We start from the raw sequence: 72,089 nt of genomic DNA on the forward strand, positions 1-72,089 counted from the left end.
CTTAAAATGCCCCCCTAGGATCAACCCCCACAGGAATTGATTTGGTGAGGGGTTTTTATCTAGGCAGAAGGGCCCCGTTCCCAAGAAAAACCTTCAACCCCCCCAGGGGGCTTATAATCCACCAGCGCCCCCCATCACCATTTTTTACCGGAGAAGTTTCCGGGGCCCCCCCCCGGTTTTTAGCATTCGGCCTGGTTTCATCAACCCGTTGTTTCTGCCATTTCAAAACCCAAAGTAGAGCCCCAGCCCGGCTGGCCCGGAACCACTTTTGGTGCGTCCGGGGCCGCTTTAAGATCCATTCGGAATCCCCTTTTGTATGCGGGAGGAAAATTAAAAGTTTCCGGGCCCCCCAAATTATTGTATGCTTCTAAAGCTAAAGGGGAAACCCCGTTTTATTTGGGGGTGTTGCAACGTCCCAAGTTCTTTGCTGTAAAAGGGGTGATTTTCGAAAAATTGGGACTGGGCCCCTTCCCGGATTTTCCCCGGGGAAAACCCGTTTTCTCCCTTCCCCGGGCCGGAAACCCGGGCCAAAAACCTTTTCCCAGAATTAGGGGTTTTATCTCCCAAGGGGGAGAAAATTTCGTACATTTTCTAGGTCGGCAATTTTACCTGGGGTTTTAAAGGGGGTTAAGGGCAGCAAAAATTCCAAACCCAAAGGGAAAAAAGAAAGATTTTGGATGGGAAAAATTTTTTTATCAAAAAAAAAGGGGGCCCTGGGGGAAATGGTTTTTCCCAATCCATGGGAAAAGGTCTTTTGTTGTTTACCGGTACGGTACCCCCTGTTCTTAAATTATTAAATAAATAAAAGGGTACCCCAAAACTCAATGGGGGGGGATGGGTTTTTGCAGGGAGGAGGCTAAAGAAGGGGAGCCTTGGGCTGGGGGCAAAGAAATGAATATTATGAAAAAAGAGGAGAAAAGAAAATCCACGCCATCCTTTTCACCATCAGGCATCCTTTAAAAGGGGGAAAAATTTGAAACCAATTTTTAGAAACCACTAAAAAGCCGGAAGATAATAAAACCCCTTTAAACCCAAAGAACGGGTTTTTGCAGTAAAACCGCAAAAACCTGTGAATTTCAGCTTATTTACAAAATCTTTGGGGAAAAAATTTTTTTTTGATACGAAATCACGCATAAACAAAAACCCGAACCAATATTTTTTGGGTGGGAAATGCACTAAAGTGTCAGATATTTCACATACAAAAAAAATTATGTCCTATAAAAAACAAAATACAGGGTTTCATTGCCTTTTTAAAATTCCTTCTTAGACTCAGAAACCCCCAAAATTGGGGTAAAAAAAAAAACACATTAAAAAATGAATCAAAAAAAAAGTAAAAAATTCAAAATATTTAAAAAAACTTTTTAATACCCCTTCCAACAGCAAATAAAATTTAAGGGAAAAAAATAAATTTTAAACAGTACCCTCCCCCCTTTACCCCAAAATCATAACATTGTTCAGTGAACACAGAAACGAAAACCAACATAATTTTTAAAAATTTTAAATAGTATCTTTTTGGGAAAAATTTTCTTTTTAAAAAGATGATAAATTATGCCCAAAATGGAAAAAGATATTGAAAAAAAGGAATGAACTTAGATTTTGACTATAACTAAAAAACCCTTTATATAATTTAATGTCGGTCATAGAATTTGGGTAAGATATAGTCAAGGGTCACATATTACATATCATGTAAAAAGTTATACTAAAATTTCACAAGGGTTCCAAAATTTTTATTCCAGGAATTATAAAGTGTCATACATCCCATTAACTTGGGATAAGATTAAAAAATACCGGGGAAACAATTTATTAAGCCTCCCCGCATCCCCAGGGCCAATATACAATTAATTAAGCAATTCAAAAATATTTTAGGGAAATTCCAAACCCTCTCCCCATTTAATTTTAGACCATATTGAACATGCCAACCCTTGTTCCCTTGGGAAAATTTTGACATATAAAACTTGATAAAAAAAACTTTTTAAAAGGTAATATGAAAACAAAGGGGAAAAAAATTTGAAATTCAAAATTTAAACATGTTTAATTCCCTATTTTCCCAAAAAATTTAAGTGACTAACTTTTACATATTTTTAAAATGATAATAGTAAAAAGAAGATAATGCTTTGGAACTTTTTTAAATGATAAACCCTTGAAAAACCGATTTTTTGGGATCAGACCCGACAACCAGGGTTTTTACTCCACCAAAAAAGACATAAAACCAAAAATTTACTGGGCAAATTGGGGCTTTGGGGTTTTGTCCAGCCCTTTTTTGAAATTTTTGCACAATGTTCCCCAAATAAAAAATTTTTCCTTTTTTATAAAAACTTTTAATTTTTTTTAAAATTAAAAGGGAAAGTCTATTAACTTTATCCCTTTTAAAGGCGGGATATATAATTCGAACCTGTCTTTTGAATTTGGGTTTTTGTTTTTTGGGTTCAACAATTCCCGAATCGGCATTTGTTTTGGTCCTGAATTTTAATTACTTGCTAGTATTCCACAAACCTAATTATCAAATCAACTAAACGTAAAATATAAATATAAATCAACCCGGAAATCTTGAGTCACATGTTGTTAAAAGGAAAATGAATGTCCTAAACCTGTCCGAATAAGGAATTGGTACCGGGTTCGGAATATTGTAATTGACTGTGATTTATCATTTATCTGACGTATAATTTTAATTTTCAGGCCTTTTTGTCCTTCATAATTCAACATTATTTTGTTAATAGGGAAGCAGTATGTGTTAGAATGAGAGAAATTTATTCATGTGCCTGTAATTCAAGAACCCCAATGGAATTAAATCACTTTGACTTTTTGAGGTTATTGTAGGTAATCTACATATATGCTGCTATGTACGATGATTTATATAACAGTATTTATGTGTACCTGTACATGAATAAATATACAAATTCCCCTGAAATCAGAGTTGTCAGGTGGGTTCGTTAACTGGCCCTGAGAAGCGACTTCCCATGTGAACGAGGCCGACAGTGTTGCTGCCTTAGACACAGTTTGTGACACTTGCAGTGGTTCTGCGCACCACCAGGTACTAATACTCCTCGAGGTTCTTTATAACACCAGGTAGTAACACAGGCCCCCCTGAGGTTCTTTATAATATTAGGTAGTAACACACACTACCTGAAGCTCTCAATTACGCTAGGTAGTAACACCGCTTGAGGTTCTCAGCAGCCAAGGTTCTATACAACACCAGGTAGTAACACACTCCCCGAGGTTCTTTACAACACCAGGTAGTGACACACTCTCCCCAAGGTTCTATACAACACCAGGTAGTAACACACTCTCCAAGGTTCTTTACAACACCAGGTAGTAACACACTCTCCAAGGTTCTATACAACACCAGGTAGTAACACACTCTCCAAGGTTCTTTACAACACCAGGTAGTAACACACTCTCCAAGGTTCTATACAACACCAGGTAGTAACACACTCTCCAAGGTTCTTTACAACACCAGGTAGTAACATACACTCCAAGGTTCTATACAACACCAGGTAGTAACACACTCTCCAAGGTTCTATACAACACCAGGTAGTAACACACTCTCCAAGGTTCTATACAACACCAGGTAGTAACACACTCTCCAAGGTTCTTTACAACACCAGGTAGTAACACACTCTCCAAGGTTCTATACAACACCAGGTAGTAACACACTCTCCAAGGTTCTTTACAACACCAGGTAGTAACACTCTCCCCGAGGTTCTTTACAACACCAGGTAGTAACACTCTCCCCAAGGTTCTTTACAACATCAGGTAGTAACACTCTCCCCGAGGTTCTATACAACACCAGGTAGTAACACTCTCCCCAAGGTTCTTTACAACATCAGGTAGTAACACACTCCCCAAGGTTCTTTACAACACCATGTAGTAATACACTCCCCAAGGTTCTTCACAACACCAGGCAGTAACACACTCCCCAAGGTTCTTTACAACACCATGTAGTAACACACTCCCCAAGGTTCTTTACAACACCAGGCAGTAACACACTCCCCAAGGTTCTTTACAACATCAGGTAGTAACACACTCCCCAAGGTTCTTTACAACACCAGGTAGTAACACACTCCCCAAGGTTCTTTACAACACCAGGCAGTAACACACTCCCCAAGGTTCTTTACAACATCAGGTAGTAACACACTCCCCAAGGTTCTTTACAACATCAGGTAGTAACACACACTCCCCAAGGTTCTTTACAACACCAGGTAGTAACACACACTCCCCAAGGTTCTTTACAACATCAGGTAGTAACACACTCCCCAAGGTTCTTTACAACACCAGGTAGTAACACTCTCCCCAAGGTTCTTTACAACATCAGGTAGTAACACTCTCTCCAAGGTTCTTTACAACTCCAGGTAGTAACACACACTCCCCAAGGTTCTTCACAACACCAGGCAGTAACACACTCCCCAAGGTTCTTTACAACATCAGGTAGTAACACACACTCCCCAAGGTTCTTTACAACACCAGGTAGTAACACACACTCCCCAAGGTTCTTTACAACATCAGGTAGTAACACTCTCCCCAAGGTTCTTTACAACACCAGGTAGTAACACTCTCCCCAAGGTTCTTTACAACATCAGGTAGTAACACTCTCCCCAAGGTTCTTTACAACTCCAGGTAGTAACACTCTCCCCAAGGTTCTTTACAACACCAGGTAGTAACACACTCCCCAAGGTTCTTTACAACATCAGGTAGTAACACTCTCCCCAAGGTTCTTTACAACTCCAGGTAGTAACACTCTCCCCAAGGTTCTTTACAAAACCAGGTAGTAACACACTCCCCAAGGTTCTTTACAACACCAGGTAGTAACACTCTCCCCAAGGTTCTTTACAACTCCAGGTAGTAACACTCTCCCCAAGGTTCTTTACAACATCAGGTAGTAACACACTCCCCAAGGTTCTATACAACACCAGGTAGTAACACTCTTCCCAAGGTTCTTTACAACACCAGGTAGTAACACACTCCCCAAGGTTCTTTACAACACCAGGTAGTAACACACTCCCCGAGATTCTTTACAACACCGGGTAGTAACACACTCATCATATGTACTGTATTGCCTATAGCCAGTAAGTTGACACAGACGACATTTTAAATTACTTAACCTAGGATATCAGAATTCCCTAAAAGGATTTAATTCCATTGGGTCCTCCACAGCACTGGGTTGTGACACCTGCCAAGGTCCTCCACAGCATCGGGTTGTGACACCTGCCAAGGTCCTCCACAGCATCGGGTTGTGACACCTGCCAAGGTCCTCTGCAGTGCCAGGTTGTGACGCTTGCCAAGGTCCTCCGCAGTGCTGGGTTGTGACACTTGTCAAGGTTCTCCACAGCGTCGAGTTGTGACACTTGTCAAGGTCCTTCATAGTGCCGGGTTGTGACACTTGTCAAGGTCCTTCATAGCGCCGGGTTGTGACACTTGTCAAGGTCCTCCACAGTGCCGGGTTGTGACACTTGCCAAGGTCCTTCACAGCATTGTGACACTTGCTGAAGTTCTCCATAGTACTTCGGTGTGGCAATCATCATAGTCTTCCACAGTCTACTGCTGGTGGAGGTCACATGAAAATGGGACTAAGCAATGTGCTGGTGCTGTCTCAGGTGACGACCTACATCCTAACCTTGCTGCTTGCCCTCTGCATCATAATACCCATCTTCTTCCACCTTCATGATTTCAGGTGAGTGCATCACACACGAGTCGGTAATAAATTTATTGTTATTATTATTGGATGTGGTAACTGGTGCAGAAGAAGATTATGCACTGAAATGCACATGCTAGTGTTTTTTCTTTTGTGCCTAACAATGTTTTCTTATGTAAACTTCATTACCTGTATACTGCAGAAAAGAAATAAATTATTTTTATTTGTATCAACTGGGGTTTAGCTACTCAGGATAACTCGGTAAAGTCAGGGTGTCAATGACGACTGTACAGTGGACCCCCTCTTAACAATCACCTCCCAATGCGACCAATTATGTAAGTGTATTTATGTAAGTGCATTTGTACGTGTATGTTTGGGGGTCTGAAATGGACTAATCTACTTCACAATATTCCTTATGGGAACAAATAAAAAATTTGGTCAGTACTGGCACCTGAACATACTTCTGGAATGAAAAAATATCGTTGACCGGGGGTCCACTGTATATTATTTTCATTGGGCTCTTTAATCCTCTCCCCCAGGATGCAACCTGCACTAGTTGCTAAACACCCAGGTACCTACTTACTGCTAGGTGAGCATGGGCAGGTATAAGGAAATATGCCAAATGCTTCCACTGTTACTACAGTACTGAGAAAATAACATTGCCTAACCAAACTAGCCAGTCCTAGCATACATACTTTAACTTAGCCTAAATGCAGTCACTCTGAAAACACCACATTGCAGAAAATTGTGCTTAAGCAGCTTTTTTTTATAAATGACAAAGTTGATGAAGTTAGGTTAGGTCAAGTCAAGTACAGCTGTACAAGCAGAGAGATTCCTTCTACTTTTCACTAACAGCTGTGACACTAGAAACAGCCACTACTACCATACCTCGTTTGGCTAACAACCAAAAGAACCTGGGCAAATCTAACACCTGTTGCTCCTATTACCTAGCAGTATGAGTTACCTGGCTGTTATGGGTTGCATCCTGTTGGAGACATAACAAAATGGAAATAAGTCACACTGCTCTGCATTCTTGGGCTATCCTTGATTATTAACCCTTTGGGGGTTATTAATCCATTTAGTGATGGTCTCTATACTCTACTGATGTGTACAGTAGATGTGTGTTATCCTCTGCTGTGCAGTACTAATAATAAAGTCTTCTCAAGTTTAGCACTTTTTTTGACTTATTATCTACTCATTTTTAAATTAATCCAGAGACTATTTCTTTTCAGGATTGATATAATGCTGGGTCTTATTGCATGATTATCTGATGGAGAAGACATATGAAACAATAAAATGAAATTCTTCCCCAAGTGCCTTGGTAAGACAAGATGTTCAGCTTAGGCAGATGCTATTAAAGATCTCAATGGAAATAAGTCAATGACTTTTGGGTTATCCGGGTTATCCTAGGTAATTTACAGTATGTATGATAATTGTACTTGGGTATACCTGTGCCTAAATCAACTTATTTAATCTAAAGGTTTATTGTGTAGTGACAGCTATAGTTGTGTGTCCAGGCATTTGGTGCAGAAATTGCAGAAATCACATAATCAGAGACAAACTCCTTAGCTGAAACTGTAGATCCCTTTGGGACTGCACTTATGACACTTTTTTTTTTTTTAAATAGCATCAGTACAAGAATATATAAGTCAATTTTGGCAGTCAAACTATGGGCATAATCACAGTTGTCATGAAAATGTCATGAATGTGCAATATTTCCCTAGTTCCATACTTGTCTTTCAGTTAAAGCAGCAGCATTATTCAAAGCACATTGACGATACAGTAAAGAACATGTAGTTCTGACTAGTGACAACATGGTCAGAGTGTTATAATTTTATAATATAGATAACATCTCTCTCAGCAGAAGAATTCATGCATATTCAGAAAATAGTGTCTGGTTTAGTGATCATCTTGACAGTTCTTTTTAGAAATTTTTATTAAATTATATTCAAGATCACTTTTATTGAATTGCATATTGCCAGGTGTTGCTACAGTTGACTGAAGTAAGATATGTATTGCTTTTATTACTTATGATATTCTGTCTACACTTTGTATTAAAATAGAAGTTATTCATCCTTCACAGAGCAACGAGGACAGTACAGTGCAGGCAGTCACCCTGTAACTGCATGCATAATATTTTATGTAGAGTCCATATTTCATGCAGTATTTTGGGAAAATTTTAGACCAACAGTTTGTAAAGTAAAAGGACACAAGTGCAACTAATGTGACATTTTGTTGTGGCAACGTTTTGCTCTCCAGGAGCTTTGTCAAGCCGTTACAAACAGTACATGGACACAGAGGGTATAGTAGTAGTAATACAACTTGTGTCACTGCTACTACGACTACCACTAGTATTGCACCTCACTCTGAGCCTATATATACCCTCTGTGTCCATGTACTGTTAGTAACGGTTTGACAAAGCTCCTGGAGAGCGAAATGTTGCCACAATAAAATGTCACATTAGTTGCACTTGTGTCCTTTTACTTTACATATTGTCGGTAATTCTACCAACAATTATTTAAATGGGCTAGTTTAATTGTAGTAAAGACTTATTGGTAATATAAGTAGGGAATCCTTCCCCCGTAAGTCGTGTGTTATAAAAGCAGACCAAAATGTCAGGAGCAAGGCACTTGTAACCTCTTCTGTATAAATTTCTAAATGTAAAAAGAAAAAAAAATTGTAGTTTTCTTCTTTTTCAGGTCACCCTGCCTTGGTAGGAGATGGCCAGTATGTTAAAAAAAAAAAATTAGGGATGACTCTACAAGACTTGGAACTGAAGAATACACATATTTTTATTTAGTTGCAGTAGTAATACACATAATAACACCCTAGAATGGGGTTCATAAAATGTTGATGGCAATTTTGTCAACATAGTTAATAATAATTTATTTATTTATTTATTTATTTATTTATTTATTTTTTCAACAAAATGGCCTTATCCCACCAAGGCAGGGTGGCCAAAAAGAAAAACGAAAGTTTCTCTTTTTAAATTTAGTAATTTATACAGGAGAAGGGGTTACTAACCCCTTGCTCCCGGCATTTTAGTTGCCTCTTACAACACCCATGGCTTACGGTGGAAGAATTCTGTTCCACTTCCCCATGGAGATAAGAGGAAATAAACAAGAACAAGAACTAGAAAGAAAATAGAAGAAAACCCAAAGAGGTGTGTACATATATGCTTGTACATGTATGTGTAGTGTGACCTAAGTGTAAGTAGAAGTAGCAAGACGTACCTGAAATCTTGCACGGTTTTGAGACAGACAAAAGACATCAGCAATCCTACCATTATGTAAAACAATTACATTCTTTCGTTTTACACTCACTTAGCAGGACGGTAGTACCTCCCTGGGCGGTTGCTGTTTACCAACCTACTACCTAGAAGTTAATAATAATGTGTACACTTAATACAGCCTTTCCTCACTTAATGATGGAGTTTTGTTTCTAAGACCACGTTGGTAAACGAATTCATTGCTAAGTGAAGAGCATACTATAATGGCATTGAGTTTGTGTCAATCATCTTTGATATTGTTTTAATATCACCTATGCGCCATTTATAACATTTCTGGTATATTTTTAAATGTTATACAGTAGTGTACTGTATATTGTAATAAACAGAATAGAGGAAATCAGCTCTAATATACATTATTTAGGTATGCATACTGGTCAGTGAGCCTGTCATAAGTCCGAGTCGTCAGTAAACGAGTACGTCACAAGTGAAGAGAGGCTGTAATGGCAAATGTAGATCACAGTATATCAGTAATTGTAGTTCTACTGATGAACTTTAATTTTGACATACACAAATAACCTACATATAAAATAATGAAACTTATGACATTTTTGGTCTAACTTGGGTTGAAGTGATACTATATACACTGTACATATGTATGGTCCAAGTTGGACTGAAATGTCATAAGTTTCACTTCGTGTGGGTTATTTGTGTATCATTCCAGACACGGTATTGTGCAATTTTATTCTTTAATTTTAACATGTTATTCTTATATGCACATATACATTACAGGGGCCACTGCTTGTTGTTTAGTAATGGAACATGGCGTGAGACAGATGGTCAGTTTGCTGTGTCTTGGGCATCACAAGGCTTTTGTGATTATAATCTCACCTGGGCCTCGATCTCTCTCCTAATTGCCATCGTCCAGATCTACAGGTTTATAGTGCAGATTTGCCGTGGAACTGAGAGGTAAGAATTAAGGGTTGTCATTATATGTTGCAGTTTTTGAGCTGTTGTATCGGCACGCCTCTGGAAAGACAGCGATGGAATGAGTTATGATAGAAATGTTTCTTCCTTCTTGGGCCACCCTGCCTTGGTGGGAAATGGCCAATGTATTAAAAATAATTGTTACATTAAAGCACTAAGAGTAAACTAGAAAAATTGTGGAATGTAATTATTTTTTTTTCCATTTTACTTTTGCTGCTTCATTGCAGCAAGAGTAAACAGGAAGAGTACTATTGTTCACATTTTATTTGGTTGGTGTGAATTAACACCTGTTCTTAGATAACATTTTAAATAGTGAGTATAATTAAAGTAGTAGTAATTGCTAGGTTATCTGATTGAAATGAGAATAAGAGTCATCAAAATTCCAGTTAAAATTATAATTTTTTTGAGTTAGAATGCAGCACTGTATGACCCTTATGGGTTAACACTTAGTTTTAATTGTAATAATAATAATAATTAATTTGAGTTAGAATGTTAATTAAAGCACAGGTTATGTTTCTTGAAAATTAATATGTAATCAGATTTAATGCTAATCTGAAGAGCATATGGGAAAAATAGTTATGTTGCAATGGCTTCAGCTTCATTTGATGGCCTGCCTCATGTAATCCAATGATCTGTGCACTTGTCTCTTGTGTCAGAGACTTATCCTTGCCCATATTAATTCACCTGTGGCCAAAAATATCTGACAAACTCTATACTCATGACCACATGGCACAGGGAGACCACAGACTCATATCCATCCATCACATAAGCCCAGAAGGCATTGAGTATATAGCAAATAGTCTAGCAAAATCCTGAGACATTTAGCAATGAGTTGACAGGCCCACATTAATTTCTGTCGCTCCAGAGCACCAAACAGGGTTGGGTATTACTTTCGACATTAAAATATGCTGTGTGGATACCGTATATTTCTTTTTTTTAACATGCTGGCTGTATTCCACTGAGACAGGTTGACCCCCAAAAAAACACTTTCACCATCATTCACACTCGCCTTCTTGCCAGAGGTGCATGAATATGATGGTTCAGATGATCTCCAAACAGTAAATATCCCCAGCTTTCCTTTAGAGTTCAGGCACTGTACTCCCCACTTCCAGGACTCAAGTCCGGCTACCTGTTTTCCCTGAATCCCTTCACAAAATGCTACACTGCTCACACTGTATATATCTGTATATGGTTTAGAAAGACACGTAAGCAAACACTATGACATATTTATTAGAAAATGTTTCGGTCCTGGGACCTTTTTTTCATAATCTTGGAGTCAGCCCAAAGAAAATGCCCAAAATGTAAAAAAAAAAAAAAAATTGCCTATACAGTACTGTATAAACATGTAAATGTGCTACCATAGTAAATTTGATCACAACTTTAATACAAGCTTTCACTATACTGTAACTTTATTTCTTGCATTACATTTTTTAAACCGCATTCATAAAACCTTCACTCACTAATCCAATTTAGGCTTGTATATTTTCTTTGCTTGGCAGCCTTCTTTGATATTTCTAGGCAGGTATAATATGCACAGTTGATGCATCATTCTTGTAGTCTATCCTAATATTCTTAAGATACCTTCTGCATATGCATTAATATACATACTGTAGTATCTACTTATTTCCTAACATTATTATGATTATGAACTTCTTACTTTTTTTTCTAATGAAATTTTTCTCTGTCCTGTCTAGACAACTCATTTGCATTTTAAAACTTCAACTTGTAATGCTTTGGAGAATGTACATTTAACCATAAGAAAATTAGTTACAGACTGCAATACATCTGACAGTGAAGTGGCCAAGGAGAAAATAGGAAATGTTCAAATTTATATGTTTACCTTCTAGTAGAACAGACTGGTCTTGGGCATATGTTGGAGAATTACATAAAAGTGCACACAAAAAAGCAGACCATAACTAAGTACAGTAACAATGTCTGTCACACAGTGATGATACTTCTCTGAAGTCGGAATGCTTTTTGACAATTTTTGGATCTGTTAGTGAATTTAAGCACTTGAAGTTAAGTGAAGAGAGGAAGTTTAGAATAGTTTGCAAAACTTTCTAAACTTGAATTTAGCCTAGTTTAACCTAAGTGATATGTAATTTATGAATGTATTGATAATCTTTTTTGGCTTGCCCTACCTTGGTGGGAGACAGCCTGTATGTTAATTAAAAAAAAGTTATAATTTTTGTTTTTCTTACAGCACGTTTTTGAGTGCATTCTTTGATGTGGTGGTGAGTCTTATCATGTCTACAGCAGCCCTGGCAGGTGCCCTTATCATCACTATTGGGTATCAGATCTGGTGCAATGCTATCATGATGCGTTTTGAGGCGTAAGTTTTCCATTACATTTTCTCTGCTGTGGTTCAGCTGCCAACATTATAATATAAATCTCTATTTCTACAAGCACATGATGCAACTTATACAGATGTAGCTGACATCAGTGATATACTATATAGAAAGCCCCTGGTTATGCAGAGCATTTTGGGCAACTTAAGTTAATCTTGTCCCCCAGGATGCTACCCATACCAGTTGGCTAGATAAACAGGGGCAGCAGGTGTAAGGAAACATGCCCAATGTCTCTACCTGTACCGGGGATCAAACCACTGTAGGGTGTTCAAAAAAAAATTATAAAAATTTGCTTTACTTTCTCATGTAATTGCAAGAATATTTTTCACCATTATTTTCAAATATTAAATTAGGAGTCCAAGTTTTGAAGTCATCAGGGAGGAATTTGAACAGAAGCTCAGCACCACAAGTTTCCTAGCAATTGCAGCACTGTACATGCAAGAAGGAAAGCTAAAGAAAGGAATAGGGATAGATATAGAAAATGTGTTTTAGGACTAGGAAATGTTTTATGAACTTGAAAAATGTCTTTACTATCAGTTCCTAGCAGCCTTTTCTTCCTTGCTTATCTAAGCAAGTGTCTTCACTTGGACTTCCTAGTATTCTTCCCTTGCTGAAATGTGGCAGTAACATAGTGATATTTTGCTAGCAATGCTACATATGTTTATCTTGTTACTTGTCTGCCTACAAAAAAGACCCTCTTGTATATATGTAATTAATTACAAACTCGTGAAGGGTTTGTTTTCCATAAATAGACTTTTTAATGAATGTCACCTCTATTTGTTCTTTCTTTCAACACACTGGCCGTATCCCACTGAGGTGGGGTGGCCCAAAAGGAAAAATGAAAGTTTCTCCTTTTACATTTAGTACTATATACTGGCCCCTTGCTCCCGGCATTTTAGTACCCTCTTACAACACGCATGGCTTACGGAGGAAGAATTCTGTTCCACTTCCCCATGGAGGTAAAAGGAAATAAACAAGAACAAGAACTAGAAAGAAAATAGAAGAAAACCCAGAGGGGTGTGTGTGTATATATATGCTTGTACATGTATGTGTAGTGTGACCTAAGTGCAAGTAGAAGTAGCAAGACGTACCTGAAATCTTGCATGTTTGAGACAGACAAAAGACACCAGCGATCCTACCATATGTAAAACAATTACAGGCTTTCGTTGTACACTCACTTGGCAGGACGGTAGTACCTCCCTGGGTGGTTGCTATCTACCAACCTACTAACTATAACCTCTATTTGCTGTTTATTTAATATTTGTTTATGAGCATGACAGGCAGGGAAATAATTTTCTACAAAAGCTTAATTCCTAGAGTTATTTTTTCTGATATCCTGAGATAGTGGACAAGGGTTATTGGTGGCCAGGGAGATCAGGGAGGAGTTACTTGATGGCATTGGTTGAGGGAGACTTTACTCAGTGGCTCGTCAACCAAATTTAACTGTTGTAGTTTATTTATCTATACATCATTGTGTACATCTGTATGTGATATAACTTTTGTATACTAAACACAATTATTTCCATATTTCACCATAAGTAGTAGGTTGGTAGACAGCAACCACCCAGGGAAGTACTACCGTCCTGCCAGATGACTGTGAAACAGAAACCTGTAACTGTTTTGCATGATGGTAGGATTGCTGGTTTCTTTTTCTGTCTCATAAACACGCTAGATAACAGGGATATCTTGCTACTCCTACTTACACTTTGGTCACACTTCACAGACACGCACATGCATATATATATACATACATCTAGGTTTTTCTCCTTTTTCTAAATAGCTCTTGTTCTTCTTTATTTCTTCTATTGTCCATGGGGAAGTGGAACAGAATTCTTCCTCCGTAAGCCATGCGTGTTGTAAGAGGCGACTAAAATGCCGGGAGCAAGGGGCTGGTAACCTCTTCTCCTGTATATATTACTAAATGTAAAAGGAGAAACTTTCGTTTTTCCTTTTGGGCCACCCCGCCTCGGTGGGATACGGCCGGTGTGTTGAATGAAAGAAAGAAGAAAAGCTTAATTCCTAGAGTTATTTTTTCTGATATCCTGAGATAGTGGACAAGGGTTATTGGTGGCCAGGGAGATCAGGGAGGAGTTACTTGATGGCATTGGTTGAGGGAGACTTTACTCAGTGGCTCGTCAACCAAATTTAACTGTTGTAGTTTATTTATCTATACATCATTGTGTACATCTGTATGTGATATAACTTTTGTATACTAAACACAATTATTTCCATATTTCACCATAAGTAGTAGGTTGGTAGACAGCAACCACCCAGGGAAGTACTACCGTCCTGCCAGATGACTGTGAAACAGAAACCTGTAACTGTTTTGCATGATGGTAGGATTGCTGGTTTCTTTTTCTGTCTCATAAACACGCTAGATAACAGGGATATCTTGCTACTCCTACTTACACTTTGGTCACACTTCACAGACATGCACATGCATATATATATACATACATCTAGGTTTTTCTCCTTTTTCTAAATAGCTCTTGTTCTTCTTTATTTCTTCTATTGTCCATGGGGAAGTGGAAAAGAATCTTTCCTTCGTAAGCCATGCGTGTCGTATGAGGCAACTAAAATACCGGGAGCAATGAGCTAGTAACCCCTTCTCCTGTACACATTTACTAAAAAAGAGAAGAAGAAAAACTTTATAAAACTGGGATGCTTGAATGTGCGTGGATGTAGTGCGGATGACAAGAAACAGATGATTGCTGATGTTATGAATGAAAAGAAGTTGGATGTCCTGGCCCTAAGCAAAACAAATCTGAAGGGGGTAGGGGAGTTTCGGTGGGGGGGAATAAATGGGATTAAATCTGGAGTATCTGAGAGTTAGAGCATAGGAAGGGGTAGCAGTAATGTTGAAGGATCAGTTATGGAAGGAGAAAAGAGAATATGAATGAGTAAATTCAAGAATTATGTGGATTAAAATAAACGTTGGATGCGAAAAGTGGGTCATAATAAGCGTGTATGCACCTGGAGAAGAGAGGAATGTAGAGGAGAGAGAGAGATTTTGGGAGATGTTAAGTGAATGTATAGGAGCCTTTGAACCAAGTGAGAGAGTAATTGTGGTAGGGGATCTGAATGCTAAAGTAGGAGAAACTTTTAGAGAGGGTGTGGTAGGTAAGTTTGGGGTGCCAGGTGTAAATGATAATGGGAGCCCTTTGATTGAACTTTGTATAGAAAGGGGTTTAGTTATAGGTAATACATATTTTAAGAAAAAGAGGATAAATAAGTATACAAGATATGATGTAGGGCGAAATGACAGTAGTTTGTTGGATTATGTATTGGTAAATGAAAGACTGTTGAGTAGACTTCAGGATGTACATGTTTATAGAGGGGCCACAGATATATCAGATCACTTTCTAGTTGTAGCTACACTGAGAGTAAAAGGTAGATGGGATACAAGGAGAATAGAAGCATCAGGGAAGAGAGAGGTGAAGGTTTATAAATTAAAAGAGGAGGCAGTTAGGGTAAGATATAAACAGCTACTGAAGGATAGATGGGCTAATGAGAGCATAGGCAATGGGGTCGAAGAGGTATGGGGTAGGTTTAAAAATGTAGTGTTAGAGTGTTCAGCAAAAGTTTGTGGTTACAGGAAAGTGGGTGCGGGAGGGAAGATTAGCGATTGGTGGAATGATGATGTAAAGAGAGTAGTAAGGGAGAAAAAGTTAGCATATGAGAAGTTTTTACAAAGTAGAAGTGATGCAAGGAGGGAAGAGTATATGGAGAAAAAGAGAGAGGTTAAGAGAGTGGTGAAGCAATGTAAAAAGAGAGCAAATGAGAGAGTGGGTGAGATGTTATCAACAAATTTTGTTGAAAATAAGAAAAAGTTTTGGAGTGAGATTAACAAGTTAAGGAAGCCTAGAGAACAAATGGATTTGTCAGTTAAAAATAGGAGAGGAGAGTTATTAAATGGAGAGTTAGAGGTATTGTGAAGATGGAGGGAATATTTTGAGGAATTGTTAAATGTTGATGAAGATAGGGAAGCTGTGATTTCGTGTATAGGGCAAGGAGGAATAACATCTTGTAGGAGTGAGGAAGAGCCAGTTGTGAGTGTGGGGGAAGTTCGTGAGGCAGTAGGTAAAATGAAAGGGGGTAAGGCAGTCGGGATTGATGGGATAAAGATAGAAATGTTAAAAGCAGGTGGGGATATAGTTTTGGAGTGGTTGGTGCAATTATTTAATAAATGTATGGAAGAGGGTAAGGTACCTAGGAATTGGCAGAGAGCATGCATAGTTCCTTTGTATAAAGGCAAAGGGGACAAAAGAGAGTGCAAAAATTATAGGGGGATAAGTCTGTTGAGTATACCTGGTAAAGTGTATGGTAGAGTTATTATTGAAAGAATTAAGAGTAAGACGGAGAATAGGATAGCAGATGAACAAGGAGGCTTTAGGAAAGGTAGGGTGTGTGTGGACCAGGTGTTTACAGTGAAACATATAAGTGAACAGTATTTAGATAAGGCTAAAGAGGTCTTTGTGGCATTTATGGATTTGGAAAAGGCGTATGACAGGGTGGATAGGGGGGCAATGTGGCAGATGTTGCAGGTGTATGGTGTAGGAGGTAGGTTACTGAAAGCAGTGAAGAGCTTTTACGAGGATAGTGAGGCTCAAGTTAGAGTATGTAGGAAAGAGGGAAATTATTTCCCAGTAAAAGTAGGCCTTAGACAAGGATGTGTGATGTCACCGTGGTTGTTTAGTATATTTATAGATGGGGTTGTAAGAGAAGTAAATGCGAGGGTCTTGGCAAGAGGCGTGGAGTTAAAAGATAAAGAATCACACACAAAGTGGGAGTTGTCACAGTTGCTCTTTGCTGATGACACGGTGCTCTCGGGAGATTCTGAAGAGAAGTTGCAGAGATTGGTGGATGAATTTGGTAGGGCGTGCAAAAGAAGAAAATTAAAAGTGAATACAGGAAAAAGTAAGGTTATGAGGATAACAAAAAGATTAGGTGATGAAAGATTGGATATCAGATTGGAGGGAGAGAGTATGGAGGAGGTGAATGTATTCAGATATTTGGGAGTGGACGTGTCAGCGGATGGGTCTATGAAAGATGAGGTGAATCATAGAATTGATGAGGGGAAAAGGGTGAGTGGTGCACTTAGGAGTCTGTGGAGACAAAGAACTTTGTCCTTGGAGGCAAAGAGGGGAATGTATGAGAGTATAGTTTTACCAACGCTCTTATATGGGTGTGAAGCATGGGTGATGAATGTTGCAGCGAGGAGAAGGCTGGAGGCAGTGGAGATGTCATGTCTGAGGGCAATGTGTGGTGTGAATATAATGCAGAGAATTCGCAGTTTGGAAGTTAGGAGGAGGTGCGGGATTACCAAAACTGTTGTCCAGAGGGCTAAGGAAGGGTTGTTGAGGTGGTTCGGACATGTAGAGAGAATGGAGCGAAACAGAGTGACTTCAAGAGTGTATCAGTCTGTAGTGGAAGGAAGGCGGGGTAGGGGTCGGCCTAGGAAAGGTTGGAGGGAGGGGGTAAAGGAGGTTTTGTGTGCGAGGGGCTTGGACTTCCAGCAGGCATGCATAAGCGTGTTTGATAGGAGTGAATGGAGACAAATGGTTTTTAATACTTGACGTGCTGTTGGAGTGTGAGCAAAGTAACATTTATGAAGGGGTTCAGGGAAACTGGCAGGCCGGACTTGAGTCCTGGAGATGGGAAGTACAGTGCCTGCACTCTGAAGGAGGGGTGTTAATGTTGCAGTTTAAACTGTAGTGTAAAGCACCCTTCTGGCAAGACAGTTATGGAGTGAATGATGGTGAAAGTTTTTCTTTTTCGGGCCACCCTGCCTCGGTGGGAATCGGCCAGTGTGATAATAAAAAAAAAATATTTCACCTTACTTGACACTAATAAAGTAGTACAGTAATTCTGAAACAAATATAATCTTTGAAATTATTATAGTGATGGGTTTGATTTGATATCCTTATTTATGTTTATGGTGACTGCTTTAGGCATTGAGATTGCTTGTGTTACAGGTGTGAAGATGCCACAAGCAATGACATTGATAAAGATGATGATATAGACACCAGAATGTTCTATACTCAATTTGGAACAGCACAGGTATGTCTTGTGTTATATTCCTAGAAAATATTGTATATTGGAAAACATATCAGTTGCATTTATTGTTTAATACAATGAGTGGAAGTTGAGGGTTCATATGCACAGAATGATTTGTCTGCTAATGATGCTTCTCTGCATAATTTTTCTAGCTTACACATATTCTTCATTGTCTAGCATTTCTTAAGTTACTCAAAATGTCTTACCACATGTCAGATGTGGTATTGATTTTTATTTTATCAGTACAGTAGTAATTTCCTTCTAATTTATAACAGCAGAGAACTAGATTAATCAGTTAGTTTTTGTTTACGTGTGTAAGACGTTATATCACCGAGTGTACCCAATGTTAATTTGTGTATGTGTCTTTACTCAATGCATATAGCTACCATTTATTACTGTTCAGTTTTATTTAAATAATCTCTCTAATTTTCATTGCTGTATTTTATCATTGACATCTTGAAGTTGTCAGCAACTTTGTACAGCTGCAATTATTGATCTTTGAGATCTATTGGCATACCTTGCTTTAAGGTGCTTTGCTAATACAGCACTTTTATATTCTTATTTATTATTTTCAGCACTTGCCTTGCAATACAGTATACTATAGCATTTTTTATTTTTACTTGTGCATCTTTTTTAGGCCTAGTGCTATTGCACACTTAATAAATGATAGCATAAGCATGTTTTTAGGCTTTTATGTGATTCGCTTTGAGGCAATATTTGCTGTTTGGCGGTGGTCTGGACTCTAACCCACTGTATTAGTGAGGTATGCTTGTAAATTTATCTACTATTGTAATATTCTAGAAGTCTAACTTTATGTAATCTACTTCCCTCAGTTTGGAGCTTGGACATCATGGGTCTGCTGGGTTGGATTGTCTATGTTCTCCATGCTGAAGCTGTGCAAGTATCACCAACAGGAAAACATACGGGTATCCATGGCTCGTGAGCGCGCCAGACTGGTGAGGGATCGACATTCTCCGCTGCAAGACTGACATTTATTTTTTTAAGCACACTTTTCTTGAAAAAACAGAGACTTATAAGTAAAATGTTCATGAAAACCATGTATTACCAGTATATTAAATTTTCATGGTGAAATTTACAATTTTCATGAAAAGAAAAGTGTGTAATGTAAAATGTTCATGAAAAGAACCATTTATGATGTAAAAAGATTGCTATTGAAAACCTTTATTTAGTGCATATTTATAGCATAATACCACTGTCACCCCTCATCCTGTATTTTTGTTGGGAAGCAGTATTTACATTGCAAATTTATTATGAATTTTATTTCTTATCATTTTAATGTGCTGTATATGACAGTGAAGGTTCTTATTTAGCAATCTTTATGTACGTTTGATTTTCTTTATATTACACTACTTGTTTTTGCTGGTGAAGTCTATTTTATTTTAAAATGACCATAGTGAAATGTGCTTTTGTATCAACGATGATGTGTTCCAATTACAGTTGTCTACTAATCTTGGTGGGCACATTTGTTCAGTATTTAAACTTAAAATCTAAATTCATATGAATTTTTCTAGGTTTTGAAGTACCCTTAATATACAGGATACTCTACAAAAGTAATTAACACTGGTGTCCCTTGCTTTGAAACAGTGGAAGTGTTCCTGGGCCATAGCAGCTAAACTAGGCTCCGTCAAGCCATTAGCACTGAATTCCACATAATAAGAATCATTAATATATTTATGAATCCTCATCAATTACATAGCACAATTTTATATATATATATAAATTATATACTATATAGAATATTTGGAATTATCAATAGAAATGAACCTTATAATAAAGAATTAACTTCAGGCAAGGGGAATACCTGTATTTATATTAATTTCACTTTATGAATCATCTGAAACAGCGCTGTATGACCCCTGTGGGTTTAGCGTTTGGTTCTGATTGTAATAATAATGAATCGTCTAAAGCGGTTCATAATTTTGAGTGTGCAGATCTGTTCTCAACCTTCCATAGTTCACAGATTGCACTTGTGGGTTTGGCACTTCATATGAATACTGTATATTGATAATTTACCAATTGCCATAAGTTACTAAATAAATTAGTTATGGTAATGCATACTTTGCTACAATTGATATGCCAAATGAATTTTTAAACATGTTGGCTGTTGCTTTCCATCATGGCTCAGTGACCCTAAAGAAAGAAAACTAATTCACCATTACTCTGTCCCTAGCAGTTTCCAGAAGTATGTGTGTTCACCACAATCTAAATAATCCTTTGAATACCCCAGACATACTTCAAAGTGCAGGCACTCTACTAAGTATCTCACCTCCAGAACTGGAGTTTTAACTGACCTGCTCACATGAATTCCTCCATGGATATTATCTTGCTCATAATCCAACAGCACACCAAATCCCATTGCTTTGATTTTCCATGGCCTTTTGATGGCCTAACTTGTTTGATGATTCTTTGGGACTGCAGAGCACAATTTGAGAACAGTTGCTCTGGTATATTCTGAAAGTCTTCACAATATTCTGTGGAAAGTTATTTTTCTGCAGTTTTTAAGAAATGAGATTGACTAAATTGTGCTTTCATCTTTAAATATAGTTTTAAGCTTTTCGTGCAGTTGTGTGAGGATCACCAAATAAAATGTTTTGTGTGAGGTTTATGTGCTCTTCAAAAAAATATTCAGAAAATGCTGAAGGAAATTAAATATTTGCAAGAATAAGCAGCAATGTATTTATCTCAGATTTAATGTGCTGTTAACTCTTGCTGCTTAGAATGCTATTCAGCATGAGTTGTCATTTTTCAGATAAGTGTTGAGTTGGTTAATTGAAAAAAGTAGAATGAAGAGGAACTATGGTTCACTTACAACATTTTAGGATGATTAATCCTAAATGTCTAACTGCAGGTTAGGTTTCAGACTACTGCAGTAAAATTAATATCACCTTAAAGCAAATCACAGCCTTTTTTTTTCACTTGCCAGTGCATATAAAAGCCTAAAAACATGTTACTTGCATCATGTATAAAGTGTGAGATAGCACTTGGTATAAAAAAGATGCAAAAGTAAAAATAATAAAAAAATGCTGCAGTACTATATTGCTAACTGTAAAATATTTTCGCCACCGAAAATAAGTAACATGAATATAATTGAAAGTGCCGTATTAGGGAGGTGCCATATTAGCGAGGTGTGCCTGTACTGTATAACAGAGAATAATAGCTTCGATATGGATTGTGGAGACTCCAGCTGTCTACCTTTCCCTTGTATAATAACTTATAAGTATAGTAATGGCTTAGTATGTTCATTGTTAATTTATGTTCGTGTGAGAAATATTGCATGTAACTGCCATGTTTGCCAGTGAAAACAAAATTAGTCACTAGAACAAAATGGGAACATTCTTCTCTACTGTATTTTGCATATCATAATCATTAATAAAAAATATGGAAAAAAATGTACATGTAATGTAGTGAATGTAATGCGAACAAAGTGATTAAAATAGATATGTATTTATGGATAATGTTAAGTGTGTGTGTATAAGTTAGGATGTATGGCTGCTAGATATTATGATAAGTTAATACACCTACCATCCAACTTACGACTGAGTTCGGTTCCGAGAAACCGGTCGTAAGTCGAAATGGACGTAAGTCGAATTTTACTACTGAATATCAACATAACATTTTTGTAATGACTTTATTTTATTGTTTTATTTTGGTATTTCATGTTTTACTTTACTTTTATGTTGTTAGTACTGTATTTTATACTGTAAAGTTTAGGATAAACACTGTGTACAACACAAACACTTGTTTATTTCCCAGAAATTTGGCATAAAAAACACAGTCGTAAGTCGAGCAGGTCGTAAGTCAGATGGTAAGTGTGTATTAAAGTTTAATGCTGTGTGGTGGTGTGTTCAGTATTTGATGTTGACTTTAACATACTTTGAATACCTTGTAAATTTGCATGACAAACAAAGACTTTTAGCTCTTATTATATTCAGGTAAGAATTGTCCCAGACATGTACAGAACAATAAATGATTTGCATTTTGTACAGCTAAATTGATGATTACTGCATTTTCACTGTGCCCAATTTTTGTGTCTTTGCACACAAGCCCTAAATTGAAAACTAACCATAGAATTTTGTTTGCAATGTCCTCAGTGACTTTCTCTACATCCAGTTTTCTTTTTGTGGTTATAGTTTCTTATGAAATTTATTATTAATCAGATTACAAGGATAGAGGCTGAAACATAAAGAGCCTAAATCTGGAATGAAATTTATTAATTCCTAATTTTGTATTAGTTACAGGTTCTACGTATGTGAGGCCTCTAGCAGTGTAATCCCCACAAATTACAATAATAATAATAATAATACATGTATATCTCTATTTACTACAAGAGGATTCAAGTGTATAGTAGTATGGTTAAAATGTTTGAGATGTGTATGTGAGCCGATGCTTAAATACAGCACAGTGCAATCATTATAGAACAAAATTTGATATATGCAGTAGAGTAATATGTTCATACTGTACTCTATATGTTGGATACATGTTTATCACGTTGTGGTGGCTGTATATAGCAGAGGCTTCAAACTTTTATGTTAATCTGTGTTTTGTAGTACACAGTAGTTCATGTTTCACAATTTATAGAAATATATAACAAAGGAAATTTAATAATTATATTTATATATTTTGTTTGTTTATTTTTGTAGTACATTATTAGCTGCTTGTTAAATAAAATAAAAATATGAAAATTATGGTATAGTGGATGGATTGCACTACAGGTATCCCTCACTTTGTGCAGTAGAAATATTCATTGCCTATGGCAGCTGTACTCAGCTGAGGCATTGGAGATGCATAATATGATTGAGATTCAGCTGAGGCATTGGATATGTGTTTGAGACTTGTCTGATATCATTAGAGATATGCTTGAGGGGAATGTGTGGTGAGAGTATTAAGCAGAAAATTGGGAGTGTGCAGATTAGAAGACAGTGTAGGGTTACTAAAAATATAATTTGGAGGGCTGAGAAGGGTCATTGAAGTGGTTTGGGTGTTTAGATAGGATGGAGGAGAATACGATGTCTGGGAGGGAATATAAATTTGGGGTGGAAGGATAGGTAGAGGTTGTTACAAGAAGGGTTGCAGGGAGGGAGGATAATGATTTTGAGTGTTAGAGGCTTAGACATTAACAGGCTTATGTAGGACAGCTACAGTAGGACCCCCATATCTGTGGGGGATACGTCCCAAGGACACCGAAAGTGTTGATAGTAGCGAGTCCTATATATAAGTCCTGCACATACCTATTATGAAGTTTAATCGATAAATTGTGCACAATAAGTGGAGAATTATCACTTTTTTCACTAATGGGAAGCACTTCACAGCTTCTTTGATTCTTTGAAGAACTTCCACTATCATTACTTTTACACTTAAAGGCTAGTAAGCAAAATTAAGGGCTATTTTTGGGCCACAGTAAGCAGCAGATAACTGAAACCATGGATACCGGACCTGTGGATGCGGGGGGTCCTACTGTATAGCAGTGTCAGTGAAAATAAACGGTTTTTATGGCTCGACATGCTGTTGGAGTGTGAGCAAGGTAATATTTATGAAGGGATTTCGGGAAACCGAACTAGAGTCCTGGAGGTGGTAAGTACAGTGCCTGCACTCTAAAGGAGTGGTGAAGATGTTGCAATTTGGAGGGTCATCTGAACTGTAATGTCAGCATACTTCTGGTAAGAACATGGTTGAATAAATGATGAATAGATTTTTTTTTATAATACATATAGACATCTAGTGTGAAAAAATAATCTTCAGTACGTTTTGGGACCTTATGAACTGCACTGATCATGTATGGCTAATGCATACCTCACACATGGAATTACTGATAGAAATGAGTACCGCAAAATAGTTAATTTACAAAGCGAGGAAAACCTGTACTTTGAACACTACTTAAAATATTTAAGTTCTGTTGATAATAAAATTTTGTGTAATTTGTTAAAATGTGGAATTGTTGGAATTCAGTATTTTTAAGGAATTCGGCCTATGCTCCAATTCCTTGAATAGTCTGAATGCCTTCCATTTCTCCAGGTGCTGTATGACCCCTATGGGTTTAGTGCTTCCCCCATGACTAATAATAAAAACTAGTATTAATGTGTAAGCTAGCCTCTCTGGATGGCAAATTTCTTGTTATTTACTATTCCTAATTGACATCTGTGGACTAGCATCTATTCTTCCCTATGTACTTTTATTTTCTGTGTGGGTGATCCTTTAATTTAGGGGGTTCCTTGATGCCAGTGCATGACAGTGATATAAGGGATTGAAGCGTCCCTCCCTTTAATTAAAACTGATAGCCTCTCATTCCTCAAGCACTGTATGAACCATGCAGGTTTAGTGCTTCTCCATGAGCATAATAACTATGTGGGTGATTTTGTCATTGCTTATGTTGGCACAGTCATCTGGGAGCTTTCTGCAGAATACTTTCGACTATTTTTGGTTGAGGTACATTGCTTGTATAGCTTTAGTTCTCAGTATCCAAAGTGAGTTCTTGTACTTTCAGATAGCACCCTACCCATTCTCCATTCCATGTACAGCATTGTTGTTTTGTAGCTATCCAAACCTTTAAATTCTTTGGGCATTTTTGATTGTTGGGTCAGGAAACACTGTGACTTCATTCTACCCTCGTAGAATGAATTTATTAAATTTTTTTTTTTCCTGAGGACGAACGGATTAATTGTGTTCAGTCTGTCTTATCTAAACCAAACTATGGAGACCAGGTATAGTAACCAGCTCAAGGAATTGTAATGACACAATTGCAAACAAACCATGGTTCGGGTGGGGATTGAACTCGTGTCGAGTTGTAAAACTCCAGACTGATGTGTTAGCTACTGGGCCAGCTGGCTACAATAAGCCAGCTGGCCCAGTGACTAACACATTGGTCTGGAGTTTATGACTTACTCACCATGAGTTCAATCCCCGCCTGTACTGTTTTTTTTTTTTTTTTCAAGTATAGTACATTTTCTGAACTAATGTCTTTCACAATCAAGGTTTTATTTGGCAGTTTTTTCATCCCTACTTGTATCCTGTATGCAGAGTTTAATATTCCGTTATTATAAGATTGCTGAGGTAATGTAATTAATAGCTTGCCTTTTGACTATTGTAAAGGTGTGTTCTAGCTCATGGTCTCTTGCCATAAATTTTAACCGACATAAAATAGCCCCCTAATATCCATTTTTAAGTGCTATATGAAGTCTAGTTCCAGTGTGTCATTGAAAAACTCATTCGTCCTATAGCATTTTTTAAATGTTGGAAAACTCTTTGATATCCTTATGACTTATCTGACTGTAATTCCCAGCAATTCCCTATCCATGTTTATCATCTGTTCCTGTGGTATTTTTTCTGATGATCATTGACCCTCTTCCTCTTTTGTTCAACAGATATCGGGTCTTGTTCTTAAATTTCGTCTTTGTAATTAATTTTGTCACTTCAGACATAAGTCTTGATGCACTCCTTAGTACTTTCTCTGTTTTTACTTTGTGTTGTAATTGGTGACAATTCCACACCAGCTCACATACTTAAAAATGGGTTTTATGTATAAAGTAGTGTTTGAAGAGTCTTTGTTTAGGTTACTCATTGCCACTTATGTTTGCAAGTTTAGCTTGTGCACTTCAAGGGACAGGCTTGGTTTTTTTTCTTTAATTATTTTAATGAGCTTTTCTTTCCCCCCCAGATGATACTTGTCTTCAGTCTTGTTTCCCTAACTTTATTTAACTATTCCTGAAGTCTGTCCAGGTCTTCCTACAGTCTTATTTCGTCCTCTGTAGTTTTTATTCTCATCATTTTTACATCATTCACAAATAAGGATATGTAGAAGTTAACCTCTCTAACCAAGACATTTTCTGTAAATACATAAGGAATAATATGGGCACTGATTCTTGTTGAATTCCGTTAGCTTCTTTTCCTCCATCCTGATATTAAATTCCTTATAGGGAATTTTTTTGCTTGGTTATTCAATTGTTCACCTATCCATGTTAACAGTTTTTTCTTATGCTTTCGCTTGCTTCTCTTATTTGCCATGTTACCTTCTCTGTGGCACTCTATCAAGGGCCTTATTGTATTCTGGATATATACAGTTCACTCATCCTTCTCTTTCCTGTCTTACCCTCCTTGATACTGATAAAGGGCTCTTGACAAAAAGAATTGGAGTTACCTTTCTCTTGAATTAAACCTGATTACTTCCAATTCCTTTTTTTTTGTTTGTTTGTTTGTTTTTGCAAGGTTAGGTTAAGGATCTTGCTTATTGACAGTAATCTTACAAATTAAGGCTTTTAACTTTATTGATGTGCTACGAAGAGTCTTTCTTCATGGAATGGAAAATTTATGCTATAATAATCACTAGTTGAGCTTATACAGTTACATATTCTGTACAAGTGTTTAGCAAGACATGCCCGATCTTGCATATTTTTGAATGCCATGCATCTACCATATGAGGTTTAGTGGGGTGATACAATGTATTGGCTCAAGAAATCTGTTATAAAATTTATCAGTATCAGAATTATTCATTTCACTCGAGTCAGAACATGAGTAATTGCCTGCCTGTTTTTTGCATTTGAATATTGGTATCCATTTATGCTTCTTGACTTTGTATTCTAGCACTCTGCAACATTAATTGAGTTGGTTAAGTGTTGAATGATGATGCATAATTTCATGGTGATAGTCCATTTTAGTAGATCTTAGCTTTATTAAAAAAATAGTTTCTTCTTGTTCTTATGCTTTCTTGCTTTCGTTATACAATTTCACCATGCATTTGCATTCCTGGATATTGCCTCCTTACATGATTGATTGAGCCATAGGTTTTCCCACTGTTTATTTTCTCATGGTTAAAAATGTCATTTCCTGAGTGGATTTTTCTCAAATTCATCCTCCCACTATACACAAGCCAAAAAATGCATCTTCTCCAATTTCACTTTTTTTTTATCAGTTTCATTTCCATTAGGTAGCAGAATGTCAACACACACATTCCCTGCCCCGAGCAGCATTCCATATTCTGTTTTCTTTGTAGGTATGCTAGAAATGAAAATGTGGTTCAGCCATATCCAATCTGTACTCTTACTTTCATTGATTCTTAAACAAGTTGTTTTAGTAAGTATTGCTTTATAGATTTAAACAGTTTGTTCCTCAGTATTTCTGGGCTTCCATGTGGTTCCCAGTTCACCACAGCATATGTGTCTGTGTTTGCAGTCCCCTACTGTAATTCAAGGCTTTCCATGTCTATTTTATCAATAAACTTATTGCATTGTTCTTGTCATATTCCTATGTAGGTTTAATGTTATTTGGGGGTGAGTTGTAGATAATAACAATACGGTAAATACTTTAGTAGTAACTTCCATTATTATTGAACCAACTATCAGAGACCTCATTGCACTCTTCTACAGAGGGATTTTATTTTTATTTCCTAATTCTGACCCTATACTTTAGAGATCGTTGGTCTGAACAAGTTGTGCTTAATATAAAAGCAATTGGGTTTATGATCATCTTTGTTTTGTCATTGCCAATAGTGGGAAACACTGCTCTCTGACTGGGCATTGGTCACACTAGGCTTGCTCGTGGCCATTTCTCGGAAAACTGTCTGTCACCACTCTAAGAATTGCTGAGTCATACTGATAATCCAACATCTTTTGATGTTGCTTTATTTATTAGAAAGTGCTCCATTTATTAGAGATTATGTTGTTAACATTTTCAACTCCTTCAGTGTTCAAACATGCTTTCTCTGCCTCCTGTCTCTAAAGCCTACCTTTAATATAAATTTGATCTAAAGTTGATTTACTGCAAATTTGAATTCTTCCATTTGCTTTCATACTCATTTGCTACTTTTATTTTCTATTTCTAATATCAACCTCCCTTATATATCTTTCACCATGCAGCACTGAATGATTCTCCCCAACTACTGAACAGCTGTTGAATGTCTTTCCTTGTCCCCTTTTTCACCTAGCACAAAATGACTCCCCAGCTATTGAATGAGTGGTGGTGAATGTGTTATCTTCTTTGGTTTACCCACCTTGGTGAGAGATGGCCGATGTAGTAAAAAATCATTAGTGGAATAGTATGATCTTTTCAGGGTAGCGAGTACAGACTTTCAGTACGTACCTGGATACTTCGTAACAAAATACAGAATATTCCATAAATCATACAACATATATAAATGCTGTATACTCTCAGTTGAAAATATTGTAATACTCTACCATTTGTATTGTCACTTTTATGCTTCTATGTCAGCTTTATATCACCTGAGACTTTTTTTTTTTTAAGGGTACGGTTTTAATTATCAGTGTTTACTCAGAATTTCTGTTGCCGATTTTTTATGAAATATTTTAAGGAACATATTTCTAGTTGGCATTTGATAATGTTAGTGCATAACTTGTATACTGTATTGTCTTTCTCTGAATTTACATAATCAGAAGGAGTATAATTCTATACTGTCATGTATTATGGTTTTATACTCCTTAGAGCATAAAGTGCATGAGTAATTAATTACATTACATATATGTACAGTATTGCATATTTGTCTTGCAGCTTTAGTAAATTTGTAACCAGTGATTGTAATAGCAGTGTAATTAATTAAATGAATACAAAATAAATATCTTTATTTTATTTCCTTAGGTTTTCAGTCACAAAAGGCAATGTGCCGAGTTTTGACTTGCATTGTGTATGTATTATGAATATACATCATATGCAGATTTTGTGAAGTTTTGTACCAAAGCTAATTGGAAATGCTTAGACTGTTTAGTCTGTGTAGATGTAAATTTGCCAGTATATTATCAACTAAAAAACTCTGAATCTTTTGGTTCTGTGATGGCTCAAGAATACTTGATCTGGTCAGCCTTTTTAACTTTCAACATTTGTGTCTAAGGGAAGGAAGGTTTAGTATTTTAGTTAGCTATGTGGCCTCTAACTAGCTCGCTGTATAGCCCTTGTGGCTTAGCGCTTCTTTTTGATTATAATAATAATAATTTTAACTAGCTAATTTTTCCTCCAAGGAGAAGGTAGCCCTAATTCCTTGGCTCAAGAGCCCATTGCCAGCATCAAAGTATTACAGTACATTATAGAAAGCTGGAAAACAACAATTTTTGTGAGTCTAGGAGGCTTGTGCAAAACTGAGGCTGACCAGTATTAATATATTCATGCGGAAACACTGAACACATGAGGATCATATAGCTCTTTTCTAATACTTCCCACAAGGGAGGTTCCTTGATGCTGGTGAGGGGCTCTTGATTTAGGGAATTGGATCTCTGCTCCGGTTCCCTGAATTGAACCTGAATACCTTCCATCCCCCCCCCCTCAAGTGCTGTATAATTCCAATGGGTTTAGCTCTCCCTATAATAATAATCTAGTAAACAATAATTATATTAGGCAGTCAGGTTTGATAAGAGGGAGTGGAGGGTAGCAGGTAGTTCCAGTTTCTTGGACTAAGAGCCCTAAGCTGTGCCATCATTACCCTGAATATCTGAAGTAGCGATCATTGTATATACAATAGAGCAATATTATCAGTATTCATGGGGAAGCGCTAAACCTTTAATGGTCGCAGTGCCTAGTGGAATGAGAAGTGCCTCATTAAGGTTTAATCCATGGAAGGAAAAGGCAGGTCCAATTCACTGGACCAAGAGCCCCTTCACCGGTGCGAAGGAACCTCCCTTGAGGAGTACAATAGATCAAATTTTGGCCAAAAGTAAATAATACAAAGATTTATCATTATGTTTATTATGCAAATACACAAGAGAAGTCACCGGAGTGAGAAAAGGTATACAAGAAGCAGCAGCAACAGTTATTCATGTTTAGTAGATGGTAAAGGTACATGACCTTAATACAACGTTTGAACATGCGTCATGATGAGCACATTAACCCGGATGAGCAGCCATATTGGCGGTCCGGGAGCGTAAATACATTACATGCTAAACAACCATAGGGGGAGTTGAATGATAGCTCTAGACCTTTCGTGTTACAATCAACATATCTTCAGGAGCCTGCAATGTTGCAGAAATAAGCAGGAAGTTCAGGTAAATTCGTTCAAGAGAATGACTCTAGATAGAGTCGTTCCCCTGAACAAATCAACCTGGACCATGAGCTATCATTCAACTCCCCTAGTGATTGTTTTGCATCTTGTATCGCTTGTTCGCGATTATTGCGCGTTATTACATGAATCTGGTACATTTACAAAGCCACTATGCAAATAACACACACGTAATATTAAAACATTCAAGGAAGAAATGTGCTTTGGTTATTGTAATACTGTTTCCACAAGTTTGCCGAATAAGTGTCATGATACTTAAGCATAAAGTGTACGCCAGTGATTACAGTGTTAGTACACACAAAAACCTATAAGAAACTCAACCATGAAAGCACCTTTCTTATGAGACAAAAGCTGGTTTTTTTTGGACTAGGCTTCAGCCCCATACTAGATCTGGAAAAACTACCATAATATCTATTTTAGGTCCACCATTTTCCAAAAATTCTACACGTGACGATACTAGTGATGTTAATGTCCAGTGTCGTATGACACTGGTGGGTTTAGCGCTTAGTTTTGATTATAATAATAGTAGTGACGTAACAGGTGTGGTACAACATATAGTTTCTGTGCTGTTCATTTCTATTATTATAATCGTAACCAAGCGTTAAACCCGCAAGGGTCATACGACATGCTCATTATATAAACGAGTGACGTTACAGCCAGAGAAAACGTAAACAATGAGCAATTATTTATTAATGGAAGAACCTTAATGACTGTCATTAAGATTTCATCCTAAAGCAAGAAGGTCTCCTGATGGACCAGGCCTCCTGGTGGACCAGGCGTCTTGGTGGACCAGGCCTCCTGGTGGACCAGGCCTCCTGGTGGACCAGGCGTCTTGGTGGACCAGGCCTCCTGATGGACCAGGCCTCTTGGTGGACCAAGCCTCCTGGTGGACCAGGCCTCTTGGTGGACCAAGTTTCCTGGTGGACCAGGCCTCCTGATGGACCAGGCCTCCTGGTGGACCAGGCGTCTTGGTGGACCAGGCCTCCTGGTGGACCAGGCCTCCTGGTGGACCAGGCCTCCTGGTGGACCAGGCGTCTTGGTGGACCAGGCCTCCTGATGGACCAGGCCTCTTGGTGGACCAGGCCTCCTGGTGGACCAGGCCTCCTGGTGGACCAGGCCTCCTGGTGGACCAGGCCTCCTGGTGGACCAGGTCTCCTGGTGGAGCAGGCCTCCTGGTGGACCAGGTCTCCTGGTGGAGCAGGCCTCCTGGTGGACCAGGTGGCGTCTGATCAACTAGCCTTTAGGGTTACATTTCCTCTGGGAGCGTTTTAAAATTAGAAAAACAGGAAATTACACACGGATAGCCACACTTAAAATCTCTTAAAATAGACCACAATAATGCCCAGGTCTTGCAATTAAATGCCGAGACTGACAATACATAGCAACTTGTTGTGAGAATCATAACTGCCCAACCATAAAGTTATATAATGCCCATATGCTGTACTTTAAACAACAGTTATATTCACAATATGCTCGAATACAAATGGCAGATTTTTAGGCTTTAGGCCTATTCTCTACTAGAATGATTAAGGCTGAAATACCTCTCGTTACTAACCATTAAATACATCTTAATCCCCCAAAAATAAAGACTGAAGTAAGCTCAAGTGTATGTACAATGGAAGGCTTGTCTCAGACTATATACTCTTAATACCAAGTCATATCAATACTAACTCTAAGTTGGAACAAGTTTTTGGTATTCAAGGTTAGCCTTTTCCCTCTTGATTGGGATTTAGTACTGATCAATTTGTCACATTAAATTATGACACAAGATTCATAGGATATTAATATAAACTACAACAGTTGAAACATTGTGAACATTCCATTTTTTTATTTTTCAGTTCTCCCCCCCCCCCCACGCAGTTTTCTGTGACTTGGAGTCCTCTCTTATTAATTATCATCCGTATTGATGTAGATAATGACTCATATTATTTTTGTTTAGGGACAAATTAAGTCATATGTTGTATATATATATATATATATATATATATATATATATATATATATATATATATATATATATATATATATATATATATATATATATATATATATATATATATATATATATATATATATATATATATATATATATATATATATATATATATGAATTTTCTTCAAGAAATATGGCATAACGAAAATTCGACTTTTTTTTTTCTCTCTCCTAGCGAATTAAAGTTATGCAAATTCTTAGATGTTATAGGCAAATTAAGTTATTTTATAATAAGAAAAGGTAAACAAAAGTTAGGTTAGCATAGTTGATTATTTTTGCTGGGGGGGGAATCTTCAGTCGAGCCTCAAAATTTCTTATCTTCTTGGAAATAATAACAACTCATCATTCTAGGCCATGTTGTGGAAAAAAATGAATTGAAACTGCTAGAAAAAATATCCAGTGCTGGAAATGTTCCAGATACCAATACACTTACTTCCCAAAGAAGATAAATTACACTGAACTAACTAGTGTAAATCTTCAAAATGTACATATGTACCCTATTTTATTTTGACTGGGCTACATATGGACTCAGATAGGGAAGACATTACGTTGGCACTGTCTTGATCTTTATAGACCCACGATCCATTTTGAAGGAAAAAAAATATTACGACAGAGTACCCAATAACTTTGTGAGCGACACATATACCAACGTCATCGTTCCTAATCCTTTCTCTATGACTCACAAAGTCGTATTAACACGATTACAAACAAATCAGGGAACGGGAGGGGTTTAAACCCCTTAGGAAGTGAGTGTTAAAAATCACAGGCCAGTGCAGTTTTAGGACATACTTGCCATGGGTTCGAGCCCCACCTGCTCCATGATTTATTTCTCTAGTATTACCTTAATTTCTTATGCAATTTTTACGATACGGTGTCTTCCTTAAGCATTCATTTGCAAGCTTATAGTATTAATGAGCAAGTAGACGGATGTGGAGAGAAATTTGATGTGTAATTGCTTTTAGTTGTGATGATAAGTACAGTTATGTCTTAATTTTTTGACTGACCTGCAAAATTTCTCTTACTGATTTTTTCACATCTCGGAGCAAATTTAATTATCAATTTTCAAAAATTACATATAACGTTGCAGTGCATCACAACACAGACATTCCACATCGATTAGTTTCTCATCAATCCTTTAGTTAATATTTAAAGTCGTGGAGATTTGTTCGTCAGGAAACTGGAAACTGTCTCCCAACGTGGGTCTTAGTCGTGGGGTGTCAGGAAAATAACCTACTATAAAGTAATAAGCAACTGCTGGTTTACTTGCATTATGTACACATGGCTAAGTAATATTTGCCTTACAGATATGTACCCAGAGTTAGTCTTACAGATGTTATGTACCCATAGTTAATCAGTCTTACAGATGTTATGTACCCATAGTTAATCAGTCTTACAGATGTTATGTACCCATAGTTAATCAGTCTTACAGATGTTATGTACCCACAGTTAATCAGTCTTACAGATGTTATGTACCCACAGTTAATCAGTCTTACAGATGTTATGTACCCATAGTTAGTCTTATGGATTTTATGTACCCAGAGTCAATCAGATGTTATGTACCCATAGTTAAACAATCGTTATCTTACAGACGCTTTATACCGATGGTTAAGAAACCGCTGTTGTACCTGAGTTAGGGTTTCCACTACAAATAAAAACAAAGATAACAATTTCGAACATGCTGGACAGTTCTTCAACAGACTATCAACTGAGCTCATGATGTTGTAGTTCTCCAACTGAGAAAGGTCTATGTCCTCCTTATCTGGAACTTTCTCCATGATTTATCGGTCTTATGAAACACGATTTTTTTTTTAAATGGTTTGGACATCTATCTAGTGCAAGTCAGTAAATACTCAATCACTGGTATATAGCACTGGTACATTATCACTGAAGGGTCATTACCTGTCAAGGATCCACGTCAGGAGACAATTGTCATCTTTCCTGGTGAACAAAACATCTGCCACAACACCAGCCCATACTGACAAGAATAAAAGAACTTTCCTAGAAGAAATATTAGAATGTCTTTTAAGTACAGTCACCAACTTTTTTTTTTCGGAGTGACTTTAAGAACACTCTCTGAAGGAATCTCAGTAATGCCCTACACCAACAACCATTAAATGTAGCAAATAATAAGTAATTACAAATAAACAAACGCGAATAATTAATTACAATCAGTTAGTTACACACGAGGCTCTCTTGGAAAAGTCCACAAGAGCCACAGAATGTAAGTATCGATGTTATCCACAAGAGACATGAGAAGATTGTTACTTCCTGATGCCTGACATGAGGAGTCTAGTGAGCCAGTCCAGGTTGTTGTTGTCCTGACTGCCAACCACAACTACCACAGGCGGCCTGTAATAACAAACACATGGCTACAATATTCAGTATTCAAAATAGTATATATGAATCTGATTCATAATTTTTAAAGGGGTGGAGGGGTAAGCCAGTGGAAGGCCTCGGTCAGATGACCAAAAACTCCAGCTGCGGGTTATAATATGGGTGAGGCTCGTGTCAGAAAATACTTGCTTTCTTTCCTGACAAACCTTACCTAGCCTAACCTTCAGTCTTCAAAGCAACAATATCCACTTACAAAATATACCTACAATGTACCGAGTGCAGACAAAATCTCGAATTATAATCCTATTAAACGATAACTACAATAAGCTGAAATCAAATTATTGTATTTATAATTTTGATTTAAGGGCAAAATATATTTTATATTTTCTTAAGTGGGACTGACATTTACCTTCGCCTCTGTGTGTCCTGGGATGTGTATGTTCCATCATAGTCTGCACTCCTATAAGGCAACACTTGAGGGAATCTCAATCTATCATCTTCCTTGCTGTTGTCACTTTCCTTGCTGCCTTGAGTTTCCTTGCTGCCTTGAGTTTCCTTGCTGCCTTGAGTTTCCTTGCTGCCCTCGGGAACATTATCACAGTCACAGCAGCAGCCTGGAGCACATGTCTGTGTTTCCCCTACCAAGGTATCCACAGATGGTGGACGAGGGGTCGCGCCTATGGGTCGTGATGGGTATGGTCTTGATGGGTGTGGGTGTGATGGGTGTGGCTTTGATGGATGTGGTTGTGATGGATGTGGGAGTGATGGGTATGGCTTTGATGGATGTGGTTTTGATGGATGTGGTTGTGATGGATGTGGTTGTGAAGGGTATGGCTTTGATGGCTGTGGTTGTGTTGGAACTGTTGGGTATGGTTGGACTGGATATGGTTTTGACGGAATTGGTCTTGAAGGGTCTGGATGTGATGGGTGTGGTTGTGAAGGGTGTGGTTGTGATGGGTATGGCTTTGATGGCTGTGGTTGTGTTGGAACTGTTGGGTATGGTTGGACTGGATATGGTTTTGACGGAATTGGTCTTGAAGGGTCTGGATGTGATGGGTGTGGTTGTGAAGGGTGTGGTTGTGATGGGTATGGCTTTGATGGCTGTGGTTGTGTTGGAACTGTTGGGTATGGTTGGACTGGATATGGTTTTGACGGAATTGGTCTTGAAGGGTCTGGATGTGATGGGTGTGGTTGTGAAGGGTGTGGTTGTGATGGGTATGGCTTTGATGGCTGTGGTTGTGTTGGAACTGTTGGGTATGGTTGGACTGGATATGGTTTTGACGGAATTGGTCTTGAAGGGTCTGGATGTGATGGGTGTGGTTGTGAAGGGTTTGGTTGTGATGGGTATGGCTTTGATGGGTGTGGTTGTGATGGAGCTGGTTTTGATGGGTGTGGTTGTGATGGGTGTGGTTTTGATGGGTGTGGTTGTGATGGGTGTGGTTGTGAAGGGTGTGGTTGTGATGGATCTGGTTTTGATGGGTGTGGTTGTGATGGTACTGTTGGGTATGGTTGGATTGGATATGGTTTTGACGGAATTGGTCTTGAAGGAAAGGGTTTTGATGGGTGTGGTTGTGATGGGTGTGGTTGTGATGGGTGTGGTTGTGATGGGTGTGGTTGTGATGGGTGTGGTTGTGACGAATCTGGATGTGATGGGTGTGGCTGTGATGGGAGTGGTTTTGATGGGTGTGGTTGTGATGGATCTGGTTGTGATGGGTGTGGTTGTGATGGGTGTGGTTGTGATGGATCTGGTTGTGATGGGTGTGGCTGTGATGGGAGTGGTTTTGATGGGTGTGGTTGTGATGGATCTGGTTGTGATGGGTGTGGTTGTGATGGATCTGGTTGTGATGGGTGTGGCTGTGATGGGAGTGGTTTTGATGGGTGTGGTTGTGATGAATCTGGATGTGATGGGTGTGGCTGTGATGGGAGTGGTTTTGATGGGTGTGGTTGTGATGGATCTGGATGTGATGGGTGTGGCTGTGATGGGAGTGGTTTTGATGGGTGTGGTTGTGATGAATCTGGATGTGATGGGTGTGGCTGTGATGGGAGTGGTTTTGATGGGTGTGGTTGTGATGGATCTGGTTGTGATGGGTGTGGTTGTGATGGGTGTGGTTGTGATGGATCTGGTTGTGATGGGTGTGGCTGTGATGGGAGTGGTTTTGATGGGTGTGGTTGTGATGGATCTGGTTGTGATGGGTGTGGCTGTGATGGGAGTGGTTTTGATGGGTGTGGTTGTGATGGATCTGGTTGTGATGGGTGTGGCTGTGATGGGAGTGGTTTTGATGGATATGGTTGTGATGGGTGTGGTTGAGATGGGTGTGGTTGTGATGGATGTGGTTGTGATGGGTCTGGTTTTGATGGATATGGTTGTGATGGGTGTGGTTGTGATGGGTGTGGTTGTGATGGGTGTGGTTGTGATGGGTCTGGTTGTGATGGGTCTGGTTTTGATGGATATGGTTGTGATGGGTGTGGTTGTGATGGGTGTGGTTGTGATGGGTGAGGTTGTGATGGGTCTGGTTTTGATGGATGTGGTTGTGATGGGTGTGGTTGTGGTGGATGTGGTTGTGATGGGAGCGGTTTTGATGGATGTGGTTGTGATGGGTGTGGTTGTGACTGATCTGGTTTTGAGGGGTGTGGTTGTGAAGGGTATGGCTGTGATGGGTGTGGCTGTGATGGATGTGGTTTAGATGGGAGTGGTATTGATGGGTGTGGATGTGATGGGTGTGGCTTTGAGGGGTGTGGCTGTGGTGGATGTGGTTTTGATGGGTGTGGTATTGATGGGTGTGGTTTTGATGGGTGTGGTTGTGAAGGGTGTGGCTTTGAGGGATGTGGGTGTGATGGATGTGGTTTTGATGGGTGTGGTTGTGATGGATCTGGTTTAGCTGGGTGTGTTATTGATGGGTGTGGTATTGATGGGTGAGGTTGTGATGGGTGTGGTTTTGATGGGTGTGTTATTGATGGGTGAGGTTGTGATGGGTGTGGTTTTGATGGGTGTGGTATTGATGGGTGAGGTTGTGATGGGTGTGGTTTTGATGGGTGTGTTATTGATGGGTAAGGTTGTGATGGGTGTGGTTTTGATGGGTGTGGTTTTGATGGGTGTGGTTTTGATGGGTGTGGTTGTGATGGGTGTGGTTTTGATGGGTGTGGTTTTGATGGGTCTGGTTGTGATGGGTGTGGTTTTGATGGGTGTGGCTGTGATGGGTGTGGTTTTGATGGGTGTGGTTTTGATGGGTGTGGTTTTGATGGGTGTGGCTGTGATGGGTGTGGTTTTGATGGGTGTGGTTTTGATGGGTCTGGTTGTGATGGGTGTGGTTTTGATGGGTGTGGCTGTGATGGGTGTGGTTGTGATGGGTGTGGGTGCGATGGATATGGTTTTGATGGGTGTGGTTGTATTGTTTGTGGTTGGGATGGGTGTGGTTGTATTGGGTATGGTTGTGATGGGTGTGGTTGTATTGGTTGTGGTTGTGATGGATGTGGTTGCGATGGGTGTGGTTGTGTTGGTTGTGGTTGTGATGGGTGTGGTTGTATTGGTTGTGGTTGTATTGGTTGTGGTTGTGATGGGTGTGGTTGTATTGGGTGTGGTTGTATTGGTTGTGGTTGTATTGGTTGTGGCTGTGATGGGTGTGGTTGTGTTGGTTGTGGTTGTGATGGGTGTGGTTGTATTGGTTGTGGTTGTATTGGTTGTGGTTGTGATGGGTGTGGTTGTATTGGTTGTGGTTGTATTGGTTGTGGCTGTGATGGGTGTGGTTGTGATGGGTGTGGTTGTGATGGGTGTGGTTGTGATGGGTGTGGTTGTGATGGGTGTGGTTGTGATGGGTGTGGTTGTGATGGGTGTGGTTGTGATGGGTGAGGTTGTATTGGTTGTGGTTGTGATGGGTGTGGTTGTATTGGTTGTGGCTGTGATGGGTGTGGTTGTATTGGTTGTGATGGGTGTGGTTGTATTGGTTGTGGCTGTGATGGGTGTGGTTGTGATGGGTGTGGTTGTATTGGGTGTGGTTGTATTGGTTGTGGCTGTGATGGGTGTGGTTGTATTGTTTGTGGCTGTGATGGGACTGGTTGCGGTGGGTGTGGTTGCATTGGTTGTGGTTGTGATGGGTGTGGTTGTATTGGTTGTGGTTGTGATGGGTGTGGTTGTATTGGTTGTGGTTGTGATGGGTGTGGTTGTATTGGTTGTGGCTGTGATGGGTGTGGTTGCGATGGGTGTGGTTGTATTGGGTGTGGCTGTATTGGTTTTGGTTTTGATGGGTGTGGTTGCGATGGGTGTGGTTGTATTGGGTGTGGCTGTATTGGTTTTGGTTTTGATGGGTGTGGTTTTGACGGGAGAGGTATAGGCTGTGGAGGTAGCTGTGTTGGTATCATACATGGGCATGGGTACCAGGTTTTGTTGAAGGTGGGTCTGGGTGGACTAGGTGGAAGAGTTATGGGGATTGTGTGAAGAGGAATTGATGGTCGAGATGGGGGTCGCTGGGTGGAGGGTAATTTGGTGGGTGGTCGAGTGATTGGTGGAGTTGGTGGTGTGGGTCGTTGAGTGGATGATTTACTTGGTGGTTTTGGTGGTCGATGGGGTGGATGAGTCTGTGGCCGAATGGGTATTGTAGGTGGAGTCCAGGGAAGTGGCGGTCGGTGAGTAGGTGGAGTCCAAGGAGTCCAAGGTCGGTGAGTAGGTGGCGTGGGAGGTACTGGAGTAGGAGGTGGAGTTGGAGGTCGAGGAGGTAAAGGAGTAAGAGGTGGTGTAGGTGGAGTAGGAGGGTGTGGAGGTGTTGGTGGAGTAGGAGGGTGTGGAGGTGTTGGAGGAAGAGGTTGTGGCAAGGCACCTGTTTCTGAGCAGTTCTGGAGTGGTGGCCAACTGGACGGTAACGAACCAGACTCTGTCGGAGATCATATTTTTCACTCTAATATCTTGAAAATTTGTATTTATAATGGATCAAATGTCCCAGTTTTTTTTAAAGCAGAGTGTAATTACTATTATACAACACTACAAGCGTAGTTACTTTAGATTTAGGACAAAATTTCAAGTCAATAAATTGTTAACACCAATGATTCAGGCGAAGCTAAATACATATACACCAGGTTTTAGGGAAAACCCATGTAAACAAAAGTGTTTATTAAGGAAATAATGACAATTTGGACCTACAGAGATGAAAATGAGTGAGAAGCAAGACAGCAGTGAATAAGATGAGTGGGAAACATAGAGATGGCTCAGTATAGGACCACGCCGAGCAGGTCCAGCAAGAGAGAGACGAGGAGTAAAGAGGCCGCTAACATATAGATATAGTTATAAAAAGTTATGCTCAGGTAGTCAGACATTTTTTTTTTACCTCATAGGGAAGTATTTGGAAAGACTAGGAGCTCCTCTGAAGGAAAGATAAACATAAAGTGGTCAGTGGTCACGTGAGGTCACAGACCCTGAACTGCTTTGGGGATTAGCGTGGACGGTTACAAAGCATGGCTTGCTTCTGCAGTGTTTTAAAAATTGAGGTTGGAGAGTTGAAGGAGGAGGTCTTGCTTCTCCAGGAGGAGATTAGGAGGCTGAAGGTCCACCTCAATGGGTCTGGGAGAGAGTGTGAGGTGGCTGGAGTTGTGGGGAATGAGGCTTCTAGCAGTGAGGTGCAGTCTGTCTCTCGCTGTGAGGAGGCTGTAGTTGGGGAGGTAGCAACGGCTACCAGCAGTGAGGTGCAGTCCAGCACCTGCTACAAGTGGCGAGTGGTTCACAGTAATGGGAGGCGCATCAGAATAAGGAAAGTTAAGAGTGAAGATCTGAAGGTAGGAAATCGCTTCTCTGTTCTTCAAGATGAATGTACTTCAGTGGCCAGTGAAGGTAAGGGTACTACTGCCCCTGCTAATGGAGGTAAGCGCATTCTTGTGGTTGGTGACTCTCAGGTAAGATATATTGACCGTGCTTTTTGTAATAGGAATAAGAAGATGAGAGATAGAGTGTGCTTCCCTGGAGCTGGTGTTGGGGACATTGTCAACAGGCTGGATAATATCATGTCAGGTAATGGGAACAAGCCCATTATCTGTCTCAGTGCTGGTGGAAATGATATTGGGAAGGGTAGGAGAGAAGAGCTGCTAGATAAGTACAGGTCAGCTATAGATTTCATTAAGTCTAAGGGAGGGATCCCAAACATATGTAGCATCTTGCCTAGAAGGGGAGTAGGAAATGAATGGTTGTCTAGGGCAATTGGTGTAAATTGCTGGCTAGACAGATACTGCAAGGAACTTGCAATCCCATTCATTGACAACTGGAACAGCTTTTATGGCAAACATGATATGTATGCAAGGGATGGGGTACATCTCTCTGGGGCTGGGGTGGTAGCACTTGCAGACTCGATTGAGAAGGCCATTGGTGAAATGCCTATGATTTTAAACTGATGGAAGATAGAGGTATGGGTGTGTGTGGGAAACAAGCAGGTTGCAACACTAGGGTTGGAATCAGTAAATGTATAAAAGGCATTCAGCATGAAGTTATAAATAAAGACAATAGATCAGGTCAGCAAACAAAGGGGGACAGCAGAGGACAGCAAGGGACTAGCTCCCTTAAGGTTTACTATACTAATAGCAGGAGTGTAAGAAATAAGATAGATGAGCTAAGATTAATTGCAAGTGCAGGAAACATAGATATTATTGCTATAACAGAGACCTGGCTCAATCTGAAAGATAGAGAGATGCCCTCTGAATGTCACATACAAGGCTATAAATTATTCCACACTGACAGGGTCAACAGGAAGGGTGGTGGAGTAGCGATGTATGTCAGAGACAATTTAAATTGTTGTGTTAGACAAGATATAAAAGTAGAAGCGTCAGCCACTGAATCTGTTTGGTTACAGCTTCTCGAGGGCCGAGAAAAACTAATTTTGGGTGTGATTTACAGGGCCCCAAATCTTGAAAGGGAGTGCAGTAAACTTCTATGGGACGAAATTCGTAAGGCATCTACATACGAAAATGTTGTGCTAATGGGAGATTTCAACTATAGACAGATTGACTGGAGCAATTTGACAGGAAATTTAGAGTCAGGTGACTTTCTTGATACGATCCAGGATTGTTTTTTAAAACAGTTTGTGACAGAGCCAACTAGAGGAAATAACCTCCTTGACTTGGTTCTTGCCAGTAGGGAAACACTAATTAATAATCTTGAGGTTAATGATGAGCTTGGGGAAAGTGATCACAAATCACTCAGTTTTAATATATCATGGAATTCCCCTAATAATGGCAATCAAGTCTCCGTCCCTGACTTTCGCTTGGCTGATTTCATAGGACTGAAAAATTACTTAGGTGGGCTGAACTGGAATGACCTGACTAAGGGTCAGGTAGGTGGTGATGGTTGCCGATATGATGCTTTCCAGGGCATAGTTCTAGCTGCTCAGTCAAATTATGTTCCAAATAGGGAAATCAGATCAAACAAAAATGATTCTAAATGGATGAACAATAGATTAAAATATCTGATTGGTCAAAAGAGAGGCATATATAGGCAAATCAAAAGAGGAGAGGGGCAATTAAGAAATCGATATATTCAGTTAAAGAGAGAAATAAAAAAGGGAATTAGAAAAGCAAAAAGAGATTATGAGGTTAAAGTTGCAAGAGAATCGAAGACTAACCCAAAAGGATTCTTTCAGGTATACAGAAGTAAGATCAGGGACAAGATAGGCCCACTCAAAAGTTCCTCGGGTCAGCTCACTGGCAGTGATAAGGAAATGTGTAGAATTTTTAACACATACTTCCTCTCAGTTTTTACACAGGAGGATACCAGCGATATTCCAGTAATGATAAATTATGTAGAACAGGACGATAATAAACTGTGCACGATTAGGGTCACAAGTGACATGGTTCTTAGGCAAATAGATAAATTAAAACCTAACAAATCCCCAGGCCCTGATGAACTGTATGCAAGGGTTCTAAAGGAATGTAAAGAGGAGCTTAGCACACCTTTGGCTAATCTTTTCAACATATCACTACAAACTGGCATGGTGCCAGATAAGTGGAAAATGGCAAATGTGATACCTATTTTCAAAGCAGGTGACGGGTCCTTAGCTTCGAACTATAGACCAATAAGCCTAACCTCCATAGTGGGAAAATTTATGGAATCAATAATTGCCGAGGCAGTTCGTAGCCACCTTGAAAAGCATAAATTGATCAACGAATCTCAGCATGGTTTTACAAAGGGGCGTTCCTGCCTTACGAATTTATTAACTTTTTTCACTAAGGTATTTGAGGAGGTAGATCATGGTAATGAATATGATATTGTGTATATGGACTTCAGTAAGGCTTTTGACAGGGTCCCACATCAGAGACTATTGAGGAAAATTAAGGCACATGGAATAGGAGGAGAAATTTTTTCCTGGATAGAGGCATGGTTGACAAATAGGCAGCAGAGAGTTTGCATAAATGGGGAGAAATCAGAGTGGGGAAGCGTCACGAGCGGTGTTCCTCAGGGGTCAGTGTTGGGCCCCCTGCTGTTCACAATCTACATAAACGACATAGATGAGGGCATAAAGAGCGACATCGGCAAGTTTGCCGATGACACCAAAATAGGCCGTCGAATTCATTCTGACGAGGACATTCGAGCACTCCAGGAAGATTTGAATAGACTGATGCAGTGGTCGGAGAAGTGGCAGATGCAGTTTAATATAGACAAATGCAAAGTTCTAAATGTTGGACAGGACAATAACCATGCCACATATAAACTAAATAATGTAGATCTTAATATTACGGATTGCGAAAAAGATTTAGGAGTTCTGGTTAGCAGTAATCTGAAACCAAGACAACAGTGCATAAGTGTTCGCAATAAAGCTAATAGAATCCTTGGCTTCATATCAAGAAGCATAAATAATAGGAGTCCTCAGGTTGTTCTTCAACTCTATACATCCTTGGTTAGGCCTCATTTAGATTATGCTGCACAGTTTTGGTCACCGTATTACAGAATGGATATAAATTCTCTGGAAAATGTACAAAGGAGGATGACAAAGTTGATCCCATGTATCAGAAACCTTCCCTATGAGGATAGACTAAGGGCCCTGAATCTGCACTCTCTAGAAAGACGTAGAATTAGGGGGGATATGATTGAGGTGTATAAATGGAAGACAGGAATAAATAAAGGGGATGTAAATAGTGTGCTGAAAATATCTAACCTAGACAGGACTCGCAGCAATGGTTTTAAGTTGGAAAAATTCAGATTCAGGAAGGATATAGGAAAGTACTGGTTTGGTAATAGAGTTGTGGATGAGTGGAACAAACTCCCAAGTACAGTGATAGAGGCCAGAACGTTGTGTAGCTTTAAAAATAGGTTGGATAAATACATGAGTGGATGTGGGTGGGTGTGAGTTGGACCTGATAGCTTGTGCTACCAGGTCGGTTGCCGTGTTCCTCCCTTAAGTCAATGTGACCTGACCTGACTAGGTTGGGTGCATTGGCTTAAGCCTGTAGGAGACTTGGACCTGCCTCTTATGTTCTTATATCATGGGCCAGTAGGCCTTCTGCAGTGTTCCTTCGTTCTTATGTTCTTATGTTCTTATACACACACCAGGTCAACAACAACAGCCCTCTCTTCCAGGTCTTCCGGTATTTCCGTTTCGACACTGTAAAGGAACTCTGGCGAACTGGCCTGGTAGTGATCAGTTTCTGGAAGCAGAGAAGCAAGTTAAATTAATGCTACCGAATTTTGTTTCTGCTGATGGTATTTAACAAAGACAGTACTGGAAACAATGAATATATATATGTTACATGGTTCAAGTCGGACCAAAACGTCGTCATAATTTTCTTTCTCCTATGTGTGGGTTATTTATGTATTGTTCCAGTCACGGTACTGTGCCTTTTATTCGTCAATATATTTATATATTTACTCATGAAAAGGCGCTAAATTCGAAAGCCATACAGAGCTGGAAACTACAGAATGATGTTAGATGAAGTAAAATTTAGAAGAGATATATTAAAATAAAGGTCACAATACCGTGGCTGGAACACTTCACAAACAACCCTCTCTTAGAATAGGAAACTAGACCATTATCAAGATATAATAAAGCAATAGTTTGATACTAGAATTGTAGATGAGAGGACCAAACTGGCAAGTAGTGTTAGTGAATGCAAGATGAGCTGGACAAGTAGTGTTAGTGTTTCCTTACACCTAATGCAGGTAGATGACTGGTGTGGGTCGCATCCTGGGGGACAAGATAAACAGTTAGACAGTCCTCGAAACTTTCTTGGGTTATCCTGGGTGGCTAACCCTCCGGGGTTAAAAATCCGAACAAAATCTTATCTTATCTTAACAAGAAAAAGTTTTGAACTCTTCAGTGTCAGTGGGTTCGGTGACATCGGTGTGGTCTTTCTGCCGTTTGGACGTCACTAAAAAATTCTCTATAGTTTTATTCTTATTAAATTCTGAAGATCAATTTAAATGCTTTTTATTGTTTTAGCTGTATATTCAGGAACGCTGAAGGAAGTTCTGGAGGTTCAGGTTTGTGAAATAATAACGGATTGTTAGGATGCTGGAAGGAACTTGAAGAAAACCATCTCGAGGCGGCTATGAAGATCCGGGAGCATTACATTTACCAAAAAAAAGGCTTGTATATGCGTGTGTGTGTATGTGTACTCGCCTAGATGTGGTTGTGTATACGTGTGTGCACACGTGTGAGTGTATACATGTTTATGTGAGTATGTACCTATAGTGTGGAAAATTGCATTTATCTGAATGTATTATTATATACATAACAGTAAATGAACAAATAATTATTATTTATCAGTTAGACAAGTAGGAATTTGGGACACCTAGGTCGCAAAAAATGTCCCCCTTCGATACCTACCACTGTCATAGCCACAAGTTGCTCTGAAACTATTAATTAGATGAAATATACATCACCAGGAATACTGGTAATATAAATTTGTGGACTGTATATTAAAATTAATAAATGATTATATATATATATATATACACATTTATATAACAGGAGAATATATCTTAATCATAACACTCGCCAATTTAACTGGAGATTAAGTTGTATCATACTCAGAAAACCTCGCTGTCTATACATGAAAATAACGACTTGCCAGAGTTATAACATAACAGACTTATCTGAGGTTCCTGGAGCTGTCTTGTCCAGTCGTCTGATATCTCAAGTTATGCAGGAATGCACATCCAACAATTTCGCCTCCTATTTGAGAGGTGTCAGCCCAATTTTAACCTCTAGAGCACGAAAAATTCTTCCCATTATCACTAACGTTCTGTTCAATTCAAACAAAATGGCGAGTCCCTTCTCCCCAGGCGCAGGTTTCCCATTTTCGATAACATACTTCTTTTAAAAATACAATATAGGGCATCTATTTACCTATAAATTACAGTATTTCCGGAAAATATGTACAGTATTTTCCACACTGCGGCCGGGCGGAGTTCGTTGCTAAATGACTCAAATTGCTCATTTGGCAATGGTGGAGGACCTGGGTACATATAGGATCTGGCATCCACACGGCGACATATTACACAAGATTTAATCACCCTTTTTACACTTTGCCGTCCTTGTGGAATCCAGAAAGTTTCCCTAATACAATTTAAGGTATCTTGTACCCCACCATGCATTACATTTTTATGGGCATTTAAAACAATTAAATTTGTTAGATGATGAGTTTTGGGCAGTAAGATAGGGTGTTTAGCATAATCACCCAATTCAGCATTTTGTAACCTACCTCTGCACCTAATTACCTTGTTCTCTAAATACAGCCCCAATTTCTCTATTATGGAACCTTTCACAATTTTTCTTTCCATCATCAATTTAATCTCATTTCCATAGATTTCCTCCTGTACCCTCTTTATCCAATATTCAAGAGGATGTGAAAACTTTTATGAAATATTCATCTTGTTTAGAAATTTAAACTCCAACTTAGTTACATTGATTAGTTTGGGTAAAGAAGAATACCTATTTATATCAATGGCTAAGGAAGGACAAACTATTGGAGCGGTGGTCACAGTAATTTCAACAGGAGCAATATACGCCTTTTGTACAGGCCAATTAGCTTTATTTACCAACCAGCTCGGTCCTTTAAACCATGATACAGCATTTACAAATTTAGCATAAGGTAAACCTCGAGACAAGAAATCAGCTGGATTCTCCTCACCAGGTATATGATTAAATGTTAACATATGCTGACCCAAACTATTATACTTCTCTTGCATCTGATTAATTTCAGCGACTCTGTTTTGTACGTACACAATTTTACTGTTTCCATTACGAATCCATTGTAAGGATACCTCATTATCAGACCAAATTACAGTGTCGCTAATATTTATCTCCTGCAACTTATTTCTTATATAATTAGCTAATTTGACACCTACATAAATGGCTGTTAATTCCAACTGAGGTAAGGTACGTGATTTAATTGGAGACACTTTAGCCTTAGACATAACAAGAGAAATAACACTATTACATTGAAGGTAAGCAACTGCTCCATATGCCAATTTTGAAGCATCACAAAAAATGTGGAGTACATTTTTCCCATTTGGATTGGCCACCTGGCGTGGGAACTCCAACATTGGAATTTTCTCATAATCACCAATTAATTCATCCCACCTGTTAATGAATTCCTCAGGTAGAATTTCATCCCAAGCACATTTAAGTTTCCATGCTTCCTGTATTAATAATTTCCCTCTTATAGTAAGGGGTGACACTAAACCTAGTGGATCAAAACATTTGGAAACTTCAGCAAGCAAAACTCTCTTAGTTAATTTATTGGGCATACTGTAATTATTAGGTTTTAACATTAACAAATCTCTCTCAGTATCCCAAGTTAAACCCAATACATTACTACATTTTGGCACTTCATCTCCAGGGTAATCTTTACTTATTTTGTCCTTTAATTTGGACGAATTACTATTCCATTCCCTCAGAGGCATATTTGCACTTTGCATTATTTTATTAGCCTCTCCATAAGTCATTAACAGTTCCTCTTCAGTTGACGTCACACCCAGGAAATTGTCCACATAAAATTGTTTGCTCATTACTTTACTCAATGGACTTTCCATACGTTTAAGGTGTGCATTTATCGTCGCTTGAAGTAGGAACGGACTGGATGTAGCACCAAATAATACGCTCCTAAAGCGAAAGGTTTTCAGAGGGCTAAGTGGGTCAATAGGATTCTCAGGCCATAAGAAGCGGGTACAATCCCGGTCAGCCTCTTGTAAACCCACTCTTAGGAAAGCTTTACTTATGTCAGCCGTAAAGGCATAATGCTTCACTCTGAAATTTAATAAGATATCTCCTAATTTTTCCGTCAACGACGGACCTGTCATCAAACAGTCATTTAAACTAGGTACATTTTTGTTACTCCTGGCACTACAATTAAACACAATCCTCAAAGGAGTGGTCTTAGAATCCTTCTTCACTCCGTGATGTGGCAAATAGTGACCATAAATTTTGGCTTGCTCAGGAGGTACCTCTTCTATAAATTTATTAATTAACTGCTCAGCAATTATATCATTATAGGCAGTTAACAATTCTGGTGTCTTACTCAGTTCGCGGAGCTGAGCCTTTAACTGTCCATATGCCATTCTGTAATTAGTGGGCAATTCTGGATGGTTCAGTCTCCACGGAAGTCGTACCCAGTATTGTCCAGATTCAAATTTTACATCTCTCAGGTATTGCTCCTGAGTAAAAGAATCGTCTGGACTTTCTTCATTTACATTTATTCCAATGCTGTCTAATTCCCACAATTTATGCACTGGCTCAACACCATCCTCTATGGAAGAATTATACTGGGGCACGACTTCATGAGTAAGACACACAGTTATGGTATTTGTAGTTTCCTCTAGTCATGAATTATTATTACGAGGAATCCTACCATACATTACATGGCCTCCTGCAGTCTTCAAAAGGGTGACACCACATTTCTTTACCATACCCTTTACAAAGGAGGCATAATAGTCACTACCTATCAAAATATTTATTGGGCCTACAGAATCATCACTTACACCAGAAGGTGCTAAATTTACATTATGTGAAAGTCTTTCTGTAGCTTTACTAAGCCCTACTGTAGATATTTTCTCTGGAAGTCTATCTACAATTACTGCATTAACACGTTTTTTCTCATTGCCCAACCTGACAGTTACATAAACAGTGTCATACAATTGAGCCCTTTTATCCGAGAGAAAACCAGATAATTTTAAAGTTGTGGGATCTCCCATCTGTACTTTCATACCATCAAGACATTTACGTTTTATGAAAGTACGCTGGGATCCCTGGTCCAATAATGCATTTACATTTTTTGATTTATGCCTTTTATCATCAATTTTTACCTGTAACACAGGCCATTTATCATCAATTTTTACCTGGCTACTTCAGCAAAACCATCATTATTAACATTAGCAGCAATTTTTACATTAGCTACTGTTGTGTCAGGATTGTCAACATTATCATTATTATCAACATTATCATATAGACCCTTACACATGACTATATGGTGTCTTCCTTTGTGACATTGATAACAGAAGTTTAATTTGGCATAACAATCCTTTACATTGTGATTACCTAAACACCTGATACATCTGTCAAGTTCCTCCAATCTTTCAACTTTATCATTCCATGAATTGTATGCATTGCAATTCTTAGAAAAATGAGTACCCTTGCAGAAGAGACAATCTCTCTTTTCTTTGACTGGTTTCTTATTAACTGGGCTACTCTTAGGAGGGTACTTATTCTTCTTACCTTGTGGAGAATCATTATTTCTGATTCCTGCTACTTGATATGCACCTATCCAACTCTTTTTAGGAAATGAATTTTGATTATTACCATTGGGATAATTTTTCCCTTTGTGAAACTTGACAGATACCTCAGAGTTATTATGTGTTGCATCTTTAAAATGAGTTAGTTGGCTCGTCTGCAACTGCACAATTAATTCTTGTAGACCTAGACTTATTTCCTCCAGACCAAAATAACCCTTGTGATATTTGTTGGAGAGCCATTCAAGTGTTTTACAGCTTAATTTATTCTGTACCATGGCACTCAATAACCAGTCTGATTCCTTCAGATTATATTTATTACTTAAAGTTTTGAGAGTGCTCTCCAGTTTAACTCTAAACTGCTGTAAACCTTTGTAAGTGTGATCTGGAGATTTTAAATTAACAATGATATTCACTAGATCCAACCTACTTTGTTCTATATTACCATAAGTGACTTTCAACAAGTCAACTGCTTCCTTGTAAGAGTCATCTACATTGGGAAAGGCTTGTATGAGTATGTGAGCATCTCCTCTTACCTGTCCTTTGAGGTAAAATAATTTAGTTACACAGGCTAGGTCACTCCTGTCATGCACAGCTGCTTTAAAAATTGACCAAAATTCCTCCCAATTTTCTCCAGGATTAAATACAGGTAAACATAATTCTGGGAGTTTTGGCAAAGACATATTATTTGTTGGAGCAGACTGATTAACTGCCTGGTTTACACATTTTAATTTATTCAAGGCCTGACTTTTACAAGAAAGAATCTTTTCCTCTAATTCATAATACTGATTAATCATGAGATCTACTTCAGTCTCATCTACACAGTTTACTAACAAATCTCCTTCATATTTGTTGTAATATAATTTGTATGAATCATATCTATTACCTAAAGCATCTAAATACAATTTTAAATCATCAGTATTCACAGTTTCTTGATTCATTAATTCCAAACATTTATTATATGCCTTGGTTACATGACCCTTTCTAGCTTGCAGTGATGCTTTTTTTGCTCTATATTCCATATGTTTGTCTTCTATATTAATTTCCTCGTTTTCAGTTATGATGCAATGTATTAAATTCAACTTAATAACACTGATTACAACTTACAACACTGATACAACTTACCTTTGAATAAATCCTAGCTACTTGAGCTTAGCAATTACATATAAAAATTGTATAAATTTTAAATGTACATTAATACAAACCTTTAGCCAGACTCGGCTTATGAAAAGTAATATTATACAAATTAACATAAATCTTTGCCAGAATTTGGCATAGCAAAATTAATATATACAATATATAATTAGCTACACTTGGCTTATCAATTACACATACACTGATATAAATCTTGGCCAGAATTATCTTATCAAATTAATATTATACAAATACATTAATATAAATCCTAACCACTTTGGCTTTGCAAAATTATATTATAAATTAATATTAGCTACTTATCAATTAATATAATATAATCTTTAGCCACACTTGACTTATCCAAATTAATATTGTAATAATTATAATCCACTACACATTAAGTAAATTTGTGAACTTAACATCCACCTCCTTCTGTCATTTCACATATAATTATTAAGTAATTAACTAATTAATGACTTCACTAATTACCTCCGGTTCAAGAAGGACCAACGGGCAAATTAAATGTGGAAAATTGCATTTATCTGAATGTATCATTATATACATAACAGTAAATGAACAAAGATAATTATTATTTATCAGTTAGACAAGTAGGAATTTGGGACACCTAGGTCGCAAAAAATGTCCCCCTTCGATACCTACCACTGTCATATCCACAAGTTGCTCTGGACCTATTAATTAAATGAAATATACATCACCAGGAATGCTGGTAAATATATAAATTTGTGGACTGTATATTAAAATTAATAATTGATTATATATATAAATTTACATAACAGAAGGAGAATATATCTTAATATCACTCACCAATTTGACTGGAGATTAAGTTGTATCATACTCAGAAAATCTCACTGTCTATACATGAAAATAACACTGGCCAGAGTTATAACATAAGACTTATCTGAGGTTCCTGGAGCTGTCTTGTCCAGTCGCCTGATATCTCAAGTTATGCAGGAATGCACATCCAACAATTTCGCCTCCTATTTGAGAGGTGTCAGCCCAATTTTACCTCTAGAGCACGAAAATTCTTCAGAGACTTGAGGATCAGGTTACCAGTCTACACACGGTCACAACTTACTGGAAAAATACGCGAGAAATGCAGAATAAATCAAATTAAATGCAGTAGCGCCATAAGCACAGTTACACAGTACTGTGCTAACACCCGTTGTCCTACCAGTAGGTATAAAAAATGTTTCGGGAATAAAGAGAGAAGTTTTCGATAGAAAACTGGACAAGTTTTTACAGGATGTTCCAGGTCAGCCGGTTTTTGACGGCGATGCAGGCCCAGGGGTGAGCGGCCAGCAACAGCCTAGTTGATTAGGCTGGTCAAATGGGAAGCATGTCCTTAAGGCTGTGCTTCAAGAACAGAGGAGCTCTAGACGCAGGTGACGGGTAGGTCACAGGTAAAGGGTCACCTGGAAAAACAATGAGAGCAGAAACATCACCGAACGTAGATTAAATTCTGATGTATTAAACTGGTGATGTAACACGCACCACCGAAAACATCTCAGTCCTCTGGATGAAATGGCTTATAACATACCTCGTAGAATATGTTTTTACCGAGACAACGTTTCGCTCTGTGTGGAGCTTAATTAACCTTTCTTCTCTGTGTAGACCTTTATGTTTCTTTCGGTATAGAGTTTTAGTGTTTCCTTCTGTGTTGAGCTCACTGAGTTATAAACAAAGCTTCATACCGGACTAAACGTTGCCCCAAAAGCTTATTGTCCTGTAGTTTATTTTACGTACTTGTCTGTACTCCTCCAGCTGAACATTAAAATGGTATAAAATACCGACAGGTTGTTAGGTAAGACACATATGCAACAGTTAGGTATCTTTATTATTTCGCCTACTGTGTAGGCGAAACGTTTCATAATAAAGATACCTAACTGTTGCATATGTGTCTTACCTAACAACTCCTCCAGCTGCCTATGCAGACTGTCCACCCAAGCTCCTGTCTTCTTACTTGATCCAAGGAACTGGAGCCACCTTCCCTCTCTCGGACTAAACCTAGTTACCTCCTATTCCCAGACGCAGAATGTCTCTTACGGGTTTAGTGCTTCCCCATGACTAAAAATAAATGGCTGCCTCCCCCTCAGGCAAAAAAAAAAAAAAAATAAAACGAAGCAAATAAAACAAAATACAACGATTTATAGATTAATTAATTTTGTGTTAAAATTGTCTATAGGAAAAATAATTGCTTCATTAATGTGTTTTGATGAGTTGTTACCTTGAGAGATGAGTTACCTTGAGAGATGAGTTACCTTGAGAGATGAGTTACCTTGTGACATGAGTTACCTTGAGAGATGAGTTACCTTGAGAGATGAGTTACCTTGAGAGATGAGTTACCTTGAGAGATGAGTTACCTTGAGAGATGAGTTACCTTGTGACATGAGTTACCTTGAGAGATGAGTTACCTTGAGAGATGAGTTACCTTGTGACATGAGTTACCTTGAGAGATGAGTTACCTTGAGAGATGAGTTACCTTGAGAGATGAGTTACCTTGAGAGATGAGTTACCTTGAGAGATGAGTTACCTTGTGACATGAGTTACCTTGAGAGATGAGTTACCTTGAGAAATGAGTTACCTTGTGACATGAGTTACCTTGAGAGATGAGTTACCTTGAGAGATGAGTTACCTTGAGAGATGAGTTACCTTGAGAGATGAGTTACCTTGAGAGATGAATTACTGTGGGGTGAGTTACTGTGAGAGATGAGTTACCTTGAGAGATGAGTTACCTTGAGAGATGAGTTACCTTGAGAGATGAGTTACCTTTAGAGATGAGTTACCTTGAGGGATGAGTTACCTTGAGAGATGAGTTACCTTAAGATGAGTTACCTTGTGACATGAGTTACCTTGAGAGATGAATTACTGTGGGGTGAGTTACTGTGAGAGATGAGTTACCTTGAGAGATGAGTTACTGTGAGAGATGAGTTACCTTGAGAGATGAGTTACCTTGAGAGATGAGTTACCTTGAGAGATGAGTTACCTTGAGAGATGAGTTACCTTGAGAGATGAGTTACCTTGAGAGATGAGTTACCTTGAGAGATGAGTTACCTTGAGAGATGAGTTACCTTGAGAGATGAGTTACCTTGAGAGATGAGTTACCTTGAGAGATGAGTTACCTTGAGAGATGAGTTACCTTGAGAGATGAATTACCTTGGGAGATGAGTTACCTTGAGAGATGAGTTACCTTGGGAGATGAGTTACCTTGAGCCATGAGTTACCTTGAGACATAAGTTACCTTGAGACATGAGTTACCTTGAGGGATGAGTTATTTTGAGAGATGAGTTACTTTGAGATGAGTTACCTTGAGAGATGAGTTACCTTGAGAGATGAGTTACCTCGAGAGATGAGTTACCTTGAGAGATGAGTTACCTCGAGAGATGAATTACCTTGAGAGATGAGTTACATTGAGAGATGAGTTACCTAGAGAGACGAGTTACCTCGAGAGATGAGTTACCTCGAGAGATGAGTTACCTCGAGAGATGAGTTACCTCGAGAGATGAGTTACCTTGAGAGATGAGTTACCTCGAGAGATGAGTTACCCCGAGAGATGAGTTACCTCGAGAGATGAATTACCTTGAGAGATGAGTTACATTGAGAGATGAGTTACCTAGAGAGATGAGTTACCTCGAGAGATGAGTTACCTTGAGAGATGAGTTACCTTGAGAGATGAGTTTCTGTGAGAGATGAGTTACCTTGAGAGATGAGTTACCTTGAGACATGAGTTACCTTGAGAGATGAGTTACCTTGAGGGATGAGTTACCTTGAGGGGTGAGTTACTTTGAGAGATGAGTTACTTTGATATGAGTTACCTTGAGGGATGAGTTACCTTGAGATGAGTTACCTTGAGACATGAATTACCTTGAGACATGAGTTACCTTGAGGGATGAGTTACTTTGAGAGATGAGTTACTTTGAGATGAGTTACCTTGAGAGATGAGTTACCTTGAGAGATGAGTTACCTCGAGAGATGAGTTACCTCGAGAGATGAGTTACCTCGAGAGATGGGTTACCTCGAGAGATGAGTTACCTCGAGAGATGAGTTACTGTGAGAGATGAGTTACCTTGAGAGATGAGTTACCTTGAGAGATGAGTTACCTTGAGAGATGAGTTACCTTGAGAGATGAGTTACTATGGGGTGAGTTACTGTGAGAGATGAGTTACCTTGAGAGATGAGTTACCTTGAGAGATGAGTTACCTTGAGAGATGAATTACCTTGGGAGATGAGTTACCTTGAGAGATGAGTTACCTTGAGAGATGAGTTACCTTGAGCCATGAGTTACCTTGAGACATGAGTTACCTTGAGACATGAGTTACCTTGAGGGATGAGTTATTTTGAGAGATGAGTTACTTTGAGATGAGTTACCTTGAGAGATGAGTTACCTTGAGAGATGAGTTACCTCGAGAGATGAGTTACCTCGAGAGATGAGTTACCTCGAGAGATGGGTTACCTCGAGAGATGAGTTACCTCGAGAGATGAGTTACCTTGAGAAATGAGTTACCTCGAGAGATGAATTACCTTGAGAGATGAGTTACATTGAGAGATGAGTTACCTAGAGAGACGAGTTACCTCGAGAGATGAGTTACCTCGAGAGATGAGTTACCTCGAGAGATGAGTTACCTCGAGAGATGAGTTACCTTGAGAGATGAGTTACCTCGAGAGATGAGTTACCTCGAGAGATGAGTTACCTTGAGAGATGAGTTACCTCGAGAGATGAATTACCTTGAGAGATGAGTTACATTGAGAGATGAGTTACCTAGAGAGATGAGTTACCTCGAGAGATGAGTTACCTTGAGAGATGAGTTACCTTGAGAGATGAGTTACTGTGAGAGATGAGTTACCTTGAGAGATGAGTCACCTTGAGACATGAGTTACCTTGAGAGATGAGTTACCTTGAGGGATGAGTTACCTTGAGGGGTGAGTTACTTTGAGAGATGAGTTACTTTGAGATGAGTTACCTTGAGGGATGAGTTACCTTGAGATGAGTTACCTTGAGACATGAATTACCTTGAGACATGAGTTACCTTGAGGGATGAGTTACTTTGAGAGATGAGTTACTTTGAGATGAGTTACCTTGAGAGATGAGTTACCTTGAGAGATGAGTTACCTCGAGAAATGAGTTACCTCGAGAGATGAGTTACCTCGAGAGATGGGTTACCTCGAGAGATGAGTTACCTCGAGAGATGAGTTACCTTGAGAGATGAGTTACCTCGAGAGATGAATTACCTTGAGAGATGAGTTACATTGAGAGATGAGTTACCTAGAGAGATGAGTTACCTCGAGAGATGAGTTACCTCGAGAGATGAGTTACCTCGAGAGATGGGTTACCTCGAGAGATGAGTTACCTCGAGAGATGAGTTACCTTGAGAGATGAGTTACCTCGAGAGATGAGTTACCTCGAGAGATGAGTTACCTTGAGAGATGAGTTACCTCGAGAGATGAATTACCTTGAGAGATGAGTTACATTGAGAGATGAGTTACCTAGAGAGATGAGTTACCTCGAGAGATGAGTTACCTTGAGAGATGAGTTACCTTGAGAGATGAGTTACTGTGAGAGATGAATTACCTTGAGAGATGAGTTACCTTGAGAGATGAGTTACCTTGAGAGATAAGTTGCCTTGAGAAATGAGTTACTGTGAGAGATGAGTTACCTTGAGAGATGAGTTGCCTCGAGAGATGAATTACCTCGAGAGATGAATTACCTTCAGAGATGAGTTACCTTGAGCGGTCAGAGACCAGGCAGAGAGTATCAGGACCAACAACGATGTGGTCTGGAAGAGCGTCATCGTCGTCATGACAACAGTCAGCTGGTGTCACCACCTGTAAACAACAGCTGAGAGTTAATGATCTTGGATGCTGCTGTCTGGCTCTTCATCCGAGGAACTAGAGCTGGCCTTTTCTATTTCCCAGGCATTGTATCACCTATGCGACATAAGTACTTCCCACGAATATAATAATAATAATAATAATAATAATAATAATAATAATAATAATAATAATAATAATAATAATAATAATAATAATAATAATAATTTTACTGAAGGGTGAGCGAACCACTTATAGAATGGTTGATAATCACGTTTGATCCAAGGAAGGGGAGTATATGGTGTGTGTACTCACCTTCATGTAGTTGCTGGGGGTCGATCCACACAGTTCTTGTGTGCGTGTTCAACAGTTTTTTCCAACATCTTAATTTTTACTTCACTAATCTTGGCTATATATTACTTTCGATAGTGCAATAAATGTAATAAAATAACGGTAATAAATATTTTGAGTGATAACATCATGACCAACAACAGTGAGGCACTAAACCATTTTTTTAATAATGTTGGTATTGTTTGTAACGGCTTGACAAAGCTCCTGGAGAGCGAAACGTTGCCACAATGAAAATGTCGCATTAGTTGCATATGTGTCCTTTTTTTTTATTTGCGAAAATTTAGTAGTGTCAGTGATCCGTTACACTACGTTATATGATAGTTGTACAGTGGGGAGGAAATCTCAGTATGATGGATTTTGTGCCTCGATTAATAGTCACGAGCGTCAACTCGGTGATTCCTGTCAGGCTGTGAGAATACCAGTTTGTTGGATAGTTAAGGGATTGAAAGCCTATCAACCACGTGAGGGTCATTAAAAGCTTCATGTAGCATTTACATCACCAAACAAGGTTACCCTAGGTAAGATTCCTTAGGAAAGAGGACAAGTGTTTCCCGACGCGAGTGGTCTTAGTTATATGACCCTTATCTGGAGCTTTTGGTCATCTGACCGAGGCCTTCTGCTGGCTTACCAATTCACCCCTTTAAAAAAAAATGGTATTTGATTTTCTTAAGAATACTTTAGTCCTTAAAATAGGGATTAAAGTAACACACAGTATATACACTCTGAGAGAATGAGGATACTGTCGAACTATGGAAGCTTGAAAAGATTCACTGTAGTAGAGCTGTAGATACTGGTTCCGGTTATGCTTTCAGGGAAATGGGAGATGGGTGGGAGTGGGTCATATTGTGAGGACCGGTAAGTCAGAGGAAAACTGAATTTCCAAATTTAAGCGACATATTTTTCTGCAAGAAGAGCTCTTATAATTCTGCGTTCAAAAATCTATTATTTGCAAGTTGATCACTATGGGTTAATTAGTGTCTTCGCACACGATACAACTCTTACACAAGAGGAATCACTTGCAGATGCGCCAAAACACAGAATTTAGCTACTATGTATTACCAAAATTTCTGCAAGTTAAAAAGTTTATGCAAGTAGGTAACTTTTGAAGTAAATTAAAAAAGAATGTGTACATTACAAAAAATCTGCCTATCTTGTGTTGTTAACTTCACCCTGGGGAGGAGGTGAATATTCTGTTGATTAAACAAGATGAATTAATTATTTGTCAGGTTTGTGGAGGTCACCGATACCTGTCTCGATGATAACAAATTTTTAATTAACTCCAAGACAGGTGAAAGCTGAGGATAATATGTACATCGTTTATCTACAAATAAACCGCTTAAAAGTTGTCTAAAAGCATGAGAATCACCCGAGATGTTAGCCTTGATTTATAATGAGCTGTAGCACGTTGTTAAACACATGTCTTTTTTAATTTCAAGTGTGCTTTAAAAATGAGGCTTGTCAGCAAGTACACAGATGTGCATGTCACAACAAGAAGACACATGCGCATGTCATAATAAGAAGAGATACGTGCATGACACAATAAACCATACCACGGGCGGGGATTGAACTCGTGGCAAGTAAGTCGTCAAACTCTAGGCCAGTGCGTAAACCACTGGGCCAGCTGGCTGCAATAGGATTCATCCAACTAGGTATATTTGTACACCATAGAGAGGTTAGCATGGGCCATCACTGTGACCACAAATGCAAGTTTTTACAGATGAATCTCCCGCCAGCATGGCCATGACGAACTCTAGCTCTAGTCCCCTCAAAGCCGTCATCACGACTCACTTATTTTACGACTCACTTGTTTTACGACTCGTTTTACGACTCACTTGTTTTACGACTCACTTGCCACGAGTTCAATCGTGAGTCATGTCACAATAAAAAGACACAAACCTGCATCCTTTATAAAAAAAAATTAATAAATATACAATTTTTGAAAAATATCTTTATACATGCAAGATAAATCAATAAAATGATACTTAAAAAGATTTTTTAAAAACCAAGTGGTGCTTTCAGTGGACATATAAGTACAATCAAACACCTCAGTTACTGGGAGAAGTTGAAGTCTCATGACTTGTACTCCTTGGAACGCAAGCGAGAAAGTTGCATCATAATATACACCTGGAAAATTCTACAGGGACTAGTCCTAAATCTAAACACAGAAATCACTTCCTAAGAAAGCAAAAGACTCGGCGGGGAACGCAACATCCCCCCAGTGAAAAGCAGGAGTGCCGTGAGTACACTGAGTGATAACACAATAAGTTTCAGGGGTCCAAGACTGTTCAGTTGCCTCCCAGCATACATAAGGGGATTACCGATACACTCCGGGCTGTCTTCGAGAGGGCTGGACAGATAGCTCAAGTCAGTAACCGAACAGCCGGGCTGTGATTCGTACGTTGGATTATGTGGAGCCGGCAGTATCAGGCCCCGATCCACTGCGAGGCCTGGTCATGGGAGGGGGGCATTGAACCCCCGGAACATCTTGCAGGTAGGTACTCGGTAGGTATGCGCATGTCACAATAAGTAGACACATGCCCATGTCACAATAAACAGACACACACATATCACACCACGCGAACACACACCAATCAGACTTGACACCATAGTCTTTATCTGATCTCACACTCTCCAGTTTCTTGATTTAAAAAACAAAACAAAAAAACATCTCTAAAGGACATCAGCGCATCCTCTCTCCTCCACTCTGACACATCATACATCACTTTAAAAGACAATAATTGATCTAGATAATGCTAGCCATGTTTTTGCCTCTGGTCGATTTTTAAGGATTTTACTCCGAGGAGCAAGTTTTTAGAGAGCGGCTCCCATGTGTTAACACCACGGCAGCAGTACCAGCTGTCAGCCCCAACTGTTAATACACCAACTGTCATCAGGGATATATATATATATATATATATATATATATATATATATATATATATATATATATATATATATATATATATATATATATCGTGCCGAATAGGTAAAACTGATCAATTAGCATGAACTCATATGAAATTAAGTCCTTTCTAAAATTTTCTCTTATACGTTTAAATATATGTATATATTTTTCATTTATGTTAATGTCAAAATTAATAATTTTGTACCAAAAGAACCTTAGAAAACTTACCTAACCTTATTATAACAAGCGCAATTTAATTTAGCCTAATCCAACTAAATATATTTTACATAAGTTTAGAATAATTTAATAATAAACAAACACAATGAAATATATTTTTCTCGTTAGGTTCAGAATGATTTTTGCGAAATTATTGCATACACAAATTTTCGCTTGCCTTATTCGGCAAGAAGTGATTTGCTATTTAAGTCAAAATCGCAAGTGCTTTAGGGATTAAATTATTCTTGACTGGTGGTAAATATGTGATATGCAGCCTTAATGACCCTCGATAAGCTCCAAGTCCAGTTGACCAACCAAACACTCTATGTTGTTTCGTGATGAATAAATCACCACCATCAATCAAGATTAATGGACTGGACACATCAACTCCAGGCTGAGGGACTGATTACCTCAAACTCCTGATCGTCAATCACTCTTCTCTGTACTGAACTAAGGAAGCCACTGGTTGGCGAAACGTTTCCAGAGTAAAGATACCCAAGTGTTGGACAAGTATCTGTTCCATCAACCTGTCAGTTCTCTGACCCACTAATCTACATTTTTCATTCTAGGGATGTGACGGACGGGAACGCATATTTCATTACAATAAAAGGATATAATGACCAAGATCTGTATCGAAGTCCACAGACAACACGACGGTTGTTAACTACGATAGCATGTCACCTGTACATCACCAGTCATGAATATTTTAATCCCTAATATAGGAATTAGAGTAAACTTCGGGGAGTATATACCTGTAGATGTTGCTTCTTTCGCCACTTTTATTATATTTATATTAATGGAGAGGTGATAAGCCTGTCATAGCGCCTGGGAAATGGAAGATAAAATAATTGTATCTATATGCTCTTGTACTACCGTCCACGGGGTGGATGTGGGGTGAACAATATGCTAGCAGGGGCTGCTCCATTTCCCTGAATCAAGAGTCCTTCAAAGGTTTCGTTCGTCAAGAAGCAGGAATGTCTGAGAGTATGAATGGTACATGTATACCAACAGTCACTTTGGGACATATTTGTAACGTTTAGGTATTTCTTATTGGCTACTTTTTGTAATGAAGTTGGTAGAATTACCGACAATATGTAAAGTAAAAGGACACAAATGCAACTAATGTGACATTTATTGTGGCAACGTTTCGCTCTCCAGGAGCTTTATCAAGCCATTACAAACAATACATGGACACAGAGGGTATATATAGGCTCAGAGTGAGGTGTAATACTAGTGAGGTACCATTTCGATGTTCACTAGTGGTAGTAGTAGTAGTAGTGAACATCGAAATGGTACCTCACTAGTATTGCACCTCACTCTGAGCCTTTATATACCCTCTGTGTCCATGTATTGTTTGTAATGGCTTGATAAAGCTCCTGGAGAGCGAAACGTTGCCACAATAAAATGTCACATTAGTTGTCCTTTTACATGGCTACTTTTTGCTCACCTTTAGGTTTAATAAACTCCCGGCGAGCAAAACGTAGCCTAAATAAAATACAAAAACGTTGAAAACATCTACATTACCTAGAATGAATGTTTCCTGACGCGGGTCGAAGATGATCAGTTGATTTCCCCAAAGTATATATTTCCGCCCCATTAAAAATTTTTAATCACTTTTTCTCGTGGTCATGTGCAAGTCATGTGTGATTATATATCTGAGATTAGACCAGCTCTTAAGTAAGGACCAGCGAGGGATGAGTGGGAAGTAAGAATAGGAGAAGAATAGTGAGGGAAGAGGGAGAAGTGAAAAGAAACAAGAGCCGGGACTAGACCCAACAACAAAGGCGTTGTGTGACATTAGCTGTGCTTCGATCTCAGCAGTTCGAGAGGTCTGGCTTGGGAGGAGCGGTTCATGAGAGGTCTGGCTTGAGAGGAGCGGTTCATGAGAGGTCTGGCTTGAGAGGAGCGGTTCATGAGAGGTCTGGATTGGGGGTAGCAGTTCATGAGAGGTCTGGATTGCAAAAGTCAGAGTGGGTAAGCTTGGGAGATACAAAAAATGTGCACAGAGACAACACCTCTATGGCTAAGGTGGTGGCATTTCAAGGATGGGATGTCTTATAATGCCAAGGTGGTGCTGGCAAAGAAAATAATGAAGGATGTCGTTAAGTTTCACGCAGCTGCAAGGGGCAGGCAGAATTATATACCTTTGCAAAGATCACATGATAATTATGACAGAGTACGGACCCTTGGGGCACAGAAGATAAGCAACTGGGTGATAGATCGCACCATTGCCTGCACCTTCCCAGCTTCCCTTACTAAAACTGAAGATGGAACTCAAAGATTAATAAATAGAAAAACTAATATTTATTCCTAAAAAAAAAAAATTATACAAAAGTAATCCCTCTGTATCTATTTTTTTTTCTTTTTTTGCTGAACCAGTGAATGCCAATCCAATGGTAACCCAGTGAATGGCACTCGTGTCACCTGCGAAGAATTCGAAAAAAATATAGAAGGGCTGCCAAGGCTGTCACATAGACACATTGCAATTATAGGAAATTTTATTTAAGCGACGTTTAAGCGTTTCTCCTGTAAATCAAGCGTTGTCTAAATATAGTTCTCCCACAACTACACTTTATATCTTTATTAGTAACTGTTGCTGCAATCATTCATAAACATATTTTAAATTATGAGAATGAATCAATCTATTCTCATAATCCATTTCTCCTTCTTGCAACCTAAAGATTTCACACGTTTGCTTTCTACGTATTTATAATTGCCACGAGTGCTTTTTTTTACGATTATTAATAAACTGTTAGGACAGACTAAGATTACTACGTACTCATCACCTCTAATTAATGTTAAGACTGTAAGAAGAATATGTCATATTCACTTCCCTCTCACCTTCTCGGCGACGTTCAATAAATAGTATATTATTTATATACTATTTACTGAACACAAGAACAAACAATAACAAAATTAAGTCACACGGTATATATACAAAGAAGTTTGTATCACAGTGTGTATATAACAAGAGTGTATTTCAGTGTACTGTATATATACGGTGAGATGTGTACTGTATGCCCAGTCCCTGGATCCATTATGTACCTCTGTAATATGTAAATACCTTTGTTACTTGTCATGACTGTGACCAGATCTACCTGGAGTTCATTACCTTTGTAACTTGCTCAGCTATCAAAACTCTGGGGTACAGTCCATGGATCCATTATGTACTTCTGTAATCCACAGGATGGTTATGGTATACATAATAAAGATATTAAACTAAACTGTATCTTAGTGCATACAGTATATACCGAGTGGTGTGTATCTTTGTATATATACTGACAAGTGTGTATATATCATGAGTTGACTTAATCCCGATTTTAAGGACTAAGTTTTATTGACTGGTGGTGCACAGGTGACTTACAGTCACAATGACCCTCGTACAGTTGATAGACTTTAAACCTAACAAAGCAGACCATCTCTCAGTCTATATACAATGAGAGTTTACTTAATTCAGTATATTAGGCTTTCAAATATTCTTGAATGGTGTAAATATGCAGCCTTAATGATCCTCTTCAGGACAGTAGATCGATAGATGGTAATAATTTTTGAAACTTGATGGTAGCAAGTTTCAAAACTTATTAATGTACTTTTGGAACTTGATGGTAGCAAAGTTCTCAACCACGACTTATACAGGATACAGCGTAAGTCGCTTTACTGATAATATCTGTAAATTTTACTACACTGATTTGGCGATAATTCTTTTAATACGGTGGATGCACTAGTGAGTTGAGTGGCTTGTGATCTAGAACACTGCTTGCAGTAGTGAGTTGACTAGCTTGCTATTTATTAGGAATTCCACTTTGTGCAGTGTCAATCCTATTACTGGTAACTCCGTATTCTCATTCCTTCCATAATTTAGCTTAGTAGTACCTGGAAACACAGCCGCACTCGTGCCTGGGGGTAACCCAAGGATTTCATTATGAAATTAGTAGCACTCCACCCTCGAAAATACTAGTGGCGTAATAAATGCGGGGAGGGAGAGAAGCGAGAGGGGCGGGGAGTAAGGTCAGGGGGAGGGCGGGAGGGAGAGAGAGAGAGGGGTCAATTGGAGCAGTTCAAGGACGTTGTTACTGGCTCAACAAAGACAGTGATATCACAGGGCTTTGTCTTTGTAATTACACAGACAAGGATATTGCTGTTGTAATAAGATAAAAATATTGACTCCGTAACAATATATACAAGAACGTAGTATGTGTAACAATATAGACAAGGACACTGTTTTTATGATAACATAGGCAAGAACAGTCTTTTAATAACATAGACAGGAATACTGTCTTTATAATAACAGACAGAAACATAAATAGTGATATGCTAAGGGCACTGACAGTTGTAAGAAAAACAATAACAGTGATGTAGCGAAAGGCAACGGTGAGAGAAAGTAAGAATTTTGTGAGCAGAACTGCAAAGACATTACGAATTGCGCCAAGGAACTTTAATCACTATTTTAGGGATTAAAATATTGTTCTCAGGTGGTGAAAAGGTTGCGAGCAGCGCCTTTTTTGACCTTAGTGTAGTCGACAGACCTTGAACTTTATTAACCAACCATAATGACAGTATATATCATATATATATATATATTATATATATATATATATATATATATATATATATATATATATATATATATATATATATATATAAATACATATATGTGTGTGTGTGTGTGTACTCACCTAGTTGTACTCACCTAGTTGAGGTTGTGGGGGTCGAGTCCGAGCTCCTGGCCCCGCCTCTTCACTGATCGCTACTAGGTCACTCTCCCTGAACCGTGAGCTTTATCATACCTCTGCTTAAAGCTATGTATGGATCCTGCCTCCACTACATCGCTTCCCAAACTATTCCACTTACTGACTACTCTGTGGCTGAAGAAATACTTCCTAACATCCCTGTGATTCATCTGTGTCTTCAACTTCCAACTGTGTCCCCTTGTTACTGTGTCCCCTTGTTACTGTGTCCAATCTCTGGAACATCCTGTCTTTGTCCACCTTGTCAATTCCTCTCAGTATTTTGTATGTCGTTATCATGTCCCCCCTATCTGTCCTGTCCTCCAGTGTCGTCAGGTTGATTTCCCTTAATCTCTCCTCGTAGGACATACCTCTTAGCTCTGGGACTAGTCTTGTTGCAAACCTTTGCACTTTCTCTAGTTTCTTTACGTGCTTGGCTAGGTGTGGGTTCCAAACTGGTGCCGCATACTCCAATATGGGCCTAACGTACACGGTGTACAGGGTCCTGAACGATTCCTTATTAAGATGTCGGAATGCTGTTCTGAGGTTTGCTAGGCGCCCATATGCTGCAGCAGTTATTTGGTTGATGTGCGCTTCAGGAGATGTGCCTGGTGTTATACTCACCCCAAGATCTTTTTCCTTGAGTGAGGTTTGTAGTCTCTGGCCCCCTAGACTATACTCCTTCTGCGGTCTTCTTTGCCCTTCCCCAATCTTCATGACTTTGCACTTGGTGGGATTGAGCTCCAGGAGCCAATTGCTGGACCAGGTCTGCAGCCTGTTCAGATCCCCTTGTAGTTCTACCTGGTCTTCGATCGAGTGAATTCTTCTCATCAACTTCACGTCATCTGCAAACAGGGACACCTCAGAGTCTATTCCTTCCGTCATGTCGTTCACAAATACCAGAAACAGCACTGGTCCTAGGACTGACCCCTGTGGGATCCCGCTGGTCACAGGTGCCCACTCTGACACCTCACCACGTACCATGACTCGCTGCTGTCTTCCTGACAAGTATTCCCTGATCCATTGTAGTGCCTTCCCTGTTATCCCTGCTTGGTCCTCCAGTTTTTGCACCAATCTCTTGTGTGGAACTGTGTCAAACGCCTTCTTGCAGTCCAAGAATATGCAATCCACCCACCCCTCTCTCTCTTGTCTTACTGCTGTCACCATGTCATAGAACTCCAGTAGGTTTGTGACAGGATTTCCCGTCCCTGAAACCATGTTGGCTGCTGTTGATGAGATCATTCCTTTCTAGGTGTTCCACCACTCTTCTCCTGATAATCTTCTCCATGATTTTGCATACTATACATGTCAGTGACACTGGTCTGTAGTTTAATGCTTCATGTCTGTCTCCTTTTTTAAAGATTGGGACTACATTTGCTGTCTTCCATGCCTCAGACAATCTCCCTGTTTCGATAGATGTATTGAATATTGTTGTTAGGGGTACACATAGCGCCTCTGCTCCCTCTCTCAATACCCATGGGGAGATGTTATCTGGCACCATTGCCTTTGAGGTATCTAGCTCACTCAGAAGCCTCTTCACTTCTTCCTCGGTTGTGTGCACTGTGTCCAGCACATGGTGGTGTACCCCACCTCTCCGTCTTTCTGGAGCCCCTTCTGTCTCCTCTGTGAACACTTCTTTGAATCTCTTGTTGAGTTCCTCACATATTTCACGGTCATTTCTTGTTGTCTCTCCTCCTTCCTTCCTTAGCCTGATTACCTGGTCCTTGACTGTTGTTTTCCTCCTGATGTGGATGTACAACAGTTTCGGGTCAGATTTGGCTTCGCTGCTATGTCATTTTCATATTGTCTTTGGGCCTCCCTTCTTATCTGTGCATATTCGTTTCTGGCTCTACAACTGCTCTCCTTATTCTCCTGGGTCCTTTGCCTTCTATATTTCTTCCATTCCCTAGCACACTTGGTTTTTGCCTCCCTGCACCTTTGGGTAAACCATGGGCTCATCCTGGCTTTTTCATTATTCCTGTTACCCTTGGGTACAAACCTCTCCTCAGCCTCCTTGCATTTTGTTGCTACATATTCCATCATCTCATTAACTGGCTTCCCTGCCAGTTCTCTGTCCCACTGAACCCCGTTCAGAAAGTTCCTCATTCCTGTGTAGTCCCCTTTCTTGTAGTTTGGCTTCATTCGTCCTGGCCTTCCTGCTTCTCCCTTCACTTGTAGCTCTACTGTGTATTCGAAGGTTAAAACCACATGGTCACTGGCCCCAAGGGGTCTTTCACATGTGATGTCCTCGATATCTGCACTACTCAAGGTGAATACTAAGTCCAGCCTTGCTGGTTCATCCTCTCCTCTCTCTCTTGTATGTGTGTGTGTGTGTGTGTGTGTGTGTGTGTGTGTGTGTGTGTGTTAGTTACCATTTTGTCCTAGGCACATGTCGATTAGACACTAGGCCTGTTGTATATGAGTACGTACGTACGTACGTACGTACGTACGTGTGTGTATGTGTGTGTGTGTGTGTGTGTGTGTGTGTGTGTGTGTGTGTGTGTGTGTGTGTGTGGTGTGTGTGTGTGTGTGTGTGTGTGTGTGTGTGTGTGTGTGTGTGTGTGTGTGTGTGTGTGTGTGTGTGTGTGTGTGTGTGTGTGTGTGTGTGTGTGTAGTGTGTGTGTGTGTGTGTGTTTAGTGTGTGTGTGTGTGTGTGTGTGTATTTTGTGTGTGTGTGTGTGTAGTGTGTGTGTGTGTCTGTTTGTGTGTGTGTTTGTCTCTGTGTGTGTGTGTGTGTGTGTGTGTGTGTGTGTGTGTGTGTGTGTGTGTGTGTGTGTGTGTATGTGTGTGTGTGTGTGTGTGTGTGTATGTGTGTGCGTGTCTGTGTGTGTGTGTTCGTGTCTGTGTGTGTGTGTGTGTGTGTGTGTGTGTGTGTGTGTGTGTGTGTGTGTGTGTGTGTGTGTGTTTGTGTGTGTGTGTGTGTGTGTGTGTGTGTGTGTGTGTCTGTGTGTTTGTGTGTGTCTGTGTGTGTGTGTGCGTGTCTGTGTGTGTGTCTGTGTCTGTGTGTCTGTGTGTCTGTGTATGTGTGTGTGTGTGTGTGTGTGTGTGTGTGTGTGTGTGTGTGTGTGTGTGTGTGTGTGTGTGTGTGTGTGTGTGTGTGTGTGTGTCTGTGTGTGTGTGTGTGTGTGTGTGTGTGTGTGTGTGTGTGTGTGTGTGTGTGTGTGTGTGTACTCACCTATTTGTACTCACCTATTTGTGGTTGCAGGGGTCGAGTCATAGCTCCTGGCCCCGCCTCTTCACTGATTGCTACTAGGTCCTCTCTCTCCCTGCCCCATGAGCTTTATCATACCTCGCCTTAAAACTATGTATGGTTCCCGCCTCCACTACGTCACTTTCTAGGCTATTCCACGGCCTGACTACTCTATGACTGAAGAAATACTTCCTAACATCCCTTTGTTTCATCTGAGTCTTCAACTTCCAATTATGACCTCTTGTGTTTGTGTCCCATCTCCGGAACATCCCGTCTTTGTCCATCTTATCTATTCCGCGCAGTATTTTATATGTAGTTATCATGTCTCCCCTGACCCTCCTGTCCTCCAGTGTCGTGAGGCCGATTTCCCTCAACCTTTCTTCGCAGGATAATCCCCGTAGCTGTGGGACTAGTCTTGTCGAAGGCCTTCTTGCAGTCCAAAAAAATGCAGTCGATCCACCCCTCTCTCTCTTGTCTTACTTCTGTCACCTTGTCATAAAACTCTAGTAGGTTTGTGACACAGGATTTTTCCTCCCTGAAACCATGCTGGTTGTCAATTATACACTTGTTTCTTTCCAGGTGCTCCACCACTCTCCTCCTGATGATCTTCTCCATGACCTTGCATACTATACACGTTAGTGATACAGGTCTGTGTGTGTGTGTGTGTGTGTGTGTGTTAGAAAAACTATAGAGAAAATGGAACAATAGCAAATAAAGTGTTGCAAGGAAACTAGAGCGGGTTCAACTTACCCAGGTGTTATAATTATGTAATGGTTACCTTTCCATGCGGGTATGAGGGGATAGGGGGAGACAGGGAGTGTGGTAACAGCAAGGAAGGGGTTAGTGCCTGGATAAGGGCTAGCGGGTGGGGTTAATGGCTAGGGAGGGGTTAGTTTCTGGGCAGGAGCGAGGGGGAGATAAGTCACTGAGGTGTAACAGATGATACAAGAAGGAAATAGGATAGGAATGAAAAAAGAGTAGAAAGAGAGAGGGGGGAAATAAAGCAGAGAGGAGGCCGGAGAGAGGAGCAAAGGAAGATGAAAAACAGAAGAAAGGGGCAGAAAAAAGAAGAGCCACAACAGAGAGAATTGACCCAAGAACAGGTCTTTCTCCCATCATCAGCAAGATGATAGGGTGGGACCAAAGGTTTCCATCCTACCAGTTTTTGTCATTAACAATTACTGGCAGTCGACAGTCACAGACCAACACAAAAGACACCTATTTCCCATTAAATACTGCACGTCCCATCCCTCATCCTATGGCTGAGGAGGAAAAAGCACAACAATTCCTAGTATTGTCCAGCCGCCGTGTCGCAACTTTGTAAATTTCCGTTTATGTGGTTCATTGTACATTTTTATCCGGGATGAAGTTAACACGCGCAGAATTTTTTAATTATGCTACTAGAATTATAAGTATTTCTTGAGTGCTCTTTTTATTACAGCTACTACTGCTATTGCTGCTCCTGATGGTGCTATTGCTACTGTTATTATTATTGCTGCCGCTACTACAACTATTAATGGTGCCACTAAAGCAATAGAATGATTGTGAATGGAGAAGATAATGCAAAATAAAGGAATGATATAATGAGCGCCAGAGAAGACAAATAAATATGTCAAAGTCAGACAAGAATGGAATGAAAAAAAAAATGAACCCTGAATAATTATGACTTACAGTCATAGTTTTGTTTGAAATACCTTCTCGTTGAAGGCTTGCTTACTTTTTCCATTTTTATTTCGCATTCAACTTTTTTTTTAACTGGATTGAAAATCTGTACTCGATCGGACGAAGCATTATCACGTTATAAACTAAAACCTCGGAGGAAGAAATAACGAAATACAGGCAACCACTTAAAGGTCCCCCAAATACCTAATAAATAACGATAACCAATGAATAATATCAAATAAATCACGACATTCATGTAAAAGTTTCTGTCAGACGCAAATGAGATGCATTTGAGAAACAGGAATCTGGATCCTGGATCGCCTCTTGTTGCATCTTAAGACTGTCTGTAAATCACTCATTAAGTTTTATGAGTTTAATCACAGCAGCTTCACTTTTCTTCGTTAGATCGGTCGTAAAAGTCACCGCTTAAAGGGATTGTTTGGTTTATTGCGTTACCTGTGGTGACGATTCCCTATTGTCATCTTCGTTAATATACGGCAAAATAATTGGATGGATTTTTTTATGCGTACAAGAAGTACTGAGCTTTTTTTTTTTTTTTTTTTGAGTGGCTGAAAGATAAACAGAGGCAGGAGAGAGCGAGTTCGTGTGAACATGAACAGTTTTATTCACACGTTTGAGGGGTATATATCACTCAGTGTATATACACGACCATTCACTTTATTACCGATTTTAAAATAAGTTTACTGGCCCTGCTGGGTAGATCCTGCTTATCTAACCATTCCACTCACATATTTGTGTAGCCTTTTTTATTAATAAGTAAAGTATTCCCTCTTATGGCGCTACTTAACAGTTTATTCCCCTAAACTCCAGCTCTTTAGTTATTAAAGTATTTTCACTGTTATTGTGCAGGCGAACTGCTAACTTAATGACCGATTTGCTGTCGATATGCCTAATAACCTAAGAAATTATCATAGTGTTTGTTAAGAGATTTTGCTCCTGAGTCCGGCCTTCTAATATTGACTAAAGTGGTAAAATGATAATTAAATAGGTGTAAGGGAGCTGACCTCTACTTCATGCTTTCCCAGTGAGCGTTTTATTTGTTCGCAACACATATCCTTATGGCTTATTTGAATGTCCAGTGTCCAGTGTTGAGTTCTATCAAGTTATACCAAAAGATAGTGTACATGTTATCAGAATATATTATAAACTTACGCTGGAGACTGTCCATTATTGTCAACGAGTTCTGATCCCTCTAATGTGAAATATCCTCATTCTAGAATCTTGTTATATTTACTTTTGTTTGGTTTCGACTGTGAAATTTTTTTTTTTATAACAAGTGGGGGACTCGAAGAAAGGGAGTTTAACAGTTCCCTTTAAAAACCAAGGGAGACCATCTCTTGCAACCTGGATCATTACGACGTAAGGTGTCAGTGGCCCTATAAACCACCAACAAGAAGATAGATTCTGGCGCCAGAGTAGCACAGTGAACACATTACGGTTTATTTACACTGTACACCGGTACAGTGTATATAAACCCTATCATTAACTGATATTAGTAATTCTAGTTTAATTAATATTTAATAATGAATATTATTATATAAGAATACATTATAAACAAGGAATGACAAAATAGATTACCTCTCACCAACGAGGTTAGTGTTCGTGCCTCAGTACGTGTAAGTACGTCGTGGTGGTGACACATTCCCTCACTGACATAATTAAAACACGTAAAAATGGGTTAAATTAAGGCACATTCAGAACATAAATATTAAACCAACATTCTTACGAGTTGACCAAGCATCTCTCAGCGTGGAGACAATATATTCAGCGTTCAAATAATCATGAGGTGTCACACCACCGGCGGGCCCTTCATAAACTATAGTTTTATTAATATCAAACAAGTCCAAGAAGTCAAGAAATTCAACGTTTCTAGAAGACTCCTAAGTGTTCAACCAACCCTCGTAGGTGATGAATATCAGGTAAGTTTATAATACATGTACACCATTAGTTTAGGTTACAAATTATTATCTGATGTGTTGAGTGATTACATGATAAACCAGAGAACTCATTAGCAATGGGCTCGCAATTTCAATAAAGCGAGCCAAATTCACACTAAATGTAATTATTTGGGTTAATTATCATCCGCATATATAAAAAGGCTAATATTGACTTCAGGGTCCCAAAGAATAAATACTTTAAATGTAACTCACGGTTGGCCCTATTATGAAATAACTGCAGTAGACTATTGTTTCTGTGTTGAAAACTAATTCACAGTAATTTATCAGGAATAATTTGTAAATACCTCGTACTTCTAAACATGTGTATTATTAGATGCAACCAACATGGCCGACACGGAATTTAATATTACTTGAAAACACTCTTAAGTCTGGGAGACAGAATTAGTAGAGTGAAAATATTAGCATGATCTGTATGGTGTTGTACCTTTCCTGGCATCAGCTAGGTTTCTTGCTGGTAAAGGCTAATTGTAGTGCTGGAAGTAGTGACTGTGGAAATATGAGAAACTTGACTGTTGGGGAGGATAAATCTTTTTTACGAAATCTCAAGCTTGGGGTATTGATGATCTGCAGAGCACGACGTCTGCTACAGTCATTGATGAAAAAAGAGTAAGTGTATTGTAGAGAAGACCCAGTGAGAATAATCACATTCCTCCTCAAGGATATTCAGGGATACATACCCTGCAGGCCCTCAGACAATCCAGTGATGACTCAGCGTTTTATAATACCGTCATGTTCCGAGTGGAACTACATTATACACTATATAGACACTGCTGTTCTCAGTGTAAACACGTCTAGATAAATATTCGCCTCAGAACTGTATATA

At 39.1% G+C, this 72,089-nt stretch overlaps 2 protein-coding genes across 3 annotated transcripts; one reads left to right on the plus strand and one right to left on the minus strand.

Moving 5' to 3' along the window:
• Positions 1 to 2,901: 2,901 nt before the first annotated feature.
• Positions 2,902 to 28,827, plus strand: LOC128699982 (transmembrane protein 179). Of its 2 annotated transcripts, XR_011393781.1 has the most exons (7): positions 2,902 to 3,031; positions 5,152 to 5,668; positions 9,648 to 9,824; positions 12,046 to 12,174; positions 18,166 to 18,250; positions 19,081 to 23,040; positions 23,079 to 28,827. XR_011393781.1 is itself a non-coding variant. In XM_053792847.2 (6 exons), exons 2-6 carry the CDS (start codon positions 5,553 to 5,555, stop codon positions 19,234 to 19,236), a joined length of 663 nt encoding a protein of 220 aa, XP_053648822.1. In that variant the 5' UTR covers positions 2,902 to 3,031; positions 5,152 to 5,552; the 3' UTR covers positions 19,237 to 28,827. The 2 variants fall into 2 exon arrangements, 1 of the variants encoding a protein (XP_053648822.1); XM_053792847.2 differs by having other exon boundaries at positions 19,081 to 28,827.
• An 8,648-nt stretch (positions 28,828 to 37,475) lies between these two features.
• LOC128699984 (probable serine/threonine-protein kinase clkA) lies at positions 37,476 to 58,365 on the minus strand. Its single transcript, XM_070098692.1, has 4 exons — positions 58,303 to 58,365; positions 56,151 to 56,251; positions 39,123 to 39,449; positions 37,476 to 38,925 (listed from the first exon to the last, which is right to left on the minus strand). The coding sequence occupies exons 1-4, from the start codon at positions 58,363 to 58,365 to the stop codon at positions 37,623 to 37,625; spliced, it is 1,794 nt and encodes a 597-aa protein (XP_069954793.1). The 3' UTR covers positions 37,476 to 37,622.
• Between the last annotated feature and the right edge of the window lie 13,724 nt (positions 58,366 to 72,089).

This window comes from Cherax quadricarinatus, chromosome 64, assembly GCF_038502225.1.
Source record: "Cherax quadricarinatus isolate ZL_2023a chromosome 64, ASM3850222v1, whole genome shotgun sequence".
Classification (NCBI taxonomy): Eukaryota; Metazoa; Arthropoda; class Malacostraca; order Decapoda; family Parastacidae; genus Cherax; species Cherax quadricarinatus.

Bases quoted from the DNA above. Each gene is read 5' to 3' on its own strand.
- LOC128699984 (XM_070098692.1), bottom strand. From the start codon at position 58,365: ATGACGGCTTTGAGGGGACTAGAGCTAGAGTTCGTCATGGCCATGCTG. The intron at 39,450-56,150 runs GTAACTCATCTC...GATCTCCGACAG, and splicing joins CTGGTCTCTGACCGCTCAAG to AGTCTGGTTCGTTACCGTCC. The intron at 38,926-39,122 runs GTAAATCATCCA...ATACCAACACAG, and splicing joins TCGACCACCAAAACCACCAA to CTACCTCCACAGCCTATACC.
- LOC128699982 (XM_053792847.2), top strand. From the start codon at position 5,553: ATGAAAATGGGACTAAGCAATGTGCTGGTGCTGTCTCAGGTGACGACC. The intron at 9,825-12,045 runs GTAAGAATTAAG...TTTTTCTTACAG, and splicing joins ATTTGCCGTGGAACTGAGAG to CACGTTTTTGAGTGCATTCT. The intron at 18,251-19,080 runs GTATGTCTTGTG...TACTTCCCTCAG, and splicing joins CTCAATTTGGAACAGCACAG to TTTGGAGCTTGGACATCATG.